The following is a 72089-nucleotide window of genomic DNA, read 5'->3' on the forward strand; positions in this document are numbered from 1 at the left end:
AGGCCATGTGAAACTCCACCTTGAAAATGAATATCATTGGGGTGAATGCTGCTGTAGCATTTAGGATAAACATCAGAGACCCTTCACTTGAGGCACGTTCAGCACTCTGGCTGCTACTTTCTAAAAGTGCTGTCAGGATGTGCAGAAGTTTGGAGGATAGAAACTATTGTGGTATTCCATTGTGTGTGTGTGTGTTGGGGGGTGTTTCATTTTATATAACCTTAAGGTGATATTGTTAGGGTGCAATAAACCAGCCACTGTTTAGCTTTCCACCCTTTTATTAGAAATGTCCAGAAAGTGAATACTTTTTCAATGTTTCTCCTGGCAAAGTCCCATAAAATACTTTGATACAGCATAGTAATGAAAACAAAAAGTAAGAATATATATAAGAAAAAGAAAGCAAAATATCCATTATCCAACCCGCTACAGCCTAACTACAGGGTCACGGGGGTCTGCTGGAGCCAATCCCAGCCCACACATGGCACAAGGCAGGAAACAAACCCCAGGCAGGGTGCCAGCCCATCACAGGGTGCACACACACACACACCAAGCGCACACACACTAGGGACAATTTAGAATCGCCAATGCACCTAACCTGCATGACTTTGGACTGTGGGAGGAAACCCACACAGACACAGGGAGATCATGCAAACCCGGGTCTCCTAACTGCGAGGCAGCAGCACTACCCACTGCCCCACCATGCCATCCCAAGCAAAATATAATAATTGTAATATATATATATACAGTATATATAATAATTATACATATATATTCTGCATATGAAAGAACAATGTCTCATAAGGAGGTTGTGCAAATGAGTGTAAAGTTTATCGAATACACAGACCACAGTGACTTATTAAATATTAATGGAGATTGAAGGCTTCTCTGTGTTATATACAGTATGACCTGCCCTACCAGAAGGGCCACCTACTGTGTATGGCAGTTTGTGAAAAAGCTATGACCCACCAGTAAGAATTTCAGTGTACTCTGTACAGGTGACAAGAGATGCCTCTGTAGTTTCAAATGCAGGGGTCAGTCTAACACAACAAGGACTAGTATGTTATTTGCACCAGCACTTAGCTGTAAGTCATTAACTATTCTGATCAAATCACAGTGATAAGTCAGCATTTATTGTATATACCAAGAGCAAGCACTATTACAATGAGATTTAGAAAGTAAGCATGAAAATAAGCTAAAGACTGCCAGGTAAGTAACACGATAATTGAAATGCATCATCAATTGAAGGGATACATCTAAACAGTGAGAGCAGACAAATCAGCAGATATTTAGACATCCAATCACAAAATATAAAGCTATTCATTGTAGACTATGAAACCACTGCAGTGTCACCATCACTACAATTTGTACAAAACAGAAGGCTACCATATAAAAGATGGCAAAGTTTTAAAGCTTCCAAGCACAGGTTGACACTCCACTCCTCCCAGGCAAGCGTTGTCCTTTCAGCATACCCCACTTCAACTGCTCTGAGTTGAGTCCTTTAACTCCGGCCCCTGGAGTACTTCTGGTGCCTAAACTATTGCCCATGGGAAGCACTTCTGGGTCAAGCAGGGCAACCATGGTCCTTGTATCATTACTATCCAAGTGCTCCACCACAGAACACAGCAGGGCAAGCCCACAGGACCACAGTTCCCTTTCTGTCCTGTTGACATCCATACTAAGGCTTGCCAGATGGGATACTGCCACTCAGTGTACGAGGGGATGCTTCCCCTGGTTTCTGTGCCGATCCTGGAGGTCACTCAGTGGTTGTTAGGATGCCATTCCTGCTATTGCTGCTGTAACATCCTTCAATTCCTGGGTCCTGACATAGAAAGAAGATATTATCCCTCTCTCCCTGACCTTCTGCTATCAGGGTCTTCTAGCCAGGTAAGGGAATGGTGTTCATACTGGCTGGGGCGATGGTATGTCGATGACACCACATAAATGTAGCATTTGGTAAAAAGACCTGTACTGTACTTTGTAAATGTAAGAATAGTGACCCTATTCACCTATAATACTTAACAAGAGTCAACCTTATTTTTTTTTTAAGAAAAACGTAAGATATATTGTAATTGGTCTGTATCTGTTTCAGGTCAGCCTGATTGAAGGAGAACCTGGAAGAAAAAAGGTGTAAAGACAAGAATGTTGTGAGGGAAAATATGGCTATATGATGAATGTGTGGTGACTTACTTTAAAAAGTGTACTTACAATCCCCCAACTGCAAGGTGACATCTCTACTGTTGACAAAGTTCATGACCTGGAGCTGCACACCATAGATCTTTAAAAGCTTTCCATCCTATATGGAATATTGTTCACTGAATTTCTGAAAAAAGAACATCTTTCAAAAAAGACATTGATCATTCTGTATCCAAAAATGAGAATTTAAAACCAGAAACACAGTTGTAGCTTCCTGTTAATCTTTAAACATTGTCAGTATTTCCATAAAAAAAAAACAACCAAATAAAAAGTGCCTTTAAATTATGGTTTATGTTACATTTCAAGATAAAGCACTAGAAATGCAAATTGAAAGTAATTTAGTGGCAAGGGCAGCTTGGTTTAGTCCAGGTCTGGACCTGTATAGTGTATGAGCTTGCATGGGGACCTCTGCTGGAGTGAGTGGTGCATCTCATGGGATGTGTGTGAGACTGTGTCTGTGACCACCTTACAGCAACCCATCTTTATGGAGGTTCTCCATGACCCTTACCTGGATAAACAAACAAGAAAATATACTGAGCAAACTTGAGCAAATCTAATCTCTTGCGGTACTTCCAATGGTGATCATCACCTGAAGGCCTTTTACTGTTTAGGTGCAGAACAACTGTTTCCATATTTCCACACTGTAGCACTTGTTCAGCAATACTCAGTGAGCATGTGAAGCACCTTTTGAGCAGAAAAGAATGTCTATATACAATATATATACTGATCAGCCACAACATTAAACCACTCACAAGTCAAGTGAATAACATTGACTATCTCATTACAATGGCACCTGTAAAGGGTGGGATATATTAGGCAGCAAGTGGACAGTCAGTTCTTGAAGGTGGTGTGTTGGAAGAAGGAAAATTGGTAAGCATGAGGATCTGAGCAAGTTCGACACACAGTATCTCCAAAATGGAAAGTCTTGTGGGGTGTTCCCAGTATGCAGCACTAAGTACTTACCAAAAGTGGTCCACCAGTGAAAGGATCATGGATGCCCAAGGCCCATTGAAATGTATGGAGAGCAAAGGCTAGCCCTTCTGGTCATATCCTACAGAAGAGCTACTCTTAACACAAATTGCTGAAAACGTAATGCATACCATGAGGGAAAGGTGTTTGAACACAAAATGCATTGCAGGTTACTGCATATTGGACTACTCAGCTACAGACTAGTCAGAGTGCCCATGCTGACCCCTGTCTACTGCCGAAAGGCCATACAAAGGGCACATGAACATCAGAATTGGACCATGAAGTAATAGAAGAAGGTAGCCTGGTCTGATGAATCACATTTTCTTTTGGATCATGTAGATGGCCGGGTGCATGTGCATTATATACCTGGAGGATACACTATAGGAAGAAGATAAGCCTGCAGAGGGAATGTGATGCTCTGGGCAATGTTTTTGGTCCCAGCATTCACGTGGATGTTACTTTGACATGTACCACCTACATAAAGATTGTTGCAGACCACCTACACCCCATCATGGCAGTGGTATTCCCTTGTGGCATTGGCCTCTTTCAGCAAGATTATGTATTCTGTCATACTGCAAATATTGTTCAGGAATGGTTTGAGGGACATGACAAAAAATTCAAGGTGCAGATAGGTCCAAATTCACTGGATATCAATCTGATCGAGCACTTGTGGGACATGCTGGAAAAACAAGTACGATCCATGGAGGCCTCACCTTGCAACTTACAGGATTTAAAGGCTCTGCTTCTGATACCACAGGATGCCTTCATAGGTGCTGTGGAGTCAGAACTGTTTTGCTGTCATGAGGGTAACCTACACAATACCAGGCAATATTAGGCAGGTGGTTTTCATGTTGTGGCTGATCGGTGTATAGGAAATGAGCACAAATTGCCTGCATCTTCTGATCCAAGATTTTCTTGCTGGGTACTTTCAAATCAAATCCCATTTTCCTTTGTAACTGCTGCAGATTCATAAAACATTTAGACCATTTCACTTTCTGTACATTTTATTGTGTTGGAGATTTCATTTTAAATTTGTCTTTTTTGCCCCAGTCTGAGGTTGTGTGCACTCTAGAGAAGGTTTTCTTCAAGAACTTCTCTGTAGTTGGCTGCATTCATTCTTCCCATAATCCTGACTAGTTTCCCTGTCCATGCTACTGAGAAGCAACCCCATAGTGTGATGCTGACACCATCAAGCTTCAGTGTAGGGATGGTATTAGGTGGGTGATGGGTTGCGCCTGATCTTCACCAGATAAATTGTTTGGAGTTCCGCACAAAAGAGTTATATTTTTGCCTCATCAGACTATATTATCATTTTTCCTCATACTCTGAATCTTTTAAGTGCTTTTTATTCAATAATAACTTTCTCTCTGACCACTCTACCATAAATGCCTGATTAATGCAGTACTGCTGAGATGGTTCTCCTTCCAGCAGATTCTCTCTTCTCATTACAAGACCTTTGAAGCTCCTTCTGAATGACTATTGTGATCTTGGCCACCTCCCTGACTAAGGCTCTTCTTGCCCAGTTACTTAGTTTGGCTGGACTGCCAACCCAGGAAGAGTCCTGGTGGATCCAAAATTCATCCAGTTCACTATTATTGAGGTCACTGTTTCTGAATCCCATGTGGTGGACAGAAAGTCTAAACTCCACATTAATAATGAACAAGAGGCTGGATTCAAATCCAGAGTGCTGCATAAAAGAAATACAAGCACTAACCACTCATTCACCATGTTGTCTGTTACCACAAAAAGCCCCTGGCTATCTCCAGAAAAAAAAGATGTCTGTCCTAGAGTATCAAACTCTAAAGCTATGGAGCCTCATAGTATCCACATGGATACGTTATCCTGCTACAACCTCTGAAAGAACATAAGAAAGCTAGAACAGCATCTAAAATACTGCAAGCTTCTCTAACAGCAGTGTTTATGGACCCACCGTCAGAATGACTCTGGACAAAAATGGGATCCATGGCATTTTAACAAGACACAACCCATCTCTCATTAGTAAGGGTGCTCACTTTGAATTGCTATGATGTACTGGGATGATCCTCTGTAGCGCTGGAAAAATGTTTGATGGAAGATTAAGTCAAAAACAGGACTTTTCTGACAGGACAGCCTCTGCATTGTTTGGCGAAAAGCTTATTCTACATTCCAGTTAAAGAAATGTATACCAGTGATGGGGCATAGTGGTAGGTGTGTTATGAAAAAGCCTTGCTTCATCAGGACCTAAGTTACTTGTCACCAGTGAAGGAACAATTAATTTTGCCCAGTTTTAAAGGGATATTCAGGAGAATGCAATGACATCTATTAGTGAGCTGAAACTAAAGTACAACTGATTCTGCCCTGCATCACAATGACTAAAGAAAAAGATTTTTTTTGAATGGCCAAGTCAAAGACTTGAAATAAATTACAATAAAGTGTTTTGGCAGGACCTTCAATGAGCAGTTCATTAGTAAAAGCGCATAAGTATCACCAAGATGAAGCAGTTCTGCAAACAGGAAGTTTCTCCTCATCAGTATGAGGCTACGCAATGACTACAGAAGACTTTTATATTTAGCTGCTGTTATATGTAATGAAACTAGTTAATGTCCATGTGGATACAAATACAGTACTCTTAATGTTAGTTAGTTTCCTTTTCATGTAGGCCAAGTGCTAGATTTGTTATATTTTTTGACTTCTCTTTTTTCCTGTTTAACTTTGACTTGCCCCATTGCTGTATTTGTTCGTTATTTTACTCTTCCAGTTTTGACAATTTTGCCTGTTATAAACAACAACTTTTGTCTCACAAAATTCAAATCAAAAGAATAGTTGTCAAAAAAGAGTTGCAGGAGTCCGACTTGTCTGGGTAAGGCAGAGCGGCTCTTTTTATTTGATACCAGGGTGTGCTTCTGATGCCTGGGCATGTGGCCTGTAGGAAGCACTTATGGGTCAGGCAGAAGCCCCCAAAAATGCAGCATTTTCTGGTAGCACCTATAAAACTGAACAGGGCTGCTCCATGGAAGTACAATTCCCAGCATACCTTGCAAGTGTCTGAATGGGTACTAAAGCCCAGGTGTACTGCCCTCTAGCGTACTGCGGGAGTAAGTAGTCAGAGTGGATTTTCTCCCCTTGTACCTCCATTATATTAATATCCTGCATTAATAAAGTTCTTCAGTCTATTCCAGCCGGGACAACAGTATACCCACTTCCACATGGGTATTCCTTGCCAGCCTCTTGGCATAGGTAGGGCATTCCTGGCCTTTCTTCTTGTTTATCCAGTCATTTGGCCTCCTACCCATCCTGGCAGGGATGTTGATCATGTATGGCGTCCATCACAATCTATACAAAAAGACAAAACGATGAAGCTCAGGGCTCATGGTCTACACATAGTGCAGATATGACAAGACAGTGTAGATAAGCAGACATAACCTTGCAACATACTGTACATACACATTTAAATAGGCAATATGTGAATAAAATGAATTGCCACAATTGCACATTAAATGCAAGTTCCACAGATCAACGTGGTCACTGATCTTTTGACATGATATATAAAGTGACTTGTGCATAAACTGGAGCAAGAGACTGTGATCTAAGATGTCAGGATAGGATGGAAGATGTTATTTAAGTGTATTTTGCAGGTGGAACTTCAAGATACAGGGCCACCATGACATCAATACTTTGGGATCACCCTCAGCCTTTATACGAGCTTTGGAAGATGGGCCCTGTAGTGTGTCGTTTCTGTTGTACTACTGGACTTATTGTTTTTTGTGAATTTTTGCTACTGGTTATTGAATTTTGATATTGAATTGTGGAGTTGGACTTTTTAGGCACATCCTTTTGCCTCATTTTATCATATATTATTCTTCTTTTGCTATTTTAATAAATTATTTATATTTAAAGAACATAGCTTTGTTTTTGTCCTTCATGGCAGAAGTTGTCACAGTCTTCGTCTCCTTTGAAGGGCATTTTTGCGTTTTCTGGATATTTAAAAGTATTTTTTGAACTTTCAAAATCAGTGCTCCATTTCAGGCCTACATGGGCCTGAAAGCCAGCCTCTTGAATTTTCAGTCTGGCAGCCTAGGGTGAAGCCTGTTTCTGAGACTTACCAGTGAAGCCTGTCATATTTTAGCCAGGACGTGTTCTCTGGTTTATATTTATTTTACTTTTCTGTATCTTCTTCGTTTGTTGTAAAGTATTGTTTTTTTTTGGTACTGATATATTTTTAGTATTCTTCAGTTTATTATTTGTTATATATGTATGACATGTTCCCCTGTGTTTTTTGTGTTTTGCAGATGGAACCCCAAGAGATGGGGCCACACTGACTTCATGATTGAAGGACTTTATATTGTGAAGGTGGGTTGCAGATCCTTCAGTGCAGGGTTCTCAACGTAGGTCGTGGGGACCCCCTGTGGTTGCAGGTTTTTGTTCCAACCAGATTCCTAATCAGTGACAACACCTTATAGCACTGATCTCATTTAATTAGCTAAAATTATGCATTAAAAAGCATAGCAGCATGATTTTTACATTTATAACACATTTATAAATATTTCCCCCTCCTTGAGCCGTCACCTTATCGTGGTGGAGGGGTTTGCGTGTCCCAATGATCCTAGGAGCTATGTTGTCCGGGGCTTTATGCCCCTGGTAGAGCCACCCAAGGCAAACTGGTCCTAAGTGAGGGATGAGACAAAGAACGGTTCAACACCTCCAATGAAGAATAAAAACTGTGGACGACGTTTTCCCTTGCCGGGCTGGTCACGGGGCCCCTCTGGAGCCAGGCCTGGAGGTGGGGCTCGATGGCGGCCCTGGTGGCCGGGCCTGCACCCATGGGGCTCGGCGGGCACAGCCCAAGAGGTAATGTGGGTCCTCCTCCCATGGGCTCACCACCTATGGGAGGGGCCAAGGAGGTTGGGTGCAGTGTGAGTTGGGTGGTGGCGAGGCGGGACCTTGGCGGTCTGATCCTCGGCTACAGAAACTGGCTCTTGGGGCGTGGAATGTCACCTCTCTGAAGGGAAGGAGCCTGAGCTAGTGCGCGAGGTGAGAGGTTCCGCTAGATATAGTCGGACTCACCTCGGCGCACAGCTTGGACTCTGGAACCAATCTCCTTGAGAGGGCTGGACTCTCTACCACTCTGGAGTTGCCCCGGTGAGAGGCCGAGCAGGTGTGGGCATACTTATTGCCCCCCGACTTGGAGCCTGTGCGTTGGGGTTTACCCCGTTGGACGAGAGGGTGGCCTCCCTCCGCCGGGTGGGGAAGGGTCCTGACTGTTGTTTGTGCATATGCGCCAACAGCAGTTTGGAGTATCCACCCTTTTGGAGTCTCTGGAGGGTTGCTAGAGGGCATACCTTCTGGGGATTCCCTCGTTTTGCTGGGAGACTTCAATGCTCACGTGGGCAATGACAGTGAGACCTGGAAGGGTGATTGGGAGGAATGGCCCCGATCTGAACCCGGCGGTGTTTTGTTATTGGACTTCTGTGCTCGCCACGGATTGTCCATAACGAACACCATGTTCAAGCATAAGGGTGTTCATATGTGCACTTGGCACCAGGACACCCTAGGCCTCAGGTCGATGATCGACTTTGTGGTGTGTGTCGGACTTGCGCCATATGTCTTGGACACTTGGGTGAAGAGAGGGGCGGAGCTGTCAACTGATCACCACCTGGTGGTGAGTTGGCTTCGATGGTGGGGAAGATGCGGTCAGACCTGGTAGGCCCAAGCGTGTTGTGAGGGTCTGCTGGGAACGGCTGGCAGAGTCCCCTGTCAGAAGTAGCTTCAACTCCCACCTCGGCAGAACTTCAACCCGTCCCGAGGGAGGTGGGGACATTGAGTCGAATGGGCCATGTTCCGTGCCTCTATTGTTGAGGCGGCTGACGGAGCTGTGGCCGCAAGGTGGTCGGTGCCTGTCGGCGGCAATCCCCAACCCGTTGGTGGACACCGGTGAGGGATGCCGTCAAGCTGAAGAAGGAGTCCTATAGGACTTTTTGTCCTGTGGGTCTCTGGAGGCAGCTGATAGGTACCGCAGGCCAAGCGAACGGCTTGGTTGTTGCTGAGGCAAAACTCGGGCATGGGAGGAGTTTGGAGAGGCCATGGAGAGCGACTTTGGACGGCTTGAGGAGATTCTGGTCCACCGTCCGGCTTCTCAGGAAGGGGAAGCAGTGCAGTGTCAACACCGTATATGGTGGGGATGGTGTGCTGCTGACCTCGACTTCGACGTTGTGGGTCGGTGGGGGAGTACTTGAAGACCTCCTCAATCCCACTAACATGCCTTCCAATGAGGAAGCAGAGCCTGGGGACTCTGAGGTGGGCTCTCCCATCTCTGGGACTGAAGTCACCGAGGTGGTCAAAAAACTCCTTGGTGGCAGGGCCCCGGGGTGGATGAGATACCGAGTTCCTTAAGGCTCTGGATGTTGTAGGACTGTCTTGGTTGACACGTCTCTGCAACATCGCATGGACATCGGGACAGTGCCTCTGGATTGGCAGACCGGGGTGGTGGTCCCCCTCTTTAAAAAGGGGGACCGGAGGGTGTGTTCCAACTATAGAGGGATCACACTCCTCAGCCTCCCTGGAAAAGTCTATTCGGGGTTCTGGAGAGGAGGGTCCGTCGGATAGTGAACCTCGGATTCAGGAGGAACAGTGTGGTTTTCGTCCTGGTCGCGAACAGTGGACCAGCTCTTCACCCTTAGCAGGTCCTGGAGGGTGCATGGGAGTTTGCCCACCAGTCTACATGTGTTTTGTGGACTTGGAAAAGGCATTCGACCGTGTCCCTCGGGAATCCTGTGGGGGTGCTCGGGAGTATGGGGTACCGGACCCCTGATAAGAGCTGTTGGTCCTGTACAACCGGTGTCAGAGCTTGGTCCGCATTGCCGGCAGTAAGTCGAGCCCGTTTCCAGTGAGAGTTGGACTCCGCCAGGGCTGCCCTTTGTCACCGATTCTGTTCATAACTTTTATGGACAGAATTTCTAGGGCAGCCAGGGTGTTGAAGGGGTCGGTTTGGTGGACTCAGGATTGGGTCACTGCTTTTGCAGATGATGTTGTCCTGTTTGCTTCATCAGGCCGTGATCTTCAGCTCTCTGGATCGGTTCGCAGCTGAGTGTGAAGCGGCTGGGATGAGAATCAGCACCTCCAAGTCCAAGAGCATGGTCCTCAGCCGGAAAAGGGTGGAGTGCCCTCTCAGGGTTGGGGGAGAGATCCTGCCCCAAGTGGAGGAGTTCAAGTATCTCGGGGTCTTGTTCACGAGTGAGGGAAGAATGGACGTGAGATGACAGGCGGATCGGTGCGGCATCCGCAGTGATGCAGGCTTTGCATCGGTCTGTCGTGGTGAAAAAAGAGCTGAGCGGTAAGGCAAAGCTCTCAATTTACCAGTCGATCTACGTTCCTACCCTCACCTATGGTCATGAGCTATGGGTAGTGACCGAAAGAACGAGATCGCGAATACAAGCGGCTGAAATGAGTTTCCTCCGCAGGGTGTCTGGGCTTTCCCTTAAAGATAGGGTGAGAAGCTCAGTCATCCGGGAGGGGCTCAGAGTAGAGCCGCTGCTCCTCCGCATCGAGAGGAGTCAGATGAGGTGGCTCGGGCATCTGATCAGGATGCCTCCTGGACGCCTCCCTGGTGAGGTGTTCGGGCATGTCCAACCGGAAGGAGGCCCGGGGAAGACCCAGGACACGCTGGAGGGACTATATCTCCCGGCTGGCCTGGGAACGCCTTGTGATTCTCCCAGAAGAGCTGGAAGAAGTGGCGGGAGAGGGAAGTCTGGGCTTCTCTGCTTAAGCTGCTACCCCCGCGACCCGACCTCGGATAAGCGGAAGAGGATGGATGGATGGATGGATTATAAATATTTCTGCTTTTGCTATAGATTTAAATGCTTAACTCTCTTTTGTTGATTTCATTTTACTTTGCCCTTTCTCTGTGCAGTTTTCCCCCCTTCACTGTATCTTAATAATGACAACTTAAAACGAGCAGAGCAGACACCCAGGCAAACAACACTGAATAATCAAAGGCTGCAGCTACTTTAGAGTCAGACCCACTAATTAGTGAATAATGGATTAATTAAACAATTAGAACACCTAGAAAAGTAGAATTAAAATCAAGATGAAAATACTGTTAAAAAGAAAAAAATATATTATTCCTATATAACTGCTTGGTACATTTTAATATATATATATATATATATATATATATATATATATATATATATATATTTTAGCAAACTTAGTTTTCTAATTAAGATATTGTTCGTTAAACACAGAACTTGGGAAATATCAGTTCACTTAATTAGCCCAGGAGTTCAATTAAAAACAGAAGCTAGTTGGAACAAAAACCTGCAGCGACAGGGGGTCCCCAGGACCGACGTTGAGAACCCCTGCTTTAGTGGTTCATTGACATTTAGGGAAACCTTTTCATTGTCAGCATTGTTTTAAGGTTCTGGGTTGATTTCTTCTGTGAACTTGGACTTGGTTGCGGTGGGTTGCATTTTTAGGCAAACACTTTTGTAGTTTTTTTTTTTTTACAAATTTTTTTGAACTTTTGGAGCCAAATCCCTTTTTAGCCTGTGTAGGTTGAGGCCTACTAGTAGAGTTTGGGGAGTCTGTGCTGAGGCCTATTTATGGACAGGCTGGGGTAGGCCCTGGGCTGGTTTATGGGACTTTTTTTGATGCCTCACCCCGTTCTGGTCTGGTTTTCATTTACTTTGAGATCTGTTCCCCCCTCTTTGCTGTTTTGTGTTGCTGCATCACAATACTTTTCAATGATTCATTTTCCTTCAAAACAGCCTCTCAAAATTCAGCAAAAACCCTGGTAAGAGCAAGTTGCAATTAATTCCACAAATTCTCTCAAAGTTGGTTTTGCATTTTTACTTCTTAAATGTTTTAATTAAATTATATGGTTTTATAAAAGGGTCACAACTGAACTGAAAAATGCAAGGATGAAGAATATAACAAACTTTCATTTATCCAAAGAAAATAAATTTCACACAATGCTGTGGTTCCTCTCCCTAGGCCAGTAGGAAAGAGAAGACAGATTAAATATTCACAGCAGTTTAAATAAACAGCAGGTAGTTCTGTCTCTTATCTAATCTGTGTTTATTCTTAAATGTAATATTAGCTCTTTGAGAGTATAAATGACACATACATGAATAATTAAACTGCCATGAATAAAACACTCAGCAGGTGACCTTTTATTGTTAGACATGATTTCTAAGAATTTAGTGTCTAATGTCATGAAAAATCAACATCTTTTGAAAATACAGTGATAATACTGAACATAATATATACGGTTTATATACAGAACTGTGCAAAAGTCTAAGGCATACGTAAAAAAGAGTTTTGTGTACAGAAGATGTTTTTAAATAATGAAATGAAATATGTCTAAGAAATATATATTATAAAGAGCAGAAAATAGTAAAAAAAAACCCAAAACAAATCAAATTAATACTTGATGTGATCACCCTTTGCCTTCAAAGTTTGCTGGTAGACATCACTTTGATGTCTGTCTTGTCTGCTGCATTCAGTTACTGTAGCTGACCTTTGTGTTCCTGGTCTGAACCTTTTCTGTCTGCTTGGGAGAGACCTCACTAATGCAGGATGAGCACCTTTTGTGTTGCTGCTGCGCTCACTCTTTCCATTGTGTAAGGACTGATGATTTGGAGGTTACGCTGGTTAAACCTTTTATTTTGGGTGTTCTTCACCCAGTTTGATTCCTTCTATGCCCCTGTTTCTGTTTTAGTGAATAGTTTTGTTTCAATCGACTAATTTTGACATCAATTATTACCACCTGTTTTTTTATTCTTGTTTAACCATGCACTAAGCTATATACAGTTGTCACAAAATAATTAGGTTTTTATCTGAAAGTGGTATATTTTTTACTGTTACAGTATGTTACTTTGTTAACCAAAGTACAAATCTTTCCCTGTAAAATTAGATTTTTTGGAAATCCAAAAATTGCTCCTTACTACTGAAACTGTAATGAAGAAGACAAAAAAATAAACATTGCAGGCAAAATGTATATGAAAAATCTTGAGTGTCTAAGATTGTTGCACAGTACTGTATATAATATATGCTGCTTATTATATATCGCATAGTAATTTACCCTTACACTATCATTATCTCTAATTGTTATAAAAGGCTCACACCATCAATGCAGCTTAACAAGTAAATCTGACTACTAAAATAAAGGCAGATATTAAAAACCTAAATAAATATTGTACAATGTCATACTCTATTTATTTTAGATTATTTATTTTAATTTGTTGTCTGATTTATGATGATAAGCAAGAGCATTGTTTCTTCATTTATCACATATTTTCCCTTTCCCCAAAGATTTTCTCAAGCTCTACCTTCATATCTCAGCATAACCGAGTTCAATTGAAGGGCACAATACCGCCCTTTAAGAATATAATGAACATAACATATGCTTAATATAATAATATGGTTACAGGCACAAGCAATATTTACTACATGTTAAAATATTTTCATCTGGTTTAGCAACTATGTTAAATGATTTTATCAGGTTTTGTAGCCTACTATAGTATATAATTAATTACCTGTGATGTTTCATTTGTAATGCTTAACTGTGACAGTATTATTTGTTGCTATATGACCTCCTATTAGATTAGATAAACTTTATTAATCCCAAGGAGAAATTCAGAGAACAGAACTGACCAGAATAGCTCTTCTCAGTAATCCTTTTCACACTGGCACTGCTTTACCACTAACACCAAGAACCAGGATGAGGCTGATGACCAGTTTCCAAGACCAATAGAACTATACAAGATGAGTTATTTAAACATTAGGGTGGCACGGTGGCACAGTAGTAGCGCTGCTGCCTCGCAGTTAGGAGACCTGGGTTCGCTTCCTGGGTCCTCCCTGCGTGGAGTTTGCATGTTTTCCCCGTGTCTGTGTGGGTTTCCTCTGGGCACTCATGTTTCCTCCCACAGTCCAAAGACATGCAGGTTAGGTGGATTGGCGATTCTAAATTGGCCCTAGTGTGTGCTTGGTGTGTGGGTGTGTTTGTGTGTGTCCTGCGGTGGGTTGGCACCCTGCCCAGGATTGGTTCCTGCCTTGTGCCCTGTGTTGGCTGGGATTGGCTCCAGCAGACCCCTGTGACCCAATGGGTTGGAAAATGGATGGATGGATAGTTCTAACAAAAGTATCAAATATAATTAAACCAACTTGTGGTTGCAGGAGGCTTGAGCCCTATCCTGGTAGCAGTGGGCAAATGCAGAAAGCTACCATTTGATAAGCCCATTCATGCACACATTTACACATTCAGGCCAATTTAAATTGGAAATTAACCACAACTGCACATCGTTTGGGAACGTGTGAGAAAGCAAGTGTATATACTGGGAGAATGAACAAATTTCACATGGAACCAACATAATGGAGGGGTACCTCCAGCATACATGCATAAGACAAAAAATAAAAACATAACCGGGTTAAACCAAAGAGCTCAGAAGTACGATCTGGGGAAGAAACCCCGTGTTAAACGGCTGCTTCTCCGGATCGAGAAGAATCACTTGTGGTGGTTTATTTGCTTGATTTTGCCTTGTTCTGTCTTATTACTGTGTTGGCAGATAACCAGCACTCCACTTGGGAGACAGGTAACACACGAATCTACTGACGGGAGCCTCACGTTATAAAAAACGAGAGTTCAAAATTAACGCGCAGCTCTATCCTGTTAACACCAAAATGTATTCAAAATTGTAAATCCCACTGGGGTTAACTTTATGGTAATCAACGGTCATTTTGTCACCATGCAGTAAAGCAACAGTGTCCGATTCTGTTGTGCTGTACAGATCAAATAAAATATTTGGAAAGCTCACATATGTGGTTCTAAGGTAGGAGAAAAAGCACATACTGGATGAGCCATTCTGCCTGCCGTGTATCGCCCGCCTCGGGTCCTGCCCCTCAGACTGCGACGGTTTGCGTCCTGGTTTAACACTTAAAACTATTGGCTAGCCACTGACCAATCATCAAAACAACACGCTATTTGCGGAACTACAGGGGCACATGATGTCTAACACGCGTGCGCAGTGCAATCTATGGCGGCGTGAAAAGCTATAGTTGACGGAGGGTTGTTTGTTTTTAGTGAATGTAGATAATCTTTCTTCAGCAATAGCATCTTCAAAATAAGTTCACTACGCATACTATGAAGTTCAATGTTTTCTGAACATCTATTGAAGAAATGTACGTTTCCATTTTCTATTATAAAGATTTCATAACTACTGTACTTGGTGGGAGATATCAAATATTCATGTTATTCTTGAGTGCCTCGTGTTATACAAGTTTTATAATAAAAACATAGCAGATACCTTTTCCAGAAATAATGTAAAGCGATAAATATATACAGTTTCAGTTTGTCCAGCGACACCTAATGTATAAGATTTTGAGCCGGAGAAAACTACACGTGTATCCTGTTAACAATTGTAGACGCCAGCAAAAGTGTAGTATATTGAATTAAAGGGGCTTTGCTTATGCCGTTTGTTGTAAGAGTGAGAAAAAGTTAAGCAGTCACATGTAAAAGTGAACTGGCCATTGCCTGAGGTCAAGCTCAATACAAGAAATGACTAGGAGTTTAAATGCAAGTATAGCAAAAAAGGCCACGAATGGTTATTTGGCTTTATCAGTTAAACATATCTGGAAAGGTTAGTCATAAGTGGTTTTTCTTTTTGGAAGTAGACACCAGCGGTAAGAAATAGTAAAGCGAAGATTTGGAGGCCAGCCCTTTTGACTAGTGCACGTTATGTCCCGATGCTCAGTTATAGCCTGACGTCCTGTTCGGTTATAAATCCAGTCTTGCTGGGTTAAGCATCTGCTCCTTGCAACCCTGTAATGGAAAAAGAAAGTACAGAAAATAGGAGGATAGGCAGATCATCTAAATGATCTCCTGTAAACAAATGTCATTTCTGTGTTTACCTGAGATTTGTTAACTCAAAAGATGTCTGCGGCTGGTTTGTATAGTGTGTATAGACCCAGTGCATCCATTTGTTCCGTGCGTTATTTTGGTGCTTCATTCACAGTTAGTTCCATCCTTCTGTTCAGTGCTGCCAGGATAGATGCCAGCTTACTTACTCTAAGGTTGGTAAAGATACAAGAAGATGGATAGGTGGATGAAATAGTGTGTAGATTAATGGTTCCCTTTTATTTCGTGATTATAAGTAATTGTGTTACTTTACTATGAAATACTGAGCAGTTGTTATTTTATTTTAGTGTGTTGTTATATTAGGTGGACAGGATGCATCAAGAACTGGGACCATCCAGGACAAGGACTAGCTGTTACTTATGATTTCACAGACAAGAAGGAGAGAAGTATTATCTCAAGAATGAGTGCTTCAGAAAATACCAAATGTACCTGCTGTTCCCATTGTTCAGCTGTCCAACTGAGTGTCCATCAGACTCTAGATGAAATGGAATTTGAAAGAGGTGCTTGCTTACTGTATAAGTGACTACATATGTCTAATCTAAAGAAATGATTGCATTTGTTGACATTGAAGTAGACTTTTTAATGTTTGTAATACATTTTTAGAGTAAATAAATGAAACAAAAACAGATAATACTAGGACTGCAACAACTAGCAGATGTAATCAATAATAATTGACAATAAAATAGTTGCCATTGATTTTCGTCATCAAGTGTGCTGATATTGCACCTTTTTTGTGATGAGCCCACATGGTTTAACTTAAAGCAGAAATATCCAAATGCAGTTTCAAGGCACTCTTCATTTTAACACATTTCTCCTGTTATGGAATCAGTTGAGAAACAAAAATACCTAATTTATACATGCTTTGAGAGTTAGTTAGTTAGTTTGATCAGTTTAATATACCTGTCTTTTTTCAGTCTCCCTCTCAGCCTCATTGTCTCCAGCTCTTTCTTGGTGCATGTTTTAACCCAATCCTCTGCTGTTTTTTTCCATATGTTCAAACCACCTTAGTCTGTTTCTCCTGAACACAACACTTGTCACCTCCCCACCTAATCGTATTTAACTTGGCATTGATTTTCTGCTAACCTTATTATACCCCACTCATCTATCTAATCATTCACTCTGTTCTTTCCAGTTTTGTTGCATACAGTATACTGTCTTCACCTGCCACGTATGTCTGATTTTTGTAGACTTCTTTACAAGTGTGAGTGGAGGACAGCTGCCAGAGTTTTTTCCATTCACCTCTCACAGTTGCTTTCACTACTGTTCTCACGTCTTCATTTGCACTACAGGACTTTTCTAAGACAACTCCATTGCCAGTGTCTACATTTACACTTTCTACATCATCATTCTGTACCCCTTTGACACATTTTCTGTATACCAGGATTTCACTTGCTACCTTAAAACTAGCCTTCACATCACTGCATCTTTTGTATTCCTCTCATACAATTACCTGCTTAATGTGTTGAGTTTATTTACACACCTATGCCACACATACAGCATGCCCGTGTACCCACTTCTTCCATGCCTCCTTCCTGTTTGTCTCCAACCATCGATTTTACTTAGTGAATTTACCTTGAGGTCCTTTGCTTTAAAAATAACTTGTGAATACCTCCAAAAATGACCAGACTGTATACTTATATCAATACAACATACAGTAACTTGTTGAATCTACAATTTGAAATTTAAAGATCTGATATTTCTTTGGTACGTAAGATTTTCCACTTATCTGAAACATTCAAGTGAGTAAAGTAATTGAGAAAGTTCACCAGAACATTTTTTATTTTTTCAGTTTCTTTAAATCCATAAAATAAAGTAAATGGTTCAGTGACTAATGCAATATATTAAGAAAAACAAAAATATTTTATTTATTATTAATTTCCACCACAATGTTTAGAGTATAATTTTTGGAGCATATGAACATGTTACGTATATATTTCTAATAACTGTTACTTCTGTTATCTTCAAAACTGCTCTTCATTTAGGTATTTGGTCAGCAGCTATGAATGGAGAGTTGGATAGAGTAAAAGGTTTTCTTGATAAAGGAACCAACCCATGTATTGTGGACAAGTTTGGTTACACAGCATTGGTAAGTGAACATGGTTTTGCATTAATCATGAACTGGTAGACTAACTGGCTTGTTAGGGTGACGAATTCCTTCTTTAGGTTGTTCAGGTTGTTCTGTATTGTTAAAATGTAGGCAACATGGATTACAATGCTTTCAAGTGTTCAGAAAATTAATTTAGTTAGATAGTATTCTTCAAAGCAATGACTGGACAGTTTCTGCTCTTAGTTGCAATTATAGTGTTTTTGGCACAGCTGTACCTATTATCCCATTATTTACTTTACTTAAGAATATCAAGTTAGCAATGCCCCGGGATCCTGCTCAGGATGAAGCAAGTCTGAAATTGAATGAATAAAAGTTAAAAATACAAGTTTTTGACATTGAAAATCTACATGTGTAAAACTAAACAATGATGATAAAGATGTAACAGCCAAGCCTGCTTTGGTAGTTCATATTCCTCCGAAAAATAAGTTTTTCAGTGACCTTATAAAAAGAAGAGTAACTCTGTATAACTGCTATTAAAGGTGCACATAAAAATTAAATAATTAAATATTTATAGTAAAAATAGACTTCCTAAGCTGCCAGAAATAGTTAAAAAAAATCTGTGTATTTACAACACTCTTTGTCAAAATGTATGTTCAGTATGGCTGTGAATACTATCACTTCACAGCGATCAGCATAAAAAGTTGGTCAAAATGAACATGTAGGTCTTCTTAGTATGGAACCTCTGTTCCTCCATTACACTGTTTTTTCACCCTGTTTGTTTAAATGGATGCAAATTCCCATATATATATATATATGCATTGTGTGTTGACTGCTGGTGGTAGTGAAGTGATCTATATTGGTTAAAAAATAACACAAATTGCACTTTTTGAATTAAAAACGCAATACAATATTTTGTTGAAATTAAAAAAAAATCAAATGTAAATGTATCCCCCTTTTAATTGTCTACCTTTAATATATATTTTTTGTTATTCCAGTTAGTTAAATGGCCTACCAAGTTTGCATGTAAGAAACTATGACAAATGTTCAAAAACATTCCTTAATATCTTTGGAATAGTTATTATTGTGTAATAGCACCTTTTTCATCTGTCTGTTTTCTGAAGATGCAGGCTCCATTACTGGATCATAGATAGATAGATAGATACTTTATTAATCCCAAGGGGAAATTCACAATCAGCATAATACATTAATTAATTCTGAGTGGGGTGCTAGCCCATCAGAGTATACAATGACTCCTATAACTCGCTTCTACACAGAAATCGGCCATTAAGAATTCACTGTACGTAGAAAAAAATGTGACTGTGGGGAGATGACCATAATTAAAGATTGAGTCATTAGAATTTACAGTACTTGGTCAAGTAACAATGTTTCATAATCCTGTGATAAGAAATGTCAACTAAAAAGCACTTCCTTTTCTTATATTATTATATTTTATTATTATTATTATAGCACTTTGAGCTGCTTTTTGTATGAAAATGCGCTATATAAATAAATGTTGTAGTTATATTCATCTTAGATTACTTGGAAACATTTCATTCTGTTCAGCTTGTTTCTTTAAGTATATGTAATAATAGAGTCACAGTTCTTCATGTCGCATATGACACACTACAAATCCTTCAATGTTGATTTTGATCGTATCATGTCTGCTTTTAACAATTTTTCTTCTTCTTCAGCTGCCAGGTTTTAAAGTTATGTTTTGTGCATTGAATATTTAGGATAGCTAAATGTGTCTTCAGTTTCTAGATGGTTGATTTTAAAGTGCCCTTTGTGATTCTCAGTGCCTTTGAAAATCTTTTTATATTATCCCTCTGCTAACTTGTGTTTGTAAGAAACTGTATTCTTCAGCTTTTAAGATGGCTCCTTTGTATTTGTTTTGCTTTATTGTAATAACCAATAGAATATTTTCTCACAGACTGATGTGTTTCACCTTACGAAGACGTGATTTTAATTTAAAAGATTAAGTCTACAGATGAATTCCCATCATCAACAGATTAAAATTCTAACAACAACAGGACATGGCCATACTTTTAACTAGAGGAAATAATGTACTAAGGACATTAATATATATATATATATATATATATATATATATATATATATATATATATATATATATATATATATATTTATTTATTTATTTATTTTTTACTTTTATTCCAAAATAAACCTTTATACTTTGGATGTTTGTGGTCCATTAAAATGTTAGGTATATTTTGTTTGCCATACAAAATAATTCAGTATAAAAATGACCCAGGTTAATTTACTACTTTTTAAAGTAAATAATTCTTCAGCAGCTACCAATGCACACCCTCACTATATACCCTCATGTAGCTCATAGAGCCTAATGCAAAAACCTAATTTTGTTAAGTGCTCTGTCAGTATATCTTCCAGAATATGTCCCAAAATGAAAATTCATACTCAGTTTAGTGGAAAAAACAGTAATTTAATCTGGGTACCACTTGATGCTTGGAGACTTTGATCTGCAGTTTACATAAGCGACTGTGAAGGATAAAATGATGCGATAAAAATTCTTACCTCAGTGTTATGCAGTAAAATGGTAACTAAAATAGCATTTGATTGCTTGTAGGTTGGGTCAGTGTTTAAAATACTCTTTAAGAGAAGGTTCTTAAACTGTTTTTTCTGTATAACCCAGTCATTTTATGTCTGATTAGTGAAAGAAATGACTGGATTGATCTTTGACTTCTATTGGTGGGGAATGAAGGTCATACAAATGTGGGCTCTTCAGGAGTGTTGGTTCAGAGCTTAAAATAAGTTCAGTAGCCTGCATCTAAAATGTCCTTAATCAGCAGACCTTAATGTATGCATTTCTAAATATCTGCATATTTTCTTTTAAACTTTACTGTAGCCTCTGAGTATTTAGTCTGTGGACAATCTTTATCATTGCAGCATTATGCAAGTCGTAGTGGCAGCCTTTGCGATAAAAATTCTTACCTCAGTGTTATGCAGTAAAATGGTAACTAAAATAGCATTTGATTTGCTTGTAGGTTGGGTCAGCGTTTAAAATACTCTGAAGAGAAGGTTCTTAAACTGCTTTTTCTGTATATCCCAGTCATTTTATGTCTGATTAGTGAAAGAAATGACTGGATTGATCTTTGACTTCTATTGGTGGGGAATGAAGGTCATACAAATGTGGGCTCTTCAGGAGTGTTGGTTCAGAGCTTAAAATAAGTTCAATAGCCTGCATCTAAAATGTCCTTAATCAGCAGACCTTAATGTATGCATTTCTAAATATCTGCATATACTGCATATTTTCTTTTAAACCTTTACTGTAGTCTCTGAGTATTTAGTCTGTGGACAATCTTTATCATTGCAGCATTATGCAAGTCGTAGTGGCAGCCTTTCTGTTTGCCGTATCCTTCTGCAACATGGTGCATGTGTCAATGCCCAGACTAGGGGAGGAGCCACGTCCCTTCACCGTGCTGCCTATTGTGGTCATGGGGATGTAGTGGCACTTTTGTTGTCAAGTGGAGCAGATCCAAAGATTTCTGATGATGACGGTGCCACTCCTTTACACAAGGTCAGTTGCATGTTGGTATTGCAGAGGATCTTCATTTTACTAAAGCTGATATTGCTAAGGATGTTTTTTTTTCCCCTGATCCTTTGACTAAATTTGTGACCGGTTGAATCTACCCATACTGAAAATTTTCAGCAATAAAAAAAGAGAATATTTTCAGGGTTTAAATGTCTTTTGTAATAATCAGATACTATTATTATTGCCATTATTATCCTTTTAAACAAATATTGTAAAAAGATATTTAAAGAAATCATTACATTGGTTTCAAAGCTTTGTTTTTTTAATTTTCAGGCTGCAAGATGTGGACATGTAGAGATATGTAAAGTACTTGTCAAAAACTGTCCTTCTCTCAAGAATCTCCAGGATAAGAATTGTAGAATCCCAGCTGGCCTAGTCCAAAACAACATTGAACTCATGGACCTTCTTATGGTGCCAGAGACTGTTGACTGCTGATATTTCTGTTTGGCACCAGAGGAGTAAGCAATCACATTTGAATTGTTTTGATAATTTCCCTTTAAAGTAAGCATCATCTGGATAACATTTTTACACCCTTTTGAAGGTGAATGCTTGCGTGTAAGCATAACAGCACATTGCAGCGTAATTTGTCAAGGTTTCATATGACCACTAGGTGCCAGCAAATCATTTCATTTAATCTCTGCTAAGCAGCAATACTTGTTTTCTTTTTAAATGCTGGTAGATGGTAAACATCGTTTTCTCTTTCATGGTGCCCTTAGGGAACATTGGTGTACTTTCAGAATTCAACTCAAAAATTAAAATTGCTTTTTCTCAACCATTCTTTCTTTTTCGTTGCAGTCACTCATTTTTAAAATGTATCTCTTATATTTTGTCTCAGAGTACCATCTGTCTTGTATTGTTTAAGCAAACATGTCCAGAATTAATTAAGTTTCTTTCCATAGTGATAAATGAATAGAACTAGTCATCCCACAGCTAATGGGGTATTTTTAGATTATCGGATAAAATGTGTTTGAGAAATGCTTGGTGTTTCAGTAACGTAGCCAGCCATAGTGGTATCAGGAATTTATTAATAATATGATTGCAGTGAATGCCGTTGTACAGCAAATACATAAACAAGAAAAAGTTGCATATTTCCAATGTACCATAAATAAGAATGGAATGAGTTCTACAGTTTAAATAATAGTGTAAATGTTGTAAATGTGGCTTATGGATATTTTAAAATCCATTTTTCTCAGCAACTACTCTATAAAAGCATACATATATATTAGATATATTTATATATATATATATTTATAAAAACATGGATATATATATATATATATATATATATATATATATATATATATATATATATATATATATATATAATGTGCATTTGTATGTATTTTATTTTTTGGGTAGTGGGTCATTCTTGATTTTAAACAGTGACAAGCTTAATATGTGAAAAGAAGAAAATGAAATGGCTTCTTCTTAAGTGGGGAAGGTAAAACAACAATCCAAACACCTCCACAGAAACAGGAGTTTTTAGGTATTTGTTTGCTTACAACACACTTTTGCCATTACTTAAGCAATCAGAATAGCACAGTAAACGTATTATGGCCCCATAGATTAAAATTGTGAAATTTATTTTTTAAGAAGAAGATGACAGATATGAATCCTGTGATAATGCTTTATACGTAGTGTTATATAATTCTCTATTCCAGCAATATTTTGCTTCTGGTAATTTCAAATGTGAGGCATGGTAGACATGAGAGTCTAGCTGTGTGTAGTTGAACAATGCAGGCTTCATTTTTAATCAAACTCAGTTTGTCGAATTAATTTCCTAGCAGATCTCAATACCAACAACTGTGACACGATAGCAGCAGTAGGAGGTGGGAGTTTTCGTTAGACTTCTCCTTTGACCAAGTTCTGTTTTTTTGTGCAGCTTTGCATTGCAGAGTTGATCCACTAACAATGTTACAACAGATTCTTGCATTTCAAACAGGAAAGTACTGTATTCAAAAGTGGTTCCATGCAATACAGTCGATAGGTGCAAGAAAGAATAACAGCATTTAAATAAGTTAAATAAAAATGGGTCATTATCCTGCACTTTGACATGTTACATCCCAGTAGCACTGATTTCCTGTCTTGGTTTAGGATGAACTGTTTAAGTTACCCAACTGCATGGAAAATAGAGTCTAACAAAGCATACTAATGTTTGCTGTTTTTCTCCCTAAAAGCCACATATCTTCAATGAGTTACTTCAATAACCATACAGATACAAGCAGACTATAGAGGAGCTTGTCATGGTAAAACCTGACAACCTCTGTTCATTATACAGTAATTGTGATATAAATACATTTTGGTAAAGAACAAAATCACATAATATATTTGGTTTTATTTTCAGAAATTTATTTTGGTGCCTTTCAATACTGGATGTAAGCTTTTGTAAGCATAAATTGTTGTGTACACACACAAATAAATGCCTGTTTTTTTTTTTTTTAAACAGACATCGGAAAACCACAAGTCACACTCAAGTGGTAGCATTTACAGTACACCTTTGTATTACTCTGGCACAGAGAAGCTGTGTTGAAGAATGCTGCTTTGGGCCTCTTCCGGCCCTCTGTATGCTTTTAGGGTTGCCTATTCTGAGAGCACAGGCTCTGGGAACTTTACTAACTTTGTGCCTTCCCTGTGATTGACCTTCTGAGGCAGTTATTTGTGGAAGCTCTGTCCCTTAGAAGCAGCGTGACCCATTGCTGGTGCAATGTATTGTGCATTACAGCAAGAGAATAGCATACAATTGTTGCTTTCAGAAAAGTGTAAATGTTCTTTCCTTGTTCTACCTACTTACTCCCTCTCAGCTTCACCACCTCCCTCATACTGCAGTTTTTTGGCTCACACCCCTTTGCTTTTGTCATATGTTTAAATTTCCATGGTGGAACTGTATTTCATGCTATTTCTTTTGGCAACTGTTCTGAATGGCCCAGGGAAACTGGAAAATTAGGTGTCTTTTCCATTTCTCTGTTCTTCATTTTGAATAGAAGAACTTTTCCCTTTACATTGGTACCATTTGAAGTGCTCAGTTAAGCTTGAAGTGTGAACATTTGCAGCTTTGTTTTGTAAAACGGACTGTCCATGCCACAGCAAAACACTACAGATAATACATTTTATCACTAGAGATGTTATGTTAAGTTGTCCCTAAGAGGTGGGTGATTTATAAACAGTATAGATAGATGTGTGTAATGTGATGGGTTAGAGTTACTTCCCACTTACAGGCAGTCCTGTAGCCATGTCCTGGATAAGTAGGGAAGAAAATACATTATTAATCTGTGCAGTCCGAGTCCAAAGGAATTATTGGGTTTCAAATGTACCGAACTCAAATGAATGTAAATTGTAGTACGTGTTAAAAATTGTGATTTCACTTTTTGTAGTCTTGTATTACTTAATAAAAAAATTACAGTGGCATCACTACAGAGTTTTAGACCCAAACTTTAACTAATCAGTGTGCTAAAACTAATCGGGGTGCTAAAAGGTAGCCTGATAATTTACAATGGTGGCAATGAAATGTCTTGAATCTTGTGTGTTATGTGCTTTCAATCCACATAGTAAATATATAAATCTAATTACTGATAGAGGAGTACCATAAATTGAAGAGTTAAGAGTCAAACGTTTTTTATACTGACTCTACAGCCCAGGAATTAAGGTGTAGCAGAGTAGGCCAAAACTTATATGTTTTGATGTCAAATTACTGATGGAGCTTAAGGTCGAGATTTACAAGTTACTCTTGTTGGGAATGTATATGTAATTTACAAGTGTAAAAAATACACAAAAATACTATTACTTCTTGTTACACTGTGCAGGTAAGATTCTCAGTCTTCTGCTTCCTTTGTAGTTCAGATATAGTGTTTGTTTAGATACACCTGGTTTTTGAGGCTGATGAAATCAAAGGCAGTTGAATGTGTTTCTGTGCATTTGTTTACTCTTGCTGTGCTGGCATGATGCAGTACAAATAAATGACATAATCTCTGCTAACCAGTTTGAAACACACTGTCTTATTGTCTGCTGCTTTAAATTGTACCACATATACTACCATACCATAATATACTGCTCAAAAGAATTAAAGGAACACTTTTTAATCAGATTATAGCATAAAGTCAGTGAAACTTATGGAATATTAATCTGATCAGTTAAGTAGCAGAGGGGGTTGTTCATCAGTTTCAGCTGCTGTGGTGTTAATGAAATTAACAACAGATGCACTAGAGGGGCAACAATGAGATGACCCCCAAAACAGGAATGGTTTAACAGGTGGAGGCCACTGACATTTTTCCCTCCTCATGTTTTCTGACTGTTTCTTGACTAGTTTTTGCATTTGGCTACAGTCAGTGTCACTACTGGTAGCATGAGGCGATACCTGGACCCTACAGAGGTTCCACATGTAGTCCAACTTCTCCAGGATGGCACATCAATACGTGTCATTGCCAGAAGGTTTGCTGTGTCTCCCTGCACAGTCTCAAGGGCATGGAGGAGATTCTAGGAGACAAGCAGTTACTCTAGGATAGCTGGAGAGGGCCATAGAAGGTCCATAACCCATCAGCAGGACCAGTATCTGCTCCTTTGGGCAAGGAGGAACAGGATGAGCACTGCCAGAGCCCTACAAAATGACATCCAGCAGGCCACTGGTGTGAATGTCTCTGACCAAACAACCAGAAAGACTTCATGAGGGTGACCCAAGGGCCCCATGTCCTCTAATGGGCCCTGAGCTCACTGCCCAGCAGCATGCAGCTCGATTGGCATTCACCATAGAATACCAGAATTGGCAGATGCACCACTGGTGCCCTGTGCTTTTTACAGATGAGAGCAGGTTCACCCTGAGCACATGACAGAAGTGAAAGGGTCTGGAGAAGCCATGGAGAACATTATGCTGCCTGTAACATCATTCAGCATGAGCAGTTTGGTGGTGGGTTAATGATTGTCTGGGGAGGCATATCCATGGAGGGTCACACAGACCGCTACAGGCTTGACAAAGGCACCTTGGCTGCCATTAGGTATCAGGATGAAATCCTTGGACCCATTGTCAGACCCTATGCTGGTACAGTGGCTCCTGGTGCACGACAATTCCTGGCCTCATGTGATGAGAGTATGCAGGCAGTTCCTGGAGGATGAAGGAATTGATACCATTGACTGGCCACCACACTTTCCTGACCTAAATCCAATAGAACACCTCTGGGACATTATGATTTGGTCCATCCAATGCCACCAGGTTGCACCTCAGACTGTCCAGGAGCTCAGTGATGCCCTGGTCCAGATCTGGGAGGAGATCCCCCACAACACCATCTGTCATCTCATTAGAAGCATGCACTGATGTTGTCAGGCATGTATACAAGAACACAGGGGCCATACAAAGTGCTGCGTACAATTTTGAGTTGCTGCAATTAAATTTTGGCAAAATGGACTAGCCTGCCACATAATTTTTTCACTCTGATTTTTGGGGCGTCTTTGAATTCAGGGCTCTGTAGGTTGATCATTTTCATTTCCATCAAACGATGTGGCATCCTTTCGTTCCTAACACATTACCCAGTCTATATCAGTATAGATATCCAGGAGTATTTCTTTTTCCCATTGAGATCTGATGTGTTTTCAAAGTGTTCCTTTAATTTTTTTGAGCAGTTTATATACTGTATATACATTAAGTCACACATTGGATCTCGATGAACAAAATATTCAAGTGGAATGTATAATGCATTGAGAAAGAAATGGCATAACAAGGGTCAATGGAAACCAAAATCCCCAAACCATTGACGGTTGAATTCAACATCACACAGAAAATCAAAGTCAGAAATTTAATTCACAGGCTGATCCAACTTGAATGAATTTCAGCATGGCACCTCATAATGTGACTCAGTAGTGTATATAGCCCCCACGTGCCTGTATGCACTCCCAATAACATCTGGACGTGCTCCTGATGAGACGACAGATGGCCTCCTGGGGGATCTTTCCCTAGATGTGGATCAGGGCATCAGTGAGCTCCTAGACAGTCTGTGGCACTATTTCGTGGCGAAGGATGCACAGATACATAACGTCCCAGAGGTTGTCAATTTGATTCAGATCTGGGGAACGTGTTGGCCATTCAATGGCATCAACGCCTTCCTCAAAAAGGAACTGCCTATATGCTCTGACCACATGGGCTAGGCAATGTCCTGCACCAGGCGGAATCCAGGGCCCACTGCACCGGCGTAAGGTCTGACAATGGCTCTGAGGATTTCATCCCAGTACCTAACAGCTGTCAGGGTACCATTGCCTAGCATGTGGAGGATTGTGCAGTCCTCCAAGGATATGCCCCCCCAGATCATCCCTTATCCACTGCCAAACCATTTATGCCTAATGTTGTTTCAGGCTGTATAACGTTCGCCACAGTGTCTCCAGACACTTTCATGTCTGTCGCACGTACTCAGTGTGAACCTTCTGTCATCTGTGAAGGGAACCAGTGTGCCAATAGTGGAGCTGCCAATTGTAATATTCTCTGGTAAATGCCAATTGAGCTGCATGGTGATGAGCTGTGAGCCCAGGTTCCACTAGATGACATTGGGTCTTCATGTCACACTCATGGAGTTTGGTCAGAAACATATATACCAATAGCCAACTGGAGGTCATTTTGTAGGTATGGTAGTGCTTCTCCTGTTCCACCTTGCACAAAGAAGCAGATGCCCTTCTACAGCCCTATCCAGCTCTCCTCATGTAACAGCCTGTTTCATAGTACAGTAGAGTCTCGCTTATCTGACATTCTGTATTATCCGATGTCCCACCGCAAAAAAAACAAAAAAAAAACCATCAATCGGCAACAAGAACTGCAAGTTGCAAGAGTAGTGACAAGGATACTAGCAAAACTCAAAACTTGAAAAGAATCAGTCAGGAAGGATAAGGAGAGATCACTTGTCTGTGGCCATCACTTGCAAAACCATTCTCTTTTTGGGTGTTGTCTTGCCATAGCCCCTCCAGTGCACCTGTTGTCACTTTCATTTGCACCAAAGCAGGAGAAGTTGATTCATAATCGTGTATGCTTCCTAACTGGACAGACTGATATCCCTGAAGCTTAATGGACTTTGTGTTAGACTACTGTGATGATCTAGTGTTCCCATTTTGAGCAGTATATATGTATATATTACAGAAACACAAAGAAAGATCTGGGGCACATTGAATGCATACCCTGTATATTATAAATAAGCAAAAGACATAAAAACATGTTGTACAGTGCAAATTTGAGCCTTCTTGAAAGCATCAATCAAACTGCCCAAGATGGTGGCTCTTCCTATTTTGATGGCTTCTAGAACGAAGAGGCAGGTCCAGGTGGTCTGATCCCAGAAGTGACATCACAGGTGGAAATACTTTAGTTTTCCTTTCTGCAGAGGGGTAAGTAGAAGAGAGATTATTACAGAGCGCCCCCTCATGTATCTGCAGAGAATTATAATCACAAACTCTTAAGCTGTTCTCCAAGCGCACACGTGTGGCAATGTATCATGTATACTGTATATACATGTATATGTTTATATATATATATATATATATATATATATATATATATATATATATATATATATATATATATAAACTCACCTAAAGGATTATTAGGAACACCATACTAATAAGGTGTTTGACCTCCTTTCGCCTTCAGAACTGCCTTAATTCTACGTGGCATTGATTCAACAAGGTGCTGAAAGCATTCTTTAGAAATGTTGGCCCATATTGATAGGATAGCATCTTGCAGTTGATGGAGATTTGTGGGATGCACATCCAGGACACAAAGCTCCCGTTCCACCACATCCCAAAGATGCTCAATTAGGTTGAGATCTGGTGACTGTGGGGGCCATTTTAGTACAGTGAACTCATTTTCATGTTCAAGAAACCAATTTGAAATGATTCGAGCTTTGTGACATGGTGCATTATCCTGCTGGAAGTAGCCATCAGAGGATGGGTACATGGTGGTCATGAAGGGATGGACATGGTCAGAAACAATGCTCAGGTAGCCCGTGGCATTTAAACGATGCCCAATTGGCACTAAAGGGCCTAAAGTGTGCCAAGAAAACATCCCCCACACCATTACACCACCACCACCAGCCTGCACAGTGGTAACAAGGCATGATGGATCTATGTTCTCATTCTGTTTACGCCAAATTCTGACTCTACCATTTGAATGTCTCAACAGAAATCGAGACTCATCAGACCAGGCAACATTTTTCCAGTCTTCAACTGTCCAATTTTGGTGAGCTTGTGCAAATTGTAGCCTTTTTTTCCTATTGTAGTGGAAAGGAGTTGTACCCGGTGGGGTCTTCTGCTGTCGTAGCCCATCCACCTCAAGGTTGTGCGTGTTGTGGCTTCACAAATGCTTTGGTGCATACCTCGGTTGTAACGAGTGGTTATTTCAGTCAAAGTTGCTCTTCTATCAGCTTGAATCAGTCGGCCCATTCTCCTCTGACCTCTAGCATCAACAAGGCATTTTTGCCCACAGGACTGCCGCATACTGGATGTTTTTCCCTTTTCACACCATTCTTTGTAAACCCTAGAAATGGTTGTGCGTGAAAATCCCAGTAACTGAGCAGATTGTGAAATACTCAGACCGGCCCGTCTGGCACCAACAACCATGCCACACTCAAAATTGCTTAAATCACCTTTCTTTCCCATTCTGACATTCAGTTTGGAGTTCAGGAGATTGTCTTGACCAGGACCACACCCCTAAATGCATTGAAGCAACTGCCATGTGATTGGTTGATTAGATAATTGCATTAATGAGAAATTGAACAGGTTTTCCTAATAATCCTTTAGGTGAGTGTATATATATAATTGCCTAATATGCAGTGTAAAGTACCATTGCCCTGATTCCACTGTGAAATGTATTAGTAAAGTACCAAATTAGATACATACCCAGCTGACTCCATCTTTGTCTTTTACACCATGGACTTTATTGGAGTTCCCTTCATACATCCAGTACGTGATGTTTCAGCTTCATGATATAAATGTTTGTAACAACAATTCATTTACTGGAAGACTTGCACAAGTCCATTTAAAATTCAGTAATGTAAAAGTTCACAGTTTGAAAATAACAAAAAATTTAAGGTAACTGGTTTGGGGTATTTTGAATGGGACCCTTTTTCTGTTTTCAGGAAGTAAAATTGCTTACTAGTGGTTTACTGAAATAAAGCCAAAAATAAATGAATAAAATCTGAAATAGCACCTTATTTTAAGAAAGAGACCTGACACTAAAATAAGAAGGAACCTTTTCACACATAAAGTGCTAATTGCTTATTGATGTACCAGACCAAGTTATTTTAGAACTGAAAGCATATCAGCAAAAAAAAAGTGTGTGGGCTCTGACAGCTTATGCCGGTAAATAAATAACAAGACTGGCAATGAATATACTCGGTTGTGGAAAGCAAATAAGGCGAGAAATGTGGCTTTGGCCCGGGATCATTGTCTAAAATAGACTTGGAGAACAACAAACCTATAGGTTGAGCCATCCTAGGGGAAAGCTTTTCTTTTTCAGTCTGTAGATTGACTCATTTATGTGTTGTTACTTTAGAGTGCATGTTCAGAGCTTTCATAGTGACTTTGAATAGGTGGCCCTATGTCTATTTGGAGGATGCTGAAATACATGGGATGCTGATTGGAGAAAAAAAAAATAACAATGGAGTGTAGAACACAGATGGTAGGCTGAATCCTTCTGCGCTGCTTTGAGAGAGTTCACTTGAGCATTTATCTTAGACAATTAATCAGAAAACTACTTTCACTGGGCAGCTTCCCATCTTCCTTTGCCTTGTACTTTATTTTTCATCATTTTAAGGGTTAATTCTTCCATCAATTTTCTAATTTGCTTATTAATTTCAAGGGTGCAGATGGGTCCATAGCCCAGGGCAGTCCACACACATCACACTAACTCATACTGAGCCAATTTAGAGTCACCAGTAACCACACATTGGTGCTTTTGGGATTTGAGTGGGGGTGGGGGAGTGTGGTGAGGGGAAGCACACAGATTTGAACCCACAAGTCTGGAACGGTGAGGCGGCAGTGCTAACCAGTATGTAGCCCTTTAAGAATGAATATTTTACGTAATTCCCTTCACGTTTTGTTCATGCTTCAGTTTTATTCTTCTTGTTTTAACAGTTTGTTGCCTCTATCAGTTACGAGTCATTGACTTTTCCTTACAGTAGCCTCATTAGGTTTAAATTTAAACTTTAAAAGCCCAAGTGATCCATTTTGCCTCTTTTGTATGTTTTTATGATGCTGTCCATCTGTCACTGATTTTTTTTCCCCTCCTCATCTTTCTTCCTTTTGTTATCTGACCAAATCTGGTCAGTATATGGAGTTTGAAGATATGCATTATTAATCACACTATAGCTGAACTGCATTAATGACATATTTATTCAACTTTTTTTTTTTTTTCTTCTTCTTCAACCCAGTCAGACTCATGAGAGCTGCAGCTTATTCCAACTGCAATGGCCTTAAGACCGAAGCGGGGCCAGACAAGAATGACCAGTAAGTGACTCCTGTTTTTTCTACACTACCTTTCTCCAAAGATACTCAAAGCCACCCGTGACACATTATGGTTCATTTGGCTCCTGCTCTGTATGTGGAACCTTTAAAAAGGCCTGGGTAATGTCATCCCTACTGACTGACCTCAGCCAAAGTCAAGTTGTGTGTTCAACGTTCCCTTTATCTGTGCACAGTGGACTCATAGGTGTACTGGACCACAGATAAAGTGCAAGGAGCTGCTGCAGTTTGATCTGATGGCAGTGGTCAGTGCTACTTTGGTCCTTTATAATAAAGTATATTGTAAATATTGAAGAAGCTTATGGGAGTAGTGGAGGTGCATAGTTTAAAATAGTGCTGTGAAATAAAATGCACCTAGAAAAAGTATAAAATGTGACACTTCATAGCACAGTATTTTCCAGGGGTTAGGTGCCCAAATGTCTGTCACTGATGTTTGATGTAATGAGTGTGCAGGTAAAGCCTCGTTTAATGTTCTTGATTTATAAGAAAGCTGGGGGGTTCACCCTTGCTCGCTTTGCTCGCCAACCCCGGCCTGTGTTCAGTGCCAGCCATTTTGCGTCTCTGCCGCTCGTGTTGTTAAGAGGGTGGATGAACGCCCCCCAAGGAGATGCGATTGCTCCTTCGAAACCCCCTCTTAAATAGTGATACAACAGAAAACGAATCCTCTTTGCTCGATCAGCTGCTGGCTTGCTGCTGCTGCCGTCCCACGTGATCTGCATCTCGTGTGGCGCTTTGAACATTTAAAAGCCTGTGCAGCAGCTGTCCTACTCTGTCTTTTATTTCCGGCCCTGGGCGTAGTTAAATATTTTGGCACTAAGTCTTGTCTCGCGGGAAATGAGTTCTTGATATTTTTTAGTTTATAATTTAAAAACAGAATAAAAATCTGACAACCTCACATTAAAGTTTGATAAATTCTGAAAAGAGTGATACCAAACATACATATGTAGGTTTTAAAATAATCCCAATTTAAAGTGTGACAAAAAAAGTGACATAAAATCATTGCACAAAATCGTTGCACTTTTAGGCTTAGGATTTTATATATATACTAGCAGAATACCCGCGCTTCGCAGCGGAGAAGTAGTGTGTTAAAGAAGGTACGAAAAAGAAAAAGGAAAAATTTTAAAAATAACATAACATGGTTGTTAATGTAATTGTTTTGTCATTGATATGAGTGTTGTTCTCATATCTATCTATATATATATATCTCTATCTATCTATATATATATATATATATATACCCGCGCTTGGCAGCGGAGAAGTAGTGTGTTAAAGAAGGAAAGAGAAAGAAAAGGAAACATTTTGAAAATAACGTAACATGATTGTCAATGTAATTGTTTTGTCACTGTTATGAGTGTCGCTGTGATATATATATATATAGCAAAATACCCGCGCTTCGCAGCGATGTCATGTGTTAAAGAAGTTAAGAAAAGGAAACATTTTAAAAATAATGTAACATGATTGTCAAAGTAATTGTTTTGTGTATTTGGCGGCAGCGTCACAAAGTTGTTTTCGGTAGCTGCATCAGAAACTGTACCACGATGTCTGACACGCCTCCTTTGTACTGTTTTCTCACAGCTTGGATTGCTGCTGTCATATATACACACACACACACACACACAAACACACACACACACACACACACACATACATACATACATATATATATACATATATATACACATACATATCTTCATATCTACATATCTATATACATATCTACATATACACACACATATATATATATCATCATATATACACACACATACATACACACACACAAATTATATATATCTGTGTATGTTTGTATGTGTCTATATGTGTGTGTATAGATTTGGTCACTGAGTGCAAGGGAAAAATAATAAATTATAGTCTATAAGTTATTAAACAGTAAAACATTAACGTTTTAAGAAGTACAGGTACATTGAAATTACATTTTCTATGTGAACGTTCAAATTTGTGCCTCTGGTAATGTGCCTTACCGGCATTTAAAGAAAATTAGTTTTGTGTCCTCTGCAGGGTTAAGAGAGAAAGGCTTTGGTTTGGGATAAAAGGAAAAAAGGTGTAAAGAAAGGAAAGTTGCCTTTTTCTTTTATATAGTATAGAGCGATGTGTTCGCTGGCGTTATGATCGCCTTTTGGGGACAGTCGCGGTGGGTCTTGTGTAGACTGGAGAGACGTCCCCGCCATTAATCGGCTGTGATGGCACTGTCAGTCCTCCACTCCTGTGCATGTCTTCATAATCCGAGCTGAGGACCTGATAATCGTATACGTGCAAAAGAAAGTGTGAATCGCCTTAATATTATTTTGCCGTGGTGTAGAAAAGGGGTCCTGTGTTTGCACTTGTCTGGGCTATAGCGCAGGGGGAGGATGAAAAAAATGAAAAGTGCTCACTTTGACTTAAGGCAGAAGCGCAGTCAGCGTCTCAAAGGCCGGCACAGCTATGCACGCGCGCTGACTGCTCGACTTTTGCTGGGCAGGAGACCCCAGTTTTTGCAGAAACGTTCATGATATCAAAAGTCTCAGCTCTTTGGAGGTCATTCATATATATATATAGCAAAATACCAGCGCCTACATAGCGGAGAGTAGTGTGTTAAAGAAGTAATGAAAAGAAAAGGAAACATTTTAATAATAACGTAACATGATTGACATTGTCATGAGTGTTGCTGTCATATATATGCCTGCCTAAATAAGTCACCCTCGCTTTGCTCTTCCTTTTTTACCGTTCATTTAATCATGGCTAGTAGCGGAAACATTATAAAATGGAAGGAGGATGGCTTTACCAAAACAATTATTGATGGCGAATCGATTATTCATAAAGCTTGAATTGGTGATCTGTTTTTCTGTGTTAACCTCATATTTTTTCATACTTCTTCTCAAACTAAGGTGGTGCGAGGGTAAAATGAATCGGGATGCTGATCAATGTAATCGTGTACCAGGAAATCATGCATTGACAAAAGCTCCCTTTGCTTGTAATGCAAAGTGTGATTAAATGCATTATTTTTAGCAGCGTTATGGAGCACATGCATCGAAGCTTCTCAGCTGTGCTTGTGCTAAGAAAAGGAAAGATTTTAAAAATAACGTAACACGATTGTCAATGTGACCTTTTGTAAGTAGTGCCTGGAGGATTCAGTGTGGAGAAACTCTAGAGACAGCGTGTGTATTAACTTGTGGATTTTTCTGTGAGTATTTGGTGGCAGTCTGACGAAGTTGCTTCGGAAGACGGCGTTAGCGCAGAGCTCAGCTCAGAGCGAAATGAGATGAATGGGAGGGGAGATGATGACGTGACTCCCCACCCGCCTTAACTGTCAATCCCCTACAAACACAGTCTGTCGGAATTTGCATAAGCACACCCCTTCACCTACAATTTTAACTTAGTTACAAAATGATCAAAACTCTCGTTTATATCCTGCGTCCTCTCATTAAACTTGTATCCCGCATTACCTGTGGGCATGTGAAACGCCAGCGGTAGCCTGTCTATGAACTTAATTTAAAGTTTAGGTTTACACTTTGCTTTCTTTCCGAGGTAGCAGCACTCATGAATATGGTAGTATATGTCACTTTCGCTCGCTTCTTATTGTTTCGCTGCCTTCTCAATTATATAATGCATGTTTTCTGAAGCGCTTTTTGGAGGTCTTCCTGGTTTTCTACGCAGTGCGTTGACAGTCAGTTCACGTGATTACGTGGGAGGCGTGATGATGTCACACGAAACTCCGCCCCCCCACGTCTTTCCAGCTCAACTCTTATTACAGTTAATGGAGAAAAATACCTTCCAGTTATGACCATTAGGCGTAGAATTTCGAAATGAAACCTGCCCAACTTTTGTAAGTAAGCTGTAAGGAATGAGCCTGCCAAATTTCAGCCTTCTACCTACACAGGAAGTTGGAGAATTAGTGAGTGAGTGAGTGAGTGAGTGAAGTGAGTGAGTGAGTGAGTTAGTGAGGGCTTTGCCTTTTATTAGTATAGATATAGAGTAGAGTATTCTCATTGCATCCATAATGGCTAACACGGTACAGCACCCTGCTACTTAAGAAAATAGCTATAACCCATCCATCAGCCTCATTCTGGTTCTTTTAGGGCTTCTGGGATAAGAGCATGTCTTTGGACCTTGGGAAGAAATGTTTACATTTTCGTATTAATAAAGTTAATGTTTATTGTACAAAGTGACCTGTAGCTCCTCACACTGGTACTAATGTTTACATAAAGGTGGCACACTAGCAGGGGGAGTGACTCAGTTGGGACAATATGGCTATATATATTATGCTTTTCAGACTGTCATATCCACTTCAAGTTTGTTCCTAGATTCCCATCATTCTTTGTGTGAAAGTAAAATAATGGATCGGAAAAGTGTACAATACTGAGCCCATGGAGAAATAGCAGGAGTGAAGAGGGCCCCAGTGAGTGGACAATTGTGTCTTGCACGTTGCAAGAGTAAGCAGTTCCAGTGATCTAGTGGTATTATTAGTTAACCGACACCTTTACCCATGGTGGCATACAAAATTTGAGATACAGTTGGTTCTTTTTTGGATTGGAGAAAAAGCAAATGAAGTGACACGCTTATGGTCATACAGTGTAAGTTGCTGGGTTTGAATGTCAAAGCCTTAACCACTACACTCCCTGCCAGTGATCTCAAACGTTCTATACAGAAAAGTTCTTAGTTACATATGTAATAAGAATGAGTCTCCAGACATCATAAAGGTTTGGGGCAGCCACCCGTATATTATATCCCAGCTGAAAAAGTGTTTGAAATATTTGAACAGGAGATGTTCACAAGACTGAGTCCAAAACAGAACTGACTCTTTGAAGGTAAGATGGCGGTTTTAAGGGCTGAGGAAGGAAATAATGTCATGTATGCCAGAACCGGAAGTGACGTCATCAGAGGTGCCGGAACCTGGTGAGATTTCCCGGGAATAGTCTGCAAGAAACTGAGAGACACAGTGAGCACACTCTGCCACCCCCTGGTCTAGTGTAGTATTACAGTTACCCAGGCCTTTTAGCTGTCTCCTACTCACACGTGTGTGACACATAGAACTTCTGATACATCTGATTAACCAACACACTATAACTGAGACCCATGGTATAACATATAATAACTCTATTTATTTACCAGTGGATTCTGTCTTAGGAGTTGCTGCAGTGTTCAATGCTCCTCATTTTTTTTAAATTATGAAGGGAATTAGTAGAGTAGATTGAGACTGTTATTTTGAAATAAGTTCATCAAGAACACGGGGATACAGTTGGAAACTTGTTAAGAGTAAATTTCACACAAACAGGAAGTTTTTTTTACCATATGGAATAAGCTACTAGTAGTGTGGTAGACAGTAAGACTTTAGGGACTTTCAAAACTCGACTTGATGTTTTTTGGAAGAAATAAGTGGATAGGACTGACAAGCTTTGTTGGGCTTAATGGCATGTTCTCATCTAGATTGTTCTAATGTTCTTACTGTTCCAAGAGGTCAGGTTCATATTCCAGCTTAATTCATGTACTCTATGTGTAGGGTTTGTTATTTCACATTGTCCTGTTACTATGCTTGTTCATCACCGGTTACACTGGTCCTACAACACTCCTTACTTCTTATGTCCCAAAGACTTGCTAATGGGAGATTCTACAGTAAATTGGCCAAGTACAGTATAAGTTATGAACTGGCTCCTAGTCCAGGGCTAGTTCTTGCTGATAAAGTTTCTGGCTTACTGTTCTAAAATTAAATGAAGCTTATTTGCTAAATTAGTGGCCATAATTCTTCACATCCCATTTTCTTTGCATGTTATGCTTCCATTCAATTTACTTTTATCAGTTTTTTCCATGTTCTTAATTGTATGTTCTTTTGTCTGTTTCTCACTGCATGCTACTCTGTCTACCTGTACTGTCTGCCTTTTTACTTATCTTATCCGCTTTGTAACTCATTTGTCCACAGATGTGCTGGTAAATTGAAGAGTCGTTCGACAATCACCCAGGTGTGTGCCCATTGCTGGCATAGGTGGCACTAATATTCTCACTGATCCTGACTTTGGAGAGGGGACATGTTGATTAGCACATGCAGTGACGCAAGTGAGTATTTCACTGTGATTTGCACATGTCACAACCATCCACCTTAATAGAACTGTCTGTCTTGTGTGTCTGTCCGGTTGCTGCATCTCTCTGTCATTCCAAAAAATGGCACATCACATACATATTTAGTAATAAAATGCCTTGCATTTGTCATTCCAATAGATAGCACATCACAAACATTAACACTGCTTTTACATTGCAGTGTTATTTTTTGCAATGTGTGGTGCACTGCAAACGTTAAAGTTGATGTCTACACTGTTTATTTACTGTACATGTTACATTAATCCACCTTAATAAAAAGATAAGTGTCCATGTGTTTGTTCGTGTGTCTGCCTGGTTGCTACAGTATGTCGCTGCCATTCCAATAGATCAGGGGTGGGCAAAGTCGTTCCTGGAAGGCCACAGTGGCATCAGGTTTTTGTTCCAACCCGACTGCTTAATAAGAAGCACTTACTGCTCAAGTAGCACTTCTGCTTCATTTTAGTTGACTCGCTCGTTAAGATTTTGAACCCTTATTGCTTTAGCCTTAAACAGCTGTATTCTTGGTTTTTAATGGCTCCTTATTAGTAATAAGATGCAAATGACAACAGATTTAGCTTGTTTCCATTTACACCTGTATGTATTTATCACATACTAGTTGGTTTAATTACATACTTGGAAGGAAAATGATGTCAAAAAAGCAAAGGACTGAGAAATACTAATCCATTTTAAACTTCAGATCATTTGGATGATATCCTTAGAAAGGAACAAAAAAATCTAGGATTTGAGAATGACCTAACATAGCAGAGTTAAAGTATTAACAAGCCATGAAATTAAATTATTGGCAAGGATTATTTTCTAATTTAGCAACTGGGTTGGAACAAAAACCTATAGCCACTGCAGCCCTCCAGGACTGACTTTGCCCACACCTGCAATAGGTGGAGCATTACAAACACTGTTTTTATGAATCCCATACCAATAACAGAGGTTTATGCATTGTATGGTGCATTGCAAATGTTAACACTGGGGTCTATGTTCATTATTTAGATTTCAACAGTCCACCTTAATAAAAAGGATAGGTAGGTGTTAGTGTGTTTGTCTGTGTGTCATTCGAATAGATGGCGCTCCACAAACATTAACAGTCTTTTACAAATCCCATACCAAATGGCATACAACAGAGACATGCATTGCACGGTACACTACATACGTTAGCACTGAGATCCACATTTGTTACTTACCTATATTTCAGCCCATCTCATGACACTGGATGGATAACTCCCTCTTCCCCAACAAACAGTGCCAGTAGTGGTAAGTTGGGTGACGCAGTGATTAGTGCTGCTGCCTCATACTTTCAGATTCACATGCTTCACGACATTTTCTCATTTTTTATTTTGGTACAGTGGCTCATCTCACACATCCCAAAGACTTATCTGTGTTAGGTTTACTCAAAACTTTAATTTGGACCCTCTGTGAGCAACAGCACATTTATGAGTGAATGTGTATTACGATGGACTGGTGGACTGGTGGCCTATCCAGTTTTGGTTCCTGCCTTGTAACTGGTGCTGTCTTCAGCGTTTACAAACTGGATTAGCAAGTTAAAAATGTAATGGATGAAGGGATGATGACAATAATGGATATCTGCTTGTTATAACTGTAAGTGATAAGAGTATCACCAAAAGCCCGAGTACCTCTGCTAAGTATGCCAAGTGAGTTCCCAGCATTAGGACAAAGTATTTTTTATAGATTATTTTCAATACATTTATTACATTTTAGGAGAAAGTGCAACTCTGAATGTACCTTTTCTGTCACAATGTAACCACAGGCATTTTGGTTTTTGGCAGTTGGTTCTGCTTACATCAGCCTTTTCATTTATCCAGACTGTGGAGATCACAGTCTTTCTCAGCTGCTAGTCTCTCCCATTGACAGCAGACCCGATTATTTGGGATTTTGTTTTCTCTGTCGTTTTGGCCTTCTCCGTCATTTGTCACTGACTAACAAACAATACCTGAGAGCTGTACTCCCTTATCTTGTCAGACATTGCAGAGACGTTACGCCCTATCCTTTCATTCATCCTCTGTCCATATGACAAAAACCACACTTTGGGGCGGGGGGGTTGCTTGTCATACTGGGCACATCTGGTCGCTTGTGTTTCCATTGCACAGCAGAACCACTTCCAGCCACAGGTCTGGAGGTGAGCCAGGCAGACATCTGGAAGTTGCTGAAAGGCTGACGCCGGTGGGGGTGGAGTGCAAGAAAATGCTTTGCTCTTTCCAGAGATCAGTCTGCGGGGTCCATAACGGAGGAAACTGCAGGTGAACAGACTTTGGGAGTTTGAGCGCTGCTGCTGTTTCTGCTCCGTTAACTCGTAGGATTGGAATGGCACCAGATGCTGAAGGTGCTTTAGTAAGTCTTGGTGATTTGCACAAAGGGAGAACGGCTCGGATGAGCCTGGTCTTTGCAGATCTGCATTCACCCATTAGTCTGCTTCCTATTAAGACTGTTTAGAATATGATTTCATGAAAATAATTAGGCAAATTCTGTGGGCTATGCTGCTTAGAAGTCCTGCTTTAGTTTGGTTTTACTTGACTTGCTTTCTTTTAATTTCATTTAGCTGTAGGCTATCACTTCTTATCTTAGGTTTACAGTTAAAACACAGATAAATCTTAATGTAGTTTTACTAGTTTTATAAATTTTATCTGATTGGGATCACTTATGTAATAGGATTCCACATGAACATGAAGTATATCAAAGGCAATATTTTTTAACAAAATACAGATGGAGGGGATAAACACAAAGTTAGAAACAAAAGGCAAGATACTGTAACCTCTGTCTGTTTTACTGGACCTGGCATCATCAGCGCTGGTGTTTGATTTCCACATCTGTGGAAATGCCGTATTACAAACACTGCTTTTATGACTCCCATACCAAATGGCATATAACAAAGACACATGCATCGCATGGTGCACTGCAAACATTAACACTGAGGTCTGCGTTGATTACTTATATTTGCTTATGACAGATCACCTGACTCTCTATATGCTCAATTGACTGCACCATTATATATTGTGTCTTCTGTACCCTCATCTCCAGCTTGTAGAGCATTCAAAAAGCAGATTTGTTCCCTTACATTGGCTCTTGGAAGTAAAATTAGAGTCAAAGATGTGTGCTACCTGCAAAGGATTATGGGGTGAGCGGCAGAGAAGGGCAGCCCTGTGTGTGTTTGCTTGCTGAAGAGATTTGTGAGGTTTGTAACAAAAGGGTGAGTGGTGCAACCCGCAGTGCAAACACTTCTGGGAAAGTTTGATTCAGTACAGACTTAGCAAGTGTTATTTACCGTTCCATCTTAGTTATTGCTTTTATAATGTTTGAGAATGGTAAATACTGCCTATTTTAAAGGGACAAACAATGGACACTCACTCTTTACATCACTCTGTTAGGTAACTCACTATCCTTGGAAGGACCGCTTGCTGCTGCAGGAAGACTTTAGCAGACTTGCTATTTTGCTAGGCTCTCATAAAGATGGCATAAAAGCTGCTCATTTTTATGATGGCATCAAATCTAATACTGCTGGTGACTTGAATCAATTACATTAATAGTACTTATCACAGCTTTAATTTGAACAACAAATAAATAGATAAGCAAACCTCACAAAAATAAGTATAACTTTTAAAATCAAATACTTTTTTTAAATAATCCATACTTGAAAGGGAGCTTTTAGGGGTTTCTTCCATTTCATTTTTGCATATCACAACAGCATGTCTACATTTTCGGAATGTAAAGTCATCTATGAGGTCATCATATGACAGCTTCTGTGCGAGGTCTGAGTTGATGCTGGTGATAGTTGAGCCATGGATGACCTCAAGTATGTCTCGATGAGTTTCAGTCTTAAAAAACTGATAAGTGGGAAGGTTGCTGCAATCATAGATTTAGACTTCAATGATATTTCATGGCAATGATATACCAATTGATTTGTTCCCTTTTTAAATGAAGGCCTAATTCGTAAATGCTGTTATCCCCCTATGCAGCTCCCTCCTAAGCGTCGCCTATGTGCTCCTTCCTTGGGCTTGTCTTCCTGTCCGTCTGTTACTCCCCAGTCTTGCACTAGCTCTCACTCATTCCTGCTTTTCGCTCAATTCCTCTCTTTAACCTCTTTAATCTATAAAAATAATGTACTGTTACTTGATATAGCTAGCAGTATCACTTTTGACATATGATACAACAAAACAATTTTAATACTACTACACTATCATTGCTAACACTAGTACTAATAATAAATACTTCTACTACTATTAATAAAGATAATAATATCAAATGCAACTACTACTAAACTAATAATAAAATAAAAAACTACTATTACTACTACTACTGAATGTGTGTAATAAACTTAGATATTTAAAATAAGAACATGTAAATATATCATCTACACTAATATATTTATCTAAACTACATTTTGACCTTCCAATGACAGCTGATAGCAATAAGGCATTAACTAAATTAGTAATTTTAGCTACCAATAAAATGAATCAATAGTTGAAGTTAATCTGAGCTCATTGTTCTTTTTGTAGCTCAGAGTTGCTTGTCTGGTGCTTCCCCACAATTTACCTCATAACTAACTAGCAATCAAGAGAGCTGCCTGTGTGTGTTGGTGAAATCACCAAACATGTCTTCAATGCAACAGCAATCAGAGTGCTTCATATGTCAACAGCCTTTGCAAATGTGTCTCGACTTTGAGGTCTTTATGACGATGACAAAATAATCCTCAGTCACAAGTCAGCTAGGTACTGTAACAGATAATATCTGCCAAACACTAGCTATCAGAACTATTACAGATAATGCTACTCCACTAAACCGCTAGCTTTACTGTAGTGGTGTGATGGTGCATGTTAGCTCCGCACTCCCAGTTGCTGTAGGGAGCCTTTTCCACCCATTACCACTGATAACGTACCCAAGGGAATAGCCAACAGATGAGGACACTCACACAAAGAAAGGGGTAAGCGCATAAAAGTGCAAAAGTGCTTTAATTAAAATCCCACAAAACTTCAGTGTCCAAAGCAGTGCAGTGCTCTAAAGTCCATAAATAAATCTATAAAAATAAGTGTCTGTGAAGGTTAAAAATCCCAGTAAATAAATTAATTAAAAAATTAGGTTAAAAACAAAGGAGTCATTCTTCTATGATGAGAGGCATCCATCCAACAGGCTCAAACAACCTTTTAAGCCACCAGTGATTCATAATTATGCAACAACTTTAACAGGGTTGTTATTCCATTAGTATTTGACTGACACATTTAACCAAGGCAACTCACAACATCTAAGACACAATTGGTGACATTTCTTTTGTTTTTCCTGTTGGAGCACAGGCAGGTGAAGTGACCTGTTCATGGTCACACAGTGTCAGGTTTTGAAGTCTCTTTGTTGTAAAGAAATGTGAAAGATTAATATTTTTCCATATTTCTCCATCAGTGTAATAATTAACCTAAGGAGGTTTAGAGAATGTGCCCATGGAACTGGGCACACATACAGTAACTAAGTTTAGAGAATATGCCTGCAGTATTAATGCCACATTATACATTCCAGAACAGAAGAATAGTATCCATGCTTCTGGATTCCCAATTTCATTCAGTATCTCCTCTGTATAAGATATGAGTAGTAGTTTCACATCCCCTGTCATAGTATGTGGCACAGCACAAAGTTTTGAAACAGTCAGATCAAATTCACCAAGGAATGGCACAACAAGAAGACATGGAGAGTTAAGGACTATCCTAGTCAAAGCCCTGATTTGAATCCCATTGAAATGCTGTGGTGGGGTTTGAAAACGAGCAACACATGCAAGAAAACCCACAAACATCCTGTAACTGAAGGAGTTTTGCATGGAGGAGTGGTCAAAAATGTTTTACCAAGTCAGTGTCTGAGACTGGTGGGCAGTTATGCAAAACATCTACCAGAAGGGGCAACACCAGCTTCTGAGACCAAGGGTGTGCTTCTTTTCTTACCAAGCAGAGTATTACACCGATTAATATTTTTGTTACATGAATGATTGAAAAGACCATTTTTCCTTTTGTTTTTATTCAGGTATATCACCTTTATTTGTAGACACTGTCTGCAATTATTATGAACTACTGTTAGTCTGTTCAAATATGTTGAAAAAGTCAACAATTTTCTGCTTGTTGACATGGCTGTATAATGTACTGTGCTGTTGTTTATATGAAGGTCCTCACAAACTGGTAAATGGCCAGTGAGACAACAGCTTTCCTTCAATTATTGTCGGTTGTTTTCTTAGGTCACCACTATTGGGTTATGTCCATCGCTCTTGGGTCATCACCCTACATGTATGTAAAAAAGACATTTTTTTAATACACAAATAATCATTTATGCGAAGCACACATAGTCTAGTCTTACCGATAATCAAAGGTGATACTAAAACAACAATGAGAATAAACGTATCCGCTTACACTAAGTGCCGTCTGCTTTGGCTCTAGGTCTGTCATTTTAATAGGCTGGGTTGTGTGATTGATGCAGCAATAACAACATTGCGGATTATACCGCCTTTCCCGAGGGACAAGAGAAGTTTATCTTAAAGAAGTATTTTCTTAATGATTGCCATAAAAGACACTTAGAAGTTATTAAGTGTCCCACTAAACAAATTACAAGACCAATCCTTCTCTCCTTCTTTGTCTTGTTTGGAGTCAATGGCTAACTAAAAGTCATCTCAGAATAAAATGACCCCTTATTTAAGATCATTACATTATTAGGAGCTGTGGCACTCTTCATGTGTCGTGAATTAAGCTATGGGGATCAAATAGAATCCATCTATCATATAGTGCCTTTCACATCTATCTATCTATCTATCTATCTATCTATCTATCTATCTATCTATCTATCTATCTATCTATCTATCTATCTATCTATCTATCTATCTATCTATCTATCTATCTATCTATCTATCTATCTATCTATCTATCTATCTATCTATCTATCTATCTATCTATCTATCTATCTATCTCTTTCTTATATACAGCCTTTCCTATCTGTCCATCTCATGTTCTCTTTTATGGCAGTACACTATGATATTGTGGGATCTCACCTCAATGAACAAAAAGAAACTTAAAGATGTGCAAATGGAACGAGGTACCTCCTCATGAGTGTTGAATAAAACCACATCCAGATCTTAGTGAAAGCAATGCTAACACATGTTAAATGAATCTCATTATGTTTGCAAAATGTGGTTTTGATTCAACTGGAAAGAAGTGCTGCCACCTTTGTCCCCATTCACGTGGGACTTTTGAGCCATCTTATGTCCTGTTTGGCCCACGGTGCTGGCCTATCCTTTATAGTCCAGTGTTCTAGGAAAAGCTGCAGCTCTTTTTATCACTCGACTAGCCCATCTAATTCACGAGCCCACAGGAAGCACGCTGTATCCTTCTGACAATAAACAGCAGCCCAGGACTTGAGTTACAGCCGTTGAAATGTAAACAGAGGCCTCCCATCACACCCTGGGGACATGCCCACAGAGACCCCAGCTCTGCTCCCTTGCCACATCTGGTCACAGATGTCTTCTGCTCCATCGTTTTGTTTTTTTTTTTATATATGAAAAAGAAGGTTCTTCTGCAGACATTAAGAAAAGCGATGATGCTACTCCTATTGTACTCTTGGGTGCGGAGAGATCAGGTTGGCATTCAGAGGCTAGCTGCTCGGATGCCAAAGACAGAATCAGAACTACAGTATCACTTCTGCTTGTCAAGCTTTTAAAAATCGGTCTGCCTGCTGAGCAAAAGCCATGTATGAGAATTCAAATGAGGAGTTTTGTTTTCAGACGATCTGAAGGCCAGCATTAATGCATTTAATAGCTTTAACAGCTCAAGTCATTGTGAATTATTCAAAGTGTCAAACTTTGGACTCCTTTAAGTAGCCCGTTAATTGAGTATATCAATGCTTCAATTAATGAATAACTTTATAACTACTCTCAGAAACTGATGATTTTCAGTGACCTCTTGGAAATTGCAGACAGGTGCTTTCCAGATCCATGGTTTAGGAGGCCTGGTGTAGATTCACTACTGGGTGTGGACACATTTGGTTTGGGGAGGCTGCTGAGACTTTAGTTTTTTCATTAACGTCACTCAGTTAATCTGTGACAGCTTTGTAATTGTAGATCAGCTTTCCGCTAAACTTCATATTCAGCTATTTTAGCATCAAAGCACCTAAAAGTCTGAATTTTATATTTTTAACAGGGGTGTCAAACTCAGATCCTGGAGGACTGTGGTGGCAGCAGGTTTTCATTCAAGCGTCTTTTTTAATTAGTAACCAGTTACTGCTTCTAATTTAACATAATGCTTAGGTCATGATGTCTTAACTATGATTGACTTGCTTAATTGTTTTTTTAACTGGCAGCTAAACAATAAAGAGACCCAAACTGAGCCAACAGATGATCAACTAATTCAAGGGTTCCAGCAATCCTGGAGGGCCACCAGTTTTATTCCAGCCACTTTCCTCTTTAGCTGTTAATGAAACCCATTATTTAATTCAATGGCTGGTTACTGTTTTCATTCTGCTACACCTGTCATTTCTAAAGCTGTTTTATTTCTGAGATCACCATCCAAATGTTTAGTGGACCAGAGCAGATCACTATATAGTAAGATGCTGCAGATGTTCTACCAGATGGTTGTGGCGAGTGCCGTCTTCTACGCGGTGGTGTGCTGGGGTGGCAGCATAAAGATGAAAGACGCCTGATGCCTGGACAAACTTGTTAAGAAGGCAGGCTCTATTGTAGGATTAAAGTTGGACAGTTTAACATCTGTGGCAGAGCGACGGGCATTAAGCAAACTCCTGTCAATCATGAATAATCCACTGCATCCACTTAACAGTGTCATTTCCAGGCAGAGGAGTAGCTTCAGTGACAGACTTTTGTCACTGTCCTGCTCCACTGACAGACTGAGGAGATCGTTCCTCCCCCACACTATGCGACTCTTCAATTCCACCCAGGGGAGTAAATGCTAACATTAATTTTATTTAAATTTTTTTCATTTTTATTACTATTTAATTTAATATTGTTTCTTTGTATCAGTATACTGCTGCTGGATTATGTGAATTTCCCCTTGGGATTAAATAATAAAGTATCTATCTATCTATCTATCTATCTATCTATCTATCTATCTATCTATCTATCTATCTATCTATCTATCTATCTATCTATCTATCTATCTATCTATCTATCTATCTATCTATCTATCTAACTATCTATCTATCTATCTATTTCTCAGATCTTTATTTTATTCTTTTCAGATATTTAATTGAGACAGATATTGCATGAAAGACACAGGTGCACATGAGATCTGCTTTAGCCCGGTTATCTTCTGGCTTGCTTTGCATCTCATTATTGTTTAGTTGTTCATTAAAGAAGACAAGAAATAATCAAAATGGAAGTCAATTAAAAAAGAATGTGCCATTAGAATTAGTAATTAGTTAATAATGGAGAAAGTGGCTAGAATGAAAACATATAACCACCGCGGCCCAGCAGGAGATGAGTTTGACATCCCTGATTTATAAGATATGGGTCTCTAAAAAGTCTACAGTGTAAGTGGTGATAATCATTAGTTATTTAAAGCAATGAGCAGAACACCTTGACTAGTTTTGTCTGTTTAAACTCAGTTGTTTAAAAGTATAAATTTTACAAGTATTTGTGTAATTAAGAGAGCATGAGAATACATTGGTTGGCATAGCTGCTTCACTACTTTATGAACCATATCCTATCTGTCCTGTCCAATTTTCTCTTGTACCTCACAGAAGTGTTACTTTGGTTAACTGCTGACTCGGTGTGAGCAGGTTCAAGTATGCCCTGGTGGTCAGCTGTCTCTCTGTCTCAAGATGTTATACATCCAGCAGGGGACATTAGTGTCATAAATGGACAGGGTTGATTGTTGGTAACTGCTCTGGGCAGTGCCTGAAGGGGACATACTTAAGTGCTGGTACTGTCAGATTGAGAGAGATTGATGGAAGCCAAGAGAGGTGTGACGGTCCCCCTTTGCATTTCAAGTGCTGCAATACATTCAATTGTTGAGTCCCTCTTGGAGTTTCAAGCCCTATGATTTCAAGAAATTCAACAAGAGCAACGGATGCATGTTGGAATGCTTCAAAACATGGCTGGTACACAACAAAGGCCACCTGTACCCAAACTGCTTAAAAATGAGTAGTGCTGGTTCATTGTACTAGTGAGTACTGCCCTAATTCAAGTGTTGCACTGGGGAAAACAAGTTATGTTTGCAGTACCACCTCAGTGCCTTAATTGTCTCGAAATAACCACATCTAAAACCAATCATGACACAAATAATATTTCTATAATAAGCTTACTAGGGGGTTCTGCCCCCTGCTTGCTTCGCTCACCACATTCCCCAACCTGTCCACCACCCCAAAGGGCAGGCGCTAGACACTAGCTACTTCGTGAGTCTGCCACTTGCGTATGGGGAAGCAGATGTACAATTTAAACAAATTGTTATTTTCAAGGGAATTATTACATATGCATAATAGACCAAACTAATTTACATTACAGCAAGTAATTAACCATAGTAAAAAATAGTAAAACGTAATAAATTGAAAGAAAATTATGTTTCATGTTGCATTAGATGTATTCATTGCGTTATACGTTTTGTTCTTTTTGGATTTGAAATTAACACGCAAATACTTTTTAAAGATATAGTTTTATTATAAAACTGCAGTAAAAACTATTTTTTGAATTAAATTTTTATCAATGTCGCATTGAATTTTGGTTTTGTGTTTGGACTTTCATGATGACAATGCAACGTATAACTGCCCGTGAGTGAATATTGTTTCTTTCTCTCTAATAAATAAGCTGTCTTTTTTGAATGTTTGTTCCTGTGCTTTGTTAATTGTCATAGCAAAAGCTATTCTAACAGGAAACTGTAAACATTTTAATATGAATGGCATATCAAGATCTTCTTTGGTGTTTAATGTTATCTGTGGAAGATGTACTACATTACCTTTCTTGTCACCTGTTAAAATTTTACATGTCTGAATTGTTCGACCAATTTTGAATACTACTAATCTTGTCTTATTGCATAACCCATCACTCAGACATAAATTACGCAATAACATTACAATACGTCCTTCTTTTAATAGTCATTCATGCGGTGGAAGACCAGATGGTGTTAGCAGTTGTAGATATTCTACGGGATATTGTAAGTTGATGTTTTCATTTTTCGAACCCATCACCACCAACTGTTTTAGCATAGTCTATTGATATGAATTTAACCAATTTGCTGTGTAACCAATTGACAATTTTCATGTTATTTCATTTGACTTCATCGTTTCTTGGTGTTTGGATTGCCCATGTACTCATTTCTTCTGTTGATAACCCTTCAGGCTGAAATTCTTCAATTAGATTTGGACATAATAAGTCTTTTTTTATTAAGAACTTAAAGTGAGGAAAACATAATAATTTCTAAGAACTGAGCACAGGAACTGTCTGTGACAAAAGCATTCACACGAATGAGAGGTGGGAGGACCATGGGCGTGGTTGAAAATAGTTGAGAGGAGGATGGGACTTGAAACAATCTCTTGACGATAGTCTTGTCTCAAGATTTACTCTTATAATAGAGAGATATTAAGGAACCATCCAGCAAAAAATCAATATCAAGTTTTGCTGTGAAAGCCACCACATGAAAAATCAGCAGACGGAATGCAGCCTCAGTGGTTAGGATGCTCTCTTCTTGTACTCCCCCTCTCTGTCTGTTTTTTTTTTCTTTGTTAGCGGAGGCACTCTTGGCCCTTGGGTGTTATCTTCTCCAGGTCCTGTCAGACAGTGCACAAGTTTGGTTGTGGATACTGGGAAGCAATTCAAAAGCCCCAGATCTGAGCAGATTCAGCAGTTTTGGTGCTCCAATGTATCATTTGAACACAGGTACTGTATGTGGTTTATCTGACCAGTACTGGAGTAAGGGGTTAGTAAAAGACTAATAAACAGAGGGCCATTCAGGACATTCATGCCTACTTTTCAATTAAAATGACCCAGAATTTTCTGGTTTCTAATGGAAAACTGGATTTGGGAAGACACTAGACAGTAAGTAGCCAAGCACACAATGCATGTTGAACTTTTGGTTATCTAACGTCAAAATCAGCTTCCACTTGCTATTTAATTAAATGAAGCTCTGCTTTTTAGATCACTACTTCTCTTGCTCTGTGGCACTACAAGTCTTTAAGAGATCCATCAAAGATTTTCCTTCACAAAATAGCTTCAAGGGCCCTGGAGAAACCTGAACTGCATGACACTCTGCGTCTGTTTCCTACAGTTTATTTGGACACAGGAGGAAAGTCCTTCTGCCCCTCAAACCCACATCCTTCATAACAGGCTCCTGCCAAACCAAGCAGGGATATTATTTTGTCTGAAAATAGAAGGCCTTTGTGGCTTCTGGTTTTTTCAGAAAAAGTCAGTCGGGGCAGAAGGTCTGGTTACGACAAGCTAAACGGAGCTTCAAAATGCACACTGATTGCAGATGGGTTTTGCATGTCTGGGGCGAATGTTGTAAATATAGCGTGCCATGTCAGTTCCACCCTGTGAAGGCTTTTAAGGTTATGATAAGTCACCTTTGAGGCTGATGGTTGCATTCTATAAAGTAAAGAGGGCTGTTTGCCATAATCACATTTTCTGATTTTCTTGTAGCCCAAATTAAAGGACAAATGCAATAGTAAACTAAACTTGATTTTCTGTGACTAAGGGAAAAACAAGCCCGGGCTAAAGTATATTTAACAAAAATACATAAAATGTAAACTGCAAGGAAGAACAATGTTAATACAGATAAACAGTCAAGAAAAGAAGAAAACATCAGGGCAATTTTCCCTTAGGAATATGGTGTCAAGAGTTCCATCTTTTTTATTTATCATAGCTATTCCACATTGAGCACTTAAAAGTAATAAAAATAGAAAAAACAAGATATAATGTATTTGGAGTATGTATAAAGCGTGACAGTAAATATAGTGAATGTAGCAGGTATAACCAGAGGCTGCACACTTTAAAATTATGTGAAGGATAAGAATGTTAGAGAAATGTCTACCCAAAAAAAAACTCAGTCTAGAAGAAGGTTGTAGAGAGCCTACCCTGCCAGCATCAGGCACTGGGCAGGAACGATCCCCGGAAGAGAATCTTAAACCCCCAACCCCAGTTACCATGTATCACTTTAAAGGTACCAGTTAACCCAATGCACATCTTTGGGGGAGCTTGTGGACACAAGACTTGTGACAGCAACATGGAGACACTGACCAGTCCAGCAAAAGTTCACTTCTAAAAAAGATAGGGGGCAGCATAAGTAGATGAAGGCTGTTTTAAAAAATGTGATATGAAAAATTTAGTCATTTGAGAACCAATAGAACAGTTATTAATATGCTTTTGATGTACACATAGAAAACAAATTCTCTTCTCTAAAAAATTTGCATTACGATGTAATTCCAATATTTTGGCAGATATTCATGAAAACTTGTGATGCTGTTTGCTAATAAGGGAATTAGGCAAATAAAATGAGTGGCACAGTGGTAGTGCTGCTGCCGCCTCATAATAAAGAGACCAGGTTTCCTGTCCCGAGTCCTCCCTGCGTGTAGTTTGCATGTTCTCCCCATGTGTTTGGGGGTTTCCTCCGGGTGCTTCATTTTCCCCTTACTGTTCAAAGACAAGCAGATTAGGCGAATTGTCGATGCTAAATTGGCCTTGGTGTGTGTTTGTGTGTGGGTGTTCACTCTATGATGGACTGGTGTCCCGTCTGGGATTTGTTCCTACCCTGTGCTAGGGATAGGCTCTAGCCCCCCAATGACCCAATCTCCCCCACCCATGACCCTGAAATGGATTAAGTGGTCTTGAGAATGGTGATGACTAATAGAACGGCCATGCCACCTCTATATGATCATTTGATTTAGATTTCCATTTCTCAGCATTTACTCCATTAAGGAATCATGAACACCCCTCTTTAAGACAATAAAAAAACAGAAATGCCACTGACTACTTTACTACAATATTGGTTAATGAGTAATTACTGTCACATCTACAGTAAAATTTTAATCAACATGCAAGACATTGCCACAGTAACTAACCTACCATGAAAGTTCTGTCTTCCTTGCCTCAAGCATGCTCTCAGAATAACACAACTAAATAAAATTGATTAAAAAACAATATCCCCAGTTACCGTAGGGCAGTGTTTCTCAACCTGTGGGGTGCAACCCAAATAGATAGCTGGACACCCTAGCTTCAGCTTAAGTTAAAAGAAGAAAAATCATCCATTGCATTAAAGTTTTATGGGACTGCTGATTTTAGATTTCAGTTGTGCACCAGTCAAAGGGACATTGTGCATACTGGGGAACTGAAACGACATACTGTACATCATGTGCTTATTTAAGAAAGCCATGGAGAAGTTCCTCAAATTCCTCGCAGTATCACCTACTCCAAACTCATCCAATTCTGTATCAACTTCACAAGATTCATCCCAAAAACCTGAACCAAACAGGAATGTTAAAAGAACATACAAGCTAAATTTTCTAACATATACATTTACTTTTACCATGACGTGCGGTGAGCAACTGCTGTTTTGCAGTATCTGTGGTGTGGTACTACCAAACTATGAAGACATTTAGAAACAAGCCATGTTATTTACAGATGTAAATTGTTTGACTTTTAAAATGAAAATCTTGAGGCTACACAAAGAATATTCTAGTGTATTTGTACAAGCCAGCAAGCACTCAAATGATCAAATATAACAAAGTGCACAACAAATGCAGAACAGCTCATCTTGTCTTGTGTAGTAGAGATGTGCATTGTAATTCTAGATGAGTCAGTCATCAGCAAACTCAAACTAATTTTGCACTCTCTTCACTTACCCCGATTTTGACAAACTTGTGAATATCAGAGAAGCTCTGGTCATCCATTGAAAAGACAAATGGACACTAAATCTGATTCAGTTTTAAACACCCATGTGTCCAGTTACATTTTTTGGATGAGTTCCATGCATATTTAACCTGTTATATACAGGGTGAGGCAGAAAGGAAGGACTTCTTTGAAATGGCTAGAACTCACCACTAGGTGGAGTGACAGATGTGCGGTAGATGGTGTTAGGTTCGCGCAGTCTTAGCATTTTTTATTTTGTTTTTAGTTGGAGCCATGGAGCCGTGGACGATAGAACACCGCGTTTTTGCGTACGACTGTTTTGTGAAGAACAACCAATCTATTACCGCAGTTCAGCGTGAGTTTCGTTACCATTTCAATATCCACAGAAATAAAGCTGTTCCTGCTTGCAACACTATCCTACGTTCGGTTAAAGCACTTCGTATATGAGGTACACTAATGAACAAAAGACCGTCGGGGGCTACACAAACGGCACATACCCCAGAAAATGTGGAAAGCGTACGACTAGCCCTGCTGCGCAGTCCAAGTCGATCTGCTCGGAATCGTTCGGTAAGGTGTATTTTGCATTTAGACCTGCATTTCCATCCCTACAAATTTTCAAATGTGAACTCAAATCTTTCAATAAGTTTCTTTGTAAGAAAAAATTAACAATTTTGTGATTTTGTTAAAAAACGTCCGTCCTTTCTGTCTCACCCTGTACATTGTATGTAAATATGTATTTACTCTTATGTGTTAATGTATGCCATTTAGGGAAAGTTGTTGGCTAGTTTATATTACAATTACTGCTAATAAATTGTCATCACTGAACAAAAGACAAAACATATTTTTAGGAAGTCACTGAGCACTGGAGAGATTCTGAAGGACTGGGAAATGGCAAATATCATCCCATTATATAAAAAGGGTGACAGGGCAAATCCAAGCAACTATAGGCCAGTAAGCTTAACATGCACCACAGGAAAATTAATGGAAGGAATCATTAAGGATAAGATTGAGCAACACATGGCAAGGACAGGAGTTATTCTGAACAGTCAGCATGGGTTCAGAAGAGGAGGTCGTGTTTTACTAACATGTTGGAATTCTATGAGGTTGTAATAAAAGCATACGATCAGAGTGGAGCTTATAATATTATTTATCTGGACTTTCAGAAAGCATTTGATAAGGTGCCACATGAGAGGTTGGGCATCAAGTTAAAAGAAGTGGGAGTTCAGGGTAATGTTTTTAGATGGGTGCAGAATTGGCTCAGACACAGGAAGCAGAGGGTGATGGTGCGAGGAACCTCATCAGAACTGGCCGATGTTAAGAGTGGTGTTCCACAGGGGTCAGTGCAAGGGCCGCTGCTATTTTTAATATATATAAATGATTTAGATAGGAATATAAGTAACAAGCTGGTTACGTTTGCAGATGATACCAAGATAGGTGGATTAGCAGATAATTTGGAATCCGTTATATCATTACAGAAGGACTTGGATAGCATACAGGCTTGGGCAGATTTGTGGCAGATTAAATTTAATGTCAGTAAATGTAAAGTATTACACATAGGAAGTAAAAATATTAGGTTTGAATACACAACGGGCAGTCAGAAAATCAAGAGTACACCTTATGAGAAGGATTTAGGAGTCATAGCGGACTCTAAGCTATCAACTTCCCAACAGTGTTCAGAAGCCATTAAGAAGGCTAACAGAATGTTATATAACATGATGTGTGGAGTACAAGTCCAAGGAGGTTATGCTCAACCTTTATAATGCACTGGTGAGGCCTCATCTGGAGTACTGTGTGCAGTTTTAGTCTCCAGGCTAAAAAAAGGACATAGCAGCACTAGAAAAGGTCAAGAGAAGAGCGACTAGGCTGATTCCAGGGCTACAGGGGTTGAATTATGAGGAAAGATTAAAAGAAATGAGCCTTTACAGTTTCAGCAAAAGAAGATTAAGAGGTGACATGATTGAAGTGCTTAAAATTATGAAGGGAATTAGTACAGTGGATCAAGACTTGTATTTTAAAATGAGTTCATCAAGAACACGGGGATACAGTTGGAAACTTGTTAAGGGTAAATTTCGCACAAACATTAGGAAGTTTTTCTTTACACAAAGAACGATAGACACTTGGAATAAGCTACCAAGTAGTGTGATAGACAGTAAGACGTTAGAGACTTTCAAAACTCGACTTGATGTTTTCTTGGAGGAAATAAGTGGATAGAACTGGCGAGCTTTGTTGGGCTGAATGGCCTGTTCTCGTCTAGAGTGTTCTAATGTTCTAAAAATAGATAAAACTGGGTCCCAAGGTGAAAAATGTTGAGAACCACTGCTTGCAGGGCACATCATTACTTTTAAATGTACAGGGTGGCCCACCACCACTGAGACAACTCCTGTCTTGTCTTTCGTCCGATAGGTGGCTGTGGTCGTGTTGCCTGCCTTGTAGAGATGTATTGACACACAAGGAGATCACTTTCAGCATCTTCTGTAAATGTGAGTACCGAATTTGATCATTTTTCTCTTCACCAGGTAATGCAGTTGTCTCGGTGGAGGTGGGCCATTTTTTCGTGGGCCACCCTGTATCATTTAAATAGTGTTGTTTGGCTAAAATGTCCTGTCCTCATCAGTATTGATCTAATGGCCCATTTCCTGCCATTTAAAGGCAGGAAATTGTCACCAAGCAGTGTGTCAAATGATGTCATCATCGCTACTGTATCCAACATTTTGGATTATTGTGGAAAACTTATTGCTGTGCTAGGAAAGATATCTTTGTTATTTTTAATGTGTTTGGTTGAGTTTTGGTTTGGATATTGGATTTGTTATTTTGGTACTTAAAAGACTCTGAACCACAGAAGCATTTCAGGCAACAATTTTATTCAATCATCTTCTTATCCATTTGATTTAATTGCAAGGCAGGACACCCTCTGTCATTACCAGACTACACTTGCTGCTGCTTAAACCAGGAAAGGGTTCCTTATTGTGTGTGGGGAAACTATTATGTGCCTCACCCTGTATAGTGCAGTGAAGTACCTTGTTTGTTTTAAGTGGCACTGCTTGCTATAATGTGACATTAAGGGCCAGCTCTACCACATAGGCAAGCTAGGCAGTAATATAGGTTTTTTGGGGGGCTCAGGTGGCATTTTGATAAGTAAAGTAGACGCGTGAATCTCAAAGGAAGGCTGATATTACATTCATGTACAACTTCCAGCAAAAAAAAGTGAGAGCCAATAGTGGTGACATCTACTAACAAACAGTAAGAAAACTTCCAAAGATGAAGTAACATCTGACCTCCAAACATGAATGATAGGGAAATGCTGCAAGCTTTCAAATATTACTTGTGCAATAGACAGCATGTTTGACTTCTCTGTTAAATTTCAGTCATCCATAGGTTACCATTTTGATGGAGTTATGCTTTAAAGACAGTGAGTGAATAAAAAGGAAGGAAAAAGAGAGGCAAGAAAGTGATCCTTTATCTAATGGGAGTGGCCTGAGCAGCAAAACATAAAGGACCGGCTTTGCTACAAAGCCATAAAGGTGAATGATTGCTCGCTGCATTGTGACAAAGCTGGTGACAGGAGATCTGGGTAATCTGACGGGCTTACACTGTATAGTAAGCAGTGAGGAAGTGCATTATGGGCTATGTGGACGTTTTAGCTTTGAAAGTGGTTGAGATTTAAAGATGATTCTGTAACATAGAGGAAGCTAATGTAGTGGAGTGACTTGAGGAGAAATGTAGTGATTGCCAGACCTCCATGTCATTAAGCCGTTATCCAGCTGTGTCTCAGATTTATTTTTTTTTTTAACTTGGAGTCAGTTTTCACTTCAAAGTACGGAGAATGGCCCCCATCCTAGGTGTTCTCCAAAGAATAGGGAGACTTCCTTCAGCCTCTCTTTTGTCACATGGGTGGCCTCAAAGGCTTCTGTCCAGATTTCTGAATTTACTATAACCCTGTGGCATGCATTTTTTTCCCAGTTTAGAAAATGCAAATAACATTTGAATTTTTTTTTTTATAAAACTACCTGCCTCCTTGATCCCCAGGTTTAGAGCTATCTTGTAGCTCTTTAAAATCAGATGAACAAGCACAAGTTCAATAAAGTGTGCCTTGCCTTAGTCTGTACACCTTATGCTATAAATCATCTCCTTTTTAAACAGCTTTAATGGTAAAAACAGTTTAGAGAGAAGCAGTGAGAAGGCGTACAGCCCAACAGATCTGTATGGCACGTTGCATGGACAATTGTCAGTCCACAGACTAAGAAACATACAGTCTTTGTTACTATATAGACTCTGGGTTGGTCACTTTGGTGTTGACGTTAATAATAAAATGTTACATTTACAGTATATAGTATTTATGAATAAATCAAAAAATCTAATTTATGTTAAAAGGTTCCGGGTCATGAGGAGTTCTGCCTCTTCTGGAAGCAATGGGCACCAATCAGGAGTTGACCCTAAGCAGGGTATCAGTCTACTGAGAGGAAGACTCACTCAAAATGGGATGTTTTAGAGTCAACAGGCACATCTTCTAGATGTAGGAGGAAACCTCCCACAGACACAGGCAGAACTAAAAAAATCCACACAGTGCACAGGGATGCATACCTAGGACTGACAACATTCTCAAACTCTCTTAATACAGTTCAGACTCCTGAGGCGTAGGAACCTATCCTGGCAGCATCTGAACCTGCCAAGCACAGAGCACCAGTCCAAGCCCACTCTCATACACAGATCCATACAGATCCAGTTTAAAGTCACCAGTCAACCATCTTTGGGAATGTAGGAGGAAAACCCATAGATCAGTGGACAACATGCAGGTTACACACAGACAATTGCCAGGTGCAGCAATACTGTAAAGCACTTCACTACCTTGCTACCCAACTCTAAATCATTTCAAAAAACATTTAGAACAGCAATTGCTAAAGTTAATTTGTGCTAGATTGTGCTAATTGTGTTAGATGTTCCAGCTTGCTCTGTGGGATCCATCAGAACCAGTTCTCCCTTTCCCTGAATTTGCAGAAGTTTCACTGGCTGTGGAAAACATCCTATATGGACCCAGTGTCAAAGAAAGAGCATTCTAGTGATCCCAAGCACTTCACACCAGTTGCTCTTACTTCATACATCATGAAGACCTTTGAGAGGGTGGCCCAAAAGCAACTATGACCCCTGGTTTCACAATATCCTCTGTAATTTGTCTATCAGGCACATATATGTTTTGAGGATGCTCTGATCTACATCCTGTACAGAGCCTACTCCCACTTGGACAAAGCCGGCACCATAGTTGGGATTATGTTCTTTGATTTTTCTGGTGCTTTTAACACCATTCTGCATGACTGGGGAAAAAAGCTCAAGAATTTGCATCTTGATGTCCCCACAGTCTCCTGGATCACAGACTACCTGACCAACAGAGAGCAGTCTCTGAGGCTGAGGGACTGCATGTCAGAAAGGGTGGTGTATAATACTTGAGCTCAAAAGAAACACAATGCCTGAACAAACTTATTAGGAAGGCCTGCTCCATCACAGGATGAACCCTGGACACAGTGGAAGCCATTGTGGAAAAGAGGATAATGGCAAAATTGGATACCATCGTAAAAAATCCCCTCCATCCCCTCTAGAAGGTGCTGTCATGGAGCACATTTAGCCACAGGCTCATTCCACAAAGGTACGCTAAGAAGAGCATCTGGGGGTCTTTTCTACCTTCTGCTACCAGGTAATTCAATGCTTCCTCCCAATGTACTCTTTATGTGCAGTTTAAAATTTCTACACAGTATTCATTTATGTATTTATTAATTGTTTGATTGACTGTATTATCTGTCCTGTGAGTCTGTATCTTTGTTTTTTTGTGCTTCTGCTGATGTGTGCATATGAATTTCCTGTTGGAATTATTCAAGTTTATCTAATTAATTATAATGTTATTTTAAATAGTTGTATTATTTAAAAGTCTCAGAAACAAGTGATACCCCGAGCTCCTCATTGGATGGCATGTTCAGGTGATTAAAGGTGCTGTCAAGTCTTGAAATTATGGAGAAAGGTATTAAGTATGGAGTGTTGTTGGAGGAAGGAGGTTAAATGAGTCATGGCACTTAACCCCTTTGTTTCATTGACTCATGAGAATACAGCATGTCAATTGGGTTAACATAGATAGATAGATAGATAGATAGATAGATAGATAGATAGATAGATAGATAGATAGATAGATAGATAGATAGATAGATAGATAGATAGATAGATAGATAGATAGATAGATAGATAGATAGATAGATAGATAGATAGATAGATAGATAGATAGATAGATAGATAGATAGATAGATAGATACTTTAGTAATCCCAAGGGGAAATTCACATACTCTAGCAGCAGCATACTGATAAGAACAATATTAAATGAAAGAGTAATAAAAAAGCAGGTATAACAGACAATAACTTTGTATAATGTTAACGTTTACCCCCCGGGTGGAATTGAAGAGTCGCATAGTGTGGGGGAGGAAAGATCTCCTCAGTCAGTCAGTAGAGGAGGACAGTGACAGCAGTGTGTCGCTGAAGCTGCTCCTCTGTCTGGAGATGATCCTGTTCAGTGGATGCAGTGGATTCTCCATGATTGACAGGAGCCTGCTCAGTGCCCGTCACTCTGCCACGGATGTCAAACTGTCCAGGTCTGTGCCTACAATAGAGCCTGCCTTCCTCACTAGTTTTTCCAGGCGTGAGGTGTCCCTCTTCTTTATGCTGCCTCCCCAGCACACCACTGCATAGAAGAGGGCACTCGCCACAACTGTCTGATAGAACATCTGCAGCATCTTATTGTATAGTCAGCTCTGTCCTTTCTTACACAGAGCATCAGTACTGGCAGTCCAGTCCAATTTATCATCCAGCTGCACTCCCAGGTATTTATAGGTCTACATGTAACATGTTACACTGTTTAACTGTCTGGTCCCTTTCATTTGTGTAACTCTGCTATTTTAAGATGGTGAAGTAGTACATCTTTTAGCAGTACTGTCTCACTACGGCTTCAACTTGGTTTCAGGTCCTGGCTCAGACACTGTTTTCTCCTTGCATCCTTGAGGATTTTCTCAGGACACTCAAAGTATACTTCACAGATGAGCACAATGGGAACACTGGTGATTCCACTTTGTCCGATAGTGCAGGTGCACATGTAATGCTTGGCCTTTACCACATTTGGGTTCAAACTCCATAGAAGGGTGTCAGAATCAGAAGTCTGAATCAGAATTTATAATCAAGTCCCAAGTGTGTGCTTGGTGTGTGGGTTTGGATGTGTGTGTGTGTGTGCCCAGCGGGTTGGAAAATGACTGAGTGACTGACTGTATGAAGCAGTTTTACTTTGATAGCTAACTAACAGACTTATTACGGTCCCTAAGCTAAAATCTAGCTTTATCTAAGCTGATGCTTATCTGTTACTTACCTGTCTACATGTTTAATGATTAAACACCCAAGTCTGTTTGTTTAATGAGACTAACTAGAGTTTAGGGAGGTGGCACAACACCATTATGAACATTCTCTCATTATCAGTCCTAACCCTACTGTGTTACATTAGTCTTAGTGGGGATGGAGATACTTCTGTAAATTATATGAAAACACTAGTGTGGACGGATTTTTTTAAATGCACACCTTGTAGTGTAGAAATAGCCTCTCACTACCTGTTTATATAGCATGGCACCATTATGAACATTCTTTCATTATCAACCTTAACTAAGACACTCTCACTTTTAACCCTTCTGTGTATAAAGCCCTTTCCACACTATTACGGTTTGTTTAAAAATGTAGACATTAGTCTCAGTTTTCTTCTTTTGTCCACCGTAACCCGGCATTTTCAACCTCCAAAAATGGAAACTTTTGAAAACACAGACTCTAATTGCATTCTGATTTGTTTGTGCTTATTACATAGCCCATCTCTGATTGGATTCTGCTCATTGCAACGTCTCATTCCTTGCTTGGCCACCCTTCACCGAAGAAAACCATTTTGTGGAAACAAAGGAGTTATGTTGGTTACTTGAAAGCACCTAAATAGCATGTTATACAATTTGAATGCTCCAAATAATTTACCAGTGGCTACAATTTTGTGATAAATTGTGTGGCTGGCGGCATTACCATCACTTTAAGGATTTTTCCATGTATGTGCACATGCCCAGTCTAGGCAAATGTCTATGTCACATACATTTTCAGTTGTTTTAGTGTGGATGGAGATACTTTTCGTAAATGATATGAAAATGCTAGTTTAGGTGGAGATCATTTTTGTCTGAAAATGCTGTCTTTAAATGAAAACCTTGTAGTGTAGAAGTAGTCCCTCACTGCCTGTTTATTTAATGAGACTGACTGCAGTTCAGGAACTTGGCATGGCACCATTATGAACATTCTTTCATTATCAACCTTAACTAAGACACTCTCACCCTTAACCTTATTGTGTAAGTATCAGGCCCAGTCCACACTACTATGGTTTGTTTAAAAACGTAGACATTAGTCTCAGTTTTCACCTTTTGTCCACAGTAACCCGGCATTTTTAACCTCCAAAAATGGAGACTTGTGAAAACGTGTTGCAGAATGGCATGCTTTTGAAATCACAGCCTTAGTGCTGTTACGTGGAAATGCAAGAATGCAGATTTTTTCAAAACACAGACTCTAATCGCATTCTCATTTGTTCGTGCTTACTACATAGCCCATCCCTGATTGGATTCTGCACATTGCAACAACTCATTCCATGATTGGTCACCCTTCACAGAAGAAAATCATATACAAAGGAGTTATGTTGCTTACTTGAAAGCAACTAAATTGTATTTTGCACAGTTTGAATGCTGCAAATAATTTACGAATGGCTACAATTTTGTGATAAATCCTGTGGCTGCTGGCATTACCGTCACTTCAAGGATTTATCCACCTATGTGTGCATGCACAGTATAGGCAAACATCTACATCACATGCATTTTTAGTTGTTTTAGTGTGGCTGGAGATACTTTCGTAAATGATATGAAACACTATTGTGGACAGATTTTTTTAAATGAACACCTTGTAGTGTAGAAGTAGCCTGTCTCGCCTTCACTGTCTATTTGTATAATGAGGCTAGCTACAGTTCATGGGATAGCACAATTATGAATGTTCACTCATTGCCAGCCTTACATAAGACCTTGTCAAACTTAACCATGATGTATTGTGCTGATGCTGTCACATTCAGTCCATCAGAGGTTAGTCTGCTCTCTGAATATTGTCCAGATTAGTTTAAATTTCAGCATTTTATAGCATTGGATAAACCAGTTGAAACCCTTGCGATGATCACTAAGCTCCTTGTGGCTGCTCAAATGCAAAATTCCTATTAACGTTTGCAATGTCAGCTGTACTAGTCAAAAGCTGGCCTGCTGGCAGGTTTTTTAGAACTAGTCATGCTATCACGTCGTCTATAAACTAATTAGAAACATTTGCCACTTCTGCAGGCCATGGGATGCTTTATGTGGAGTGCAGCTGAAGTGATGACTTTAAAGTTATTAACTGGGGCTGGTGATTAAATGATGCTAAATGTATACAGCTGTACAAACAATTAGTACAATTAATTTGTGAGATTAAACTAAAATGAAATCCAAAAGAAGCTGGGGCCCATGAATCCTGGACTAAAGAAGCTTTGGCTTCCTTTCATGCAGTGTGCATGCTGACTCATTTCCTATGCATGCCTAAAACTTTCTCAATGGGCTGTTTTTCAATACAAGTGGATTTAGTGGGACATTCAAAAAGACCCTCTGCTAAAAATGTAAATCAATGTATGAGGCTACAATGTGGCTTTAGAAACTTTCAACCCTTTACTAAAAATGGTGCACCTCAAAGGACTTATGTTCTAAGAATAATTCATGTTATTTGTAGCTTGCTCTTCCCACGCCTTACCAGTACAGGTCAGGTTAGACAGCTAATCAGTCTGTAGCCTCTTTAATTCAATAGTGGGCCAGGGGGCACAGGAGCCAGTCTTTGCAGCATTACTGGCAAAGCATGAAACAGTCTGGGCACTAGTCTACCAGAAGATCCACATGGAGCAAATTTGAAATCATCAGACAGCATAGTCTGCACTTTTTTGGAGATGTGGGAGGAAAAGTGGAATGCCTCAAGTAAAAGACATGGAGAGAATGAACAGACTCCACACAGACAACTTCTGGTAAGGGGTTTGAAACCAGGACACTGGGTCCATGATGCAGCAGTGTTAACCCCTGCACTACTGTGCCATGCAAATAAGGAATTACTGTTTACTATGTTTTATACATGGATGATGGACAGATTAATGAGTCTGAGGTGGGGACTGGACCAACAACATTGAGATTTAAAGCCCAGTGCTCATAATTTTTAATTTGCTGTGCTGTTAATCTTCTTCTTTCGGCTGCTCCCATTAGGGGCTGCCAGAGTGGATCATCTTCTTCGATATTTTTCTGTCCTCTGCATCTTGTTCTATTACACCCATCACCTGCATGTGATCTCTCACCACATCCATAAACCTTCTCTTAGGCCTTCCTCTATTTCTCTTGCCTGGCAGCTCTAATCTTAGCATCCTTCTCCCAATATACTCAGCATCTCTCCTCTGCATATGTCTTAACCAATGCAATCTCGTCTCTCTGACTTTGTCTCTCAACCGTCCAACCAGAGCTGACCCTCTAAAGTCCTCATTTCTAATCCTGTCCATCCTCATCATACCCAATGCAAATCTTAGCATTTTTAACTCTGCCACCTCCAACATCTGTCTCCTGCTTTCTGGTCAGTGCCACCGTCTCCAACCCATATAACATAGCTCGTCTCACTACCGTCCTGTAGACCTTCCCTTTCACTCTTGCTAATACCCGTCTGTCACAAATTACTCCTGACACTCTTCTCCACCCATTCCACCCTGCCTGCACTCACTTTTTCACCACTCTTTCACAATCCCCATTTCTCTGTACTGTTGATCCCAAGTATTTAAACTCATCCACCTTCGCTAACTCTACTCCTTGCATCCTCACCATTCCACTGACCTCCCTCTCATTTACACACATGTATTCTGTCTTATTCCTACTGACCTTCATTCCTCACCTCTCTACAGCATATCTCCACCTCTACAGGGTCTCCTCAACCTGCTCCCTACTATCGCTACAGATCACAATGTTATCAGCAAACAGCATATTCCACGGGAATTCCGGTCTAATCTCGTCTGTCAACCTGTCCATCACCATTGCAAACAAGAAAGGGCTCAGAGCCGATCCCTGATGTAATCCCACCTCAACCTTGAATGCATCTGTCACTCCTACCACAGACCTCACCACTGTCACACTTCCCTCATACATATCCTGTACAACTGTTACATACTTCTCTGCCACTCCCGACTTTCTCATCCAATACCACAACTCCTCTCGAGGCACCATGTTATATGCTTTCTCCAGGTCCACAAAGATGCAATGCAACTCCTTCTGCCCTTCTCTAAACTTCTCCATCAACATACTCAGAGCAAACATTGCATCTGTGGTGCTCTTTCTTGGCATGAAACCATACTGCTGCTCACTAACCATCACCTCACTTCTTAACCTTGCTTCCACTTCTCTTTCCCATACCTTCATGCTGTGGCTCATCAATTTTATCCCCCTGTAGTTACTGCAGTCCTGCACATCCCCCTTATTCTTAAATATCTGCACCAATACACTTATTCTCCACTCCTCAGGTATCCTCTCACTTTCCAAAATGTCATTAAATAATCTGGTTAAAAACTTCATTGCCATTTCTCCTAAACACCTCCATGCATCCACAGGTATGTCATCTGGACCAATGACTTTTCCGTTCTTCATCCTCTTCATAGCTGTCTTTACTTCCTCCTTGCTAATCGTTGCACTTCCTGATTCACTATCTCCATATCATCTTCTCTCTCTCGTTCTCTTCATTCATAAGCCTCTCAAAGTACTCTTTCCATCTGCTCAACACACTCTCCTCACTTGTGATTATGTTTCCATCTTTATCCTTTATCACCCTAACCTGCTGCACATCTTTCCCAGCTCAGTCCCTCTGTCTAGCCAATCGGTACAGGTCCTTTTCTCCCTCCTTAGTGTCCAATCTCTCATACAACTCATCATACGCTTTTTCTTTAGCCTTTGCCGCCTCTCTCTTCATCTTGCACCTTATCTCTTTGTACTCTTGTCTACTTTCTGCATCTCTCTGACTATCCCACTTCTTCTTTGCCATCCTCTTCCTCTGTATACTCTCCTGTATTTTCTCATTCCACCACCAGGTTTCCTTTTCCTCCTTCCTCTTTCCAGATGTCACGCCAAGGACCCTTCTTGCTGTCACCCTTACTACATCTGCTGTAGTTTCCCAAATGTCTGGTAACTCTTCACTGCCACCCAGTGCCTGTCTCACCTTCTCCCTAAACTCAACCGTGCAGTCTTCCTTTTTCAGCTTCCACCATTTGATCCTTGGCTCTGCCCTCACTCTCTTCCTCTTCTTGATCTCCAACGTCATCCTACAGACCACCATCCTATGCTGCTTAACTACACTTTCCCCTGACACTACTTTGCAGTCTTCAATCTCCTTCAGATTGACTCTTCTACAAACAAAAACAACAACAACAACAACATTTATTTATATAGCACATTTTCATACAAACAGTAGCTCAAAGTGCTTTACATAATAAAGAATAGAAAAATAAACACAATAAGAAAACAAAATAAGTCAACATTAATTAACATAGAATAAGAGTAAGGTCCAATGGCCGGGGGGGGACAGAAAAAACAAAAAAAAAACTCCAGACGGCTGGAGAAAAAAATAAAATCTGTAGGGATTCCAGACCATTAGACTGCCCATTCCCCAGTCTACCTGTGTGCATCTTCCTCCACTCTTGTACATCACTCTATGTTCCTCCCTTTTCTTAAAATACATATTCACCACAGCCATGTCCATCTTTTTGGCAAAATCTACTATCCTCCAACCTTCTTCATTCCTCTCCTTGACACTGTACCTACCCATCACCTCCTCATCTCCTCTGTTCCCTTCACCAACATGTCCATTGAAATCCAGTCCAATCACCACTTTCTGTCCCTTGGGTACACTGTTCATCACTTTATCCGACTCACTCCAAAAATCTTATTTCTCATCCATTGCACACCCAACTTGCGGGGCATATGAACTAACAATGTTCATAATCACACCTCCAATTTCCAGCTTCATAATCATTACTCTTTCTGACACTCTTTTCACCTCCAGAACACACTTGACATACTGTTCCTTCAGAATAACCTCTACTCCATTTCTCCTCCCATCTACACCATGATAGAACGATTTGAATCTACCACCGATCCACCTGGCCTTACTCCCCTTCCATTTAGTCTCTTGCATGCACAATATATCAACCTTCCTTCTCTCCATCATATCTGCTAACTCTCTCCCCTTACCAGTCATACTGCCAACATTCAAAGTTTCTACCCGCAGTTTAACTCTCTTTTCCTTCCTCCTCTCCTCCTGCCTCCAGACACGTCTCCCCCCTCTTCTTCTCCTTCTTCTTCTTCTTCGGTCAACAGTAGCCCAATTTCCGCCAGCAACCTGTTGACTAACAGTACTGGTGGCGGTCGTTGTTAACCCAGGGCCCAACTGATCCGGTATGGAAATTTGTTTTGTTGTCCACATATTGATTTGACAAAATTTTCCACTGGATGCCATTCCTGATGTACCCCAACCCATTTATTCAGGCTTGGGACTGGCACGAAGAAACACACTGGTTTGTGCATCCCCTGTGGCTGGGTTTTTGCTGTGCTGTTAATGATGTTACACAAACTTAAAGATTGATTTGTAGCTCACTGCAGCTGAAGCTTGGGCTGGAGCTTATCCCAGCTACATTAGGCACAATGCAGGAACCAGTTCTTCTAGAGAGATGGTTGGAAGAACATTGCAGCTCCCTCTCATACACATACCAACACTCACACTCACATAAAGCCAACTCAGAATAGCCGTTATAGGTGCCAAGGTGGACAGACTGGCATCCTGACCAGAAGAGAGGGTGGTTCCTTAGCCGGGCGAAAGGCCATAAGGGAAGAATATGGATGTACAGGTGTTGCAGCTGGGAATGTGGATCCCTTTCCTTTCGGGGAAAATATAATACAAGGGCATGGGAGGACAGTCTCTTAGGGCCAAGTAATCTCCCAGTACACCAGATGGCAGCATACCTCAGGTAGAACTTCCATTTGTACACTTGCAGGGAACCTTGGGAATTGTAGTCTTGATGGACAGCTCTTTCAGGGTATGTGGGTGTTGCCAGAAGGAGCTGTGGGATGAGGGGTCACACATTTTAATGAGGTTCCACCTGGCCTGGAAGTGCTTCCAGAGTGTAATCATGTGGCACTGTTAGTACTCCTGGGTTTGGCATAAAAGAAGCTGCTCAAACTCATCCAGAGGAGTTGGAGGAGCTGGAGGAGAGTAGAGGAAAATGAATACATGAATTGTGTACGTGACTACTTTTAGAAGAAAGGACCTGACAAAGGTATTTGCGAATAATAAAATTTACTTTATTTTGGTCCCTTGGCTCTCTATATGCACTGTGTCTCGCATCTGGGGATCAGTGTCCTCCCCTGTCCTGTCACACCATTCAACTTAAAAGATAATTTTGGGGATGTAACAGTAATATTTGAGTACTAGGAAGAATAGCCATGTACATGAAGAACATGCAACCTCAAAACAGACATGAACTGGGGGCAGAATCTATGAAGCTTGGCTAATTATTCACCAAGAGTTCTTTTGAAATCAAAGGGAATTACGTCAGGTACCCTGAATTGGATTCAGTACATTTAAAAATGTTATATTCCCAATAAACTATGAATTATTTGACCTTTTTCTCATTGGAAAAGCATTGAAAGACTTTTCTGAGGCTGACTTTTGATGCACTGTCGGCCATACTTTAATATAATTTTTTAGAAAATAGATGATTGAAACATGGCCTTATATCCACCCATGGTCTGTGGAAATGTGACTTTAAATTATGGTGGCTGGATTGACCTAAATGAATTCACGCTAATCTAGGGTGCCTGGTTTGAAATGGTGATTACCACCTTCAGCCCTTCACCTGCCTCTTTGAGCCACACCAGTACTGCATGCCTCTTTATCTTAGACAATATAGTAAAAATTTTCATTTTTTGAAATGAATCAAATAAAGTGCCACTCACTATATGTAACCTGAAGCCTCCATCTGGACAGCATTGACTGCACTGAGTACATTTCATTTTGAGTAATGGGTTTATTTGAGATTGTACAATGGAACAAAAACTGTGTGATCATTTTCTTCTTGTGAAAAAACCATTGTGCTAACAAACACAGGTCTTCTTGCAGTTACATACTGCATTAATTCTGTGCTTGTTTTGTGCACAAAATGAATGTCTTTAGACTTAAACTTGAAATAAAAGATTTCCTTTCTGAACCGGGTCTCAGATGAAACTTTCACTAAATATTTTGACACAGTTTCATTTTTGGCTGTTGCACTTAGAAAGTTTTGGACACCTATTTATGTACAGTAAGATTAAAAAATAACTTTTTTTAATGCATCATGCTTTAATTCCCAGTCAGTCACAGGACATACAGGACATACAGGCCATCACCATGCCAATTTATAGCTGACAAACAAATGACTTTGGGGTTTGGCAGGATAATGGTGTCTGAGGAACAGGTTGATCTCAGAGATATGTTCCATGGTGATTAGCACATCCGAGTACCAATTCCACTGTACTCTGTACATGTGATAATATTGATCCAATTAACGTTGTCTGTAGACTCTGAAGAAACACTAACCATGGTGGATGTAGGCAATCAGGATCAGGATTCAAGATCAATGTCCCATCCACATCATATTTATATACCGTATATATACTCACGGATAAGTTCTCCCTCAGATAAGTCGAGACTTGATTTTATCATATAATTTCTGGTATTTTATAGTGTTGGTCGTATAAGTAGAATGTGGAAAACTCACGCTATTGATCCAAGAGATTATGGCATGCTAACGCACACCTGAGAGAGTAACCATGGAGCACACTGCCTTTTTTTCCTATGTATTGTGCCTACATGACCACACAGTAATACCCAAACTATTCCGGATCAATATTTGCACTGATATGTGTTTTTTGTATCTCACACCCTCATACACCTTTATCGTAAGAGCATCCCTTATCTAAAATGGAGTGTTTGATCACAAGAAAATATACAATACAATACAGTTTATTTTTGTATAGCCCAAAATCACACAGGAAGTGCCGCAATGGGCTTTAACAGGCCCTGCCTTTTGACAGCCCCCCAGCCTTGACTCTCTGAGAAGACAAGGAAAAACTCCCAAAAAACCTTGTAGGGAAAATGGAAGAAACCTCGGGAAAGGCAGTTCAAAGAGAGACCCCTTTCCAGGTAGGTTGGGCGTGCAGTGGGTGTCAAAAGTAGGGGGTCAATACAATACAATACACAGAACAGAACAATTCCTTAAGACAGCATAATAATAAAAATTTTAGAAGTACGGGTTAACAGTAGATGATATGACATAATTAAGTTTGGATATTTTTAGAGTCCTGGAGACCTCATCCATCTAGCTGCCTCCCCATTTGGCCATGCCACGACTGAAACGTTGCTCCGATAATATGAAGTTGGTTTTAAATTAAACGTCGTTGAAGTAGCGAAAGAAATTGGTAACTCTGCTGCCGCAGGAATATTCGATGCGCCTGAGAAACTGATGCGAGATTGGAGGAGGCAAGAAGATTTAAAAAAAAAAAGTTAAGTGTCATATTTTTGAACGAGTATATAAGTCGGGGTCTGATTTTATGATCGATTTTTTGGGTTCCAAGACCCGACTTATACGTGAGTATATATGGTAAATCATTTTGGTAAAAATTGAGGATAGATAGATATAGATGACTGAACCCATAAAATCTCTTGCCTTGCCCATCCACTGCAGTAGCTCATTAACCTCCTTGGCATTAACCCTAAGTGTGACTCGAGCTCAGAATTTTATGTAAATACAGTTAAACACAAGTCAGACTCGGGATGACATGTAATGATCCATTTTACAGTGTTAATAACTTGCAGGACAGTATTCTGATGGCATCTAATGCATAAAATAACATAATGCTGCAAAAAGTCCTGTAAGGTAAATCATCAATATCCATGAATAGGGCAGAATATTTAAATTAACATCAATGATGTGGAAACGAGAAGCTGTAAATCCAGTTTTAGAACAAACTGAAACGTGAATCAAGCGATTGTGGTGCCAATGTGAATTTGTCATTAGAAGTTGACACGGATATTTAAACACGGATATATAAACACCATATGACCAAACTACCGTGAATTTGGTTACCTTAAGGGTCAATATGGCGCAAGTAGGTATGATGGCAATCAAATAGAAAGACAAGAAAGCCGTTAGCCCCCTAAGCACTGTTCACAACACAGCAACTGTCATGTTTGTATGGGGAAAATTGGAAGTCGCTAAGCCTTGCACTGTGGTAGCCTACAATAACACAAGGGGAATGTCCTCATACGGATTAAGCATAACATTCTACCCTTTCATGCACAATCAGCAGAGTAAATGTTAGAAGAAAATTGCATGAAAAACACGCTTCAACAAATAGTTTTGGTGATTGTCTCAAAACATGTCACACGAAAGATGTGTACTAAATCTGCATCAGTACAGCTATGCACACTTGACATAGCCTTCCTACTGTAGTTATGTTGACATTTTGATAAAATGCAACCTTTTTGTCTCATTTTTCCAGGGGTAAACATAACGCTAAGGAGGTTATAAAGAAAAAATACCGTTGTTTGGTTTGTCAACAACCATGCTGTAATCTATTCGTTTAGTAAAGTCACTGCTGTAAAGTGTTTAATCTCATCTAGGAGTTTAATAACTAACAGTTTCTTTAGCTGCTTGTACCTGTAGAACCTTACAGACCTTATTTTAGATAATTATTCAACACTTTCTTTAAGGGAGTGCCGATGTATACAATGAATTTCAAAAGTCTACACAACTTTGTTTATTGTAAAGCCAGGACTGAAAACAAATTACATCAGACATTTTTATGTGTTTTACCAAGATTTTAGAACCATCAATATTTAAGTGAAAAACAAGATAGATGATTTTAAGAAAATTAATCTAAAAAAAAGTGTTTTCTCTGTTGCAAAGAGTTCCCCTTTTACTTTGGGGTGTTCTTTTTGATTTGGTTGCTGTCATATAAATGTACTAGAATTTGGACTCGAACAAAGTAGTTTCTGCTATTATATTATATTTCGGAGGTGTCAAGCTCCATAAAGAGGATTACTTGTGTTCTGTTTTGCGTGTTTAATTTACCCATTGTTTGACACACATTGCATGCCCAACCTACCTGGAAATAGTCTCTCTCTCTCTCTCTCTCTGAATTGCCCTTCTCATGATTTCATCTATTTTTTTTCCTACAAGGGTTCTGGGAGTTTTTTCTTTCTTCTTTTACTAGAAAGTCAAAGTTGGGTTGTTGTCAAAAAACAAGGTTTATTAAAGCCCATTGTGACATTCCTTCTGTGTTTTTGGACTATACAAGAAATAAATTATTGTTGTTATTGTTAGAACTTCTTATGCCTTCTTTAGTTTTTCTGTGGACCTTTTGGTCGTTGCCCCGATGAGCCTTTTCCTTGGCTTTTCATCAATTTTGGTGGGATATTCTAATCTATGGAGTGTCATAGTGGTGCCATATTTTCTTCATTTCTTAATGGTGGTCTTCAGACATATTAGAGCATTAAAACAATCTAGACTAGAACAGGCCATTCAGCTCAACAAAGCTCGCTAGTCCTATTCACTTAATTTAACCTCAAGTTGATTTTTCAACATCTCTAAAGTCTTACTGTCCGCCACACTACTTGGTAGCTTATTCCACATGTCTATTGTTCTTTGTGTGAAGAAAAACTTCCTAATGTGTGTGTGAAATTTACCCTTAACAAGTTTCCAACTGTGTCCCCGTGTTCTTAATGAACTCATTTTAAAATAACAGTCCTGATCCACTGTACTAATTCCCTTCATAATTTTAAACTTGTCAATCATGTCTCCTCTTAATCCTCTTTAACTTAAACTGAAAAGGCTCAGCTC

The 72089-nt window shown here is 39.7% G+C and overlaps 2 protein-coding genes and 1 long non-coding RNA gene across 3 annotated transcripts in view; all 3 read left to right on the forward strand.

Moving 5' to 3' along the window:
- The window catches only part of LOC120539760 (progonadoliberin-1-like), a 20471-nt gene extending 17996 nt beyond the window's left edge, over positions 1-2475 (forward strand). Inside the window, exon 4 of the mRNA XM_039770141.1 lies at positions 2090-2475. Coding sequence (XP_039626075.1) covers positions 2090-2131 — 42 coding nt within the window. The 3' untranslated portion in view covers positions 2132-2475. The remainder of the gene's footprint in view (positions 1-2089) is intronic.
- A 12680-nt stretch (positions 2476-15155) lies between these two features.
- ankrd39 (ankyrin repeat domain 39) lies at positions 15156-22446 on the forward strand. Its single transcript, XM_039768558.1, has 5 exons — positions 15156-15315; positions 16339-16551; positions 18034-18137; positions 21451-21654; positions 21943-22446. The coding sequence occupies exons 1-5, from the start codon at positions 15288-15290 to the stop codon at positions 22102-22104; spliced, it is 711 nt and encodes a 236-aa protein (XP_039624492.1). The 5' UTR covers positions 15156-15287; the 3' UTR covers positions 22105-22446.
- Positions 22447-32057: 9611 nt separating this feature from the next.
- Positions 32058-46819, forward strand: LOC120538638. The gene is made up of 3 exons (XR_005635482.1): positions 32058-32133; positions 38060-38193; positions 46558-46819. It is a non-coding gene; the product is annotated as an uncharacterized LOC120538638 (long non-coding RNA).
- The last annotated feature ends 25270 nt before the right edge of the window (positions 46820-72089 follow it).

This window comes from Polypterus senegalus, chromosome 11, assembly GCF_016835505.1.
Source record: "Polypterus senegalus isolate Bchr_013 chromosome 11, ASM1683550v1, whole genome shotgun sequence".
In the NCBI taxonomy this organism is placed as follows: domain Eukaryota; kingdom Metazoa; phylum Chordata; class Cladistia; order Polypteriformes; family Polypteridae; genus Polypterus; species Polypterus senegalus.

Excerpts from the sequence above, each read along its gene's own strand:
- ankrd39 (XM_039768558.1), top strand. The coding sequence starts at position 15,288 with ATGTTTTCTGAACATCTATTGAAGAAAT. Across the intron at positions 18,138-21,450 it reads AGTTTGGTTACACAGCATTG|CATTATGCAAGTCGTAGTGG; the intron begins GTAAGTGAACAT and ends TTATCATTGCAG. Across the intron at positions 21,655-21,942 it reads GTGCCACTCCTTTACACAAG|GCTGCAAGATGTGGACATGT; the intron begins GTCAGTTGCATG and ends TTTAATTTTCAG.